This window comes from Crocodylus siamensis, chromosome 5, assembly GCF_052110815.1.
Source record: "Crocodylus siamensis isolate JL-2025a chromosome 5, ASM5211081v1, whole genome shotgun sequence".
NCBI lineage: Eukaryota > Metazoa > Chordata > Crocodylia > Crocodylidae > Crocodylus > Crocodylus siamensis.
In genome coordinates, this window is record NC_143399.1 from 4,647,325 (window position 1) to 4,718,581 (window position 71,257).

General features: G+C 42.7%; 3 protein-coding genes across 8 annotated transcripts in view; 1 reads left to right on the forward strand and 2 right to left on the reverse strand.

Annotated features, from left to right (window-relative positions):
- The window catches only part of TAL1 (TAL bHLH transcription factor 1, erythroid differentiation factor), a 17,841-nt gene extending 16,654 nt beyond the window's left edge, over positions 1-1,187 (reverse strand). For 2 of the 4 annotated variants that reach the window (XM_090049080.1, XM_090049084.1), the window contains exon 1: positions 1,097-1,187. The gene's annotated coding sequence lies outside the window, so the exon portion shown is untranslated. Of the gene's footprint in view, positions 544-1,096 lie in introns of those variants that run through there. The other 2 variants (XM_090049082.1, XM_090049081.1) reach the window with 1 other exon arrangement.
- Positions 1,188-7,952: 6,765 nt separating this feature from the next.
- Positions 7,953-34,879, reverse strand: STIL (STIL centriolar assembly protein). Of its 3 annotated transcripts, none has more exons than XM_090048693.1 (17): positions 34,831-34,879; positions 34,387-34,468; positions 30,519-30,626; positions 28,801-28,916; positions 28,265-28,452; positions 27,132-27,379; positions 25,624-25,707; positions 25,408-25,494; positions 23,276-23,423; positions 21,995-22,104; positions 21,020-21,122; positions 18,973-20,043; positions 17,051-17,216; positions 15,348-15,570; positions 13,282-13,471; positions 12,307-12,563; positions 7,953-9,819 (listed from the first exon to the last, which is right to left on the reverse strand). In XM_090048693.1, the coding sequence occupies exons 2-17, from the start codon at positions 34,428-34,430 to the stop codon at positions 8,991-8,993; spliced, it is 3,972 nt and encodes a 1,323-aa protein (XP_089904819.1). In that variant the 5' UTR covers positions 34,431-34,468; positions 34,831-34,879; the 3' UTR covers positions 7,953-8,990. The 3 variants fall into 3 exon arrangements, with proteins under 3 accessions (XP_089904819.1, XP_089904818.1, XP_089904820.1); XM_090048692.1 differs by having other exon boundaries at positions 7,954-9,819; positions 21,008-21,122; XM_090048694.1 differs by lacking the exons at positions 28,801-28,916; positions 34,831-34,879 and having other exon boundaries at positions 7,954-9,819; positions 21,008-21,122.
- Positions 34,880-37,851: 2,972 nt separating this feature from the next.
- On the forward strand, positions 37,852-56,185 carry CMPK1 (cytidine/uridine monophosphate kinase 1). The gene is made up of 6 exons (XM_090048585.1): positions 37,852-38,057; positions 49,561-49,707; positions 50,382-50,534; positions 51,899-51,975; positions 52,053-52,149; positions 53,798-56,185. Exons 1-6 carry the CDS (start codon positions 37,929-37,931, stop codon positions 53,837-53,839), a joined length of 645 nt encoding a protein of 214 aa, XP_089904711.1. The 5' UTR covers positions 37,852-37,928; the 3' UTR covers positions 53,840-56,185.
- Positions 56,186-71,257: the final 15,072 nt, after the last annotated feature.

Here is a 71,257-nt window from a genome sequence, read left to right on the forward strand (position 1 = left end):
AAATAATAAGAAAAATCCTGGCAATCCTGACAACGAAAAACGAAGGTGCTAACGACAGAAATAATACTGCTACTAATAACCATAATAATAATGATCCGAATAATAGTGATGATTATGGTTATTATTTTAATGATACAGCGCAGTAACCAAGGTCCCGGGGAACCCGCTGCCGGGTCCGCAAACAACGAAGCAAACGCGGCTTTGCTGTCCGGGAGCTTTGGGGACAATCCCGCTCCCTCCCCACTTCGGTAGTGCCCCAGTTCCCGCAAATGTTGCAATGCCAGGCCGACGAAAGAAAAGAAAAGAAAAGAAAAGAAAGGAAAAGAAAAAAGAAAAGGCGAGATGGCTCCGTTTTTCACAGGAAGAAATGAGGGTAGGTCCCAGCCCGTTTGCAGGTCGCAGGCAGATTATTCCCTGCTCGGCCCAGCCCGGAGCCCTGTTTTGATTCCCCTTTTTGGGGTGAGCCGAGAACAAGGCAGGGGAGGGCTGGAGGAGCCTGCAACTCTCCCCCGCCGGCCGGCTCGGGCTGGGCTGCTTGCACCTCCTGCCCAGGCTGCTTTTGTTTTATAACGGTGCCTTGGACAGGAAACTCCCCCCTTCCCCCCCCGCCAGCATTAATCCACTGATTAATGTGTGCCCCCCCACCCCAGGAAAAAAAAATCGGATTAAAGAAGTGGTTATTTCGGCAGCTGGGTTCACACGGGGCCTGCCCGAGCCGCCGGCTCCGCAGTCAAACCCGACCGCGGGGCAGAGGCAGAAACAACAGGCAAGGCACCCCTCGATGAGAGAGAAGTGCCTCCCCTACCCCGGGGCAGACCCCTCCGTCTCCCTGCCCCCGGCTAAAGCACCCACCCTTCCGGGGCTCCGGCGGAGAAGCGGGGGGAAATCGCCCACCCAGCCCTTCCCCCCCCACCCCCGACAACAATCTTCCAGGGTTTCTTTTTTTTTTTTACCCATTTCCCTACCATGCCCCACCAAAGTGGGGGGCTGAGGGGGCAAACCCCCTCCCTCTGTGTCCTGAGGGAGCCCCCTAAAACACTAGGCAGCCTCCCACCCTCTCCCCTTCCCAGACAGGCACCGAGTGCTCCCTACTCACCATTTGCTTTTCATTGGTAAAAGTGAGTGGAGCCATTTTGTGGCCTATTCATTGCTGCTATATTTGTAATAAGTGTTGGGTGGCTTCACGGGAGAAGGATCTAATTCCACATCACGTCCAGTTTCCTATTTAGTATGGAGAGCGGAACACTAGAGCAATGTGGCCAAGTGAGATAAGGCCCTAGCAATGGCCCGCCTGCCCTGATAAGCCTCTAAACCCATTATTTATGAAATGATTCATTATTATTTGGCAATTTTATCGAAGGAAAGCGGAAAATTATTGCAGGGATATGCATAGGAATAACTCTGGAATGCATGCCTTATAGCTTTTTATGTGTGTGTGCTTAGATGCTCTTAAAAAGCCACTGCAGAAAAGAGTAATAAAAAATGCACCGTGACTGTCCACAATTTGAATAGCGATTCTTTTATTTTAGTCCTCTTGGAGGGATATTATGCCCCTGCATTTCTTTCTTTCTTTCTTTCTTTTTTTTTTATTAAATATGGAACACCTACTCAGTTCTTAATTAAATTTAATGAGCCAAAATAAATTGCTGAGAGAGATGGAGAGATGGGAGAGGGGGTGGGGAAGAGAGGGGTCCTGGGACAACTGGGCGAATCAAGCAAATGAGGAGTGGACATGAACGAAAAGGGAAAGGGGGAGATCTCCCGTGTCAGCTTCACCCGAGACTCCCATCACTGCTCCGTGGGTCTGCATCCGGGTGGTGTCTCCCACCCCCCCGGGTGCATTTCTTTCGGGAGGAAGGGAGCAAGCAGGACGCCCCTGGGCCCTGCCTGAAGCAGCTGGAGCTGCCCCCAAGAGCCAGGGGCGGGGGGGTGGGATGTAAAAATAAACCCACGAGCCGCCTGGATCTGAAAGCCGCGTGCACACACGTCCAGGGCGCGTGTTTCTTTTCCCACCCCCGCCTTTGTTTTCGATGCGCGCCTGTCTTCACTAGGCTCGACCCAGCAAAGGCTGCACCTGTTTGTTGCCCCGGATCAAGGGGGCAGGGAGGGAGGCGGCGTCCGTGTGCACGCGCACAAGCGTGTCCCTGCCGCAGTCGATGCCCCGCAGTCTGGGGGCAAGGGGAGGAAGCCGCAAGGCGGACGCCGACACGAGCTAGGGCGCATCAGGGACACGAGCCCCCCCAAAACCGTGTGAGCAAACGAGCAGGTCGAACAAAGGGGAGCCTGAAAGGCGGCACCCGGTGAAGCCGGCAATGCCGTCGGGGCTTGTGAGCCGAGCGATGCTGGCCCAGGGTGGGGTCGTCTGCTTACAGTTGCATTAAGTGCTTTAGGTGCCCCCCCACCCCCCCACCATTCATTCATAACCCCCCCCCCCCCCAGTATACACGCACCGAGTTTTTCGTCCTTCATCAACAGGATGCTTTTGGCACTCGGTGTTTGGGATGTCGTTAAAATCCCTCTACCTAGCTGCTGGTGTGTACATGTACATATATATGCATAAACGGTGTATACAAGCATAGTATATATGGGGGGTGTGTACGTGTGTGCCTCTCCCACTTCCCTACACACGCACACACACACACATGCGCACGAATTGGGGGAAGGGGGGGAGATGTGTGCACGCATACGTATATATAGGTACCCGAAAGCTTGCGCAGTGTATACTATAGTATATTTGTGGGGGTGTCTGCACACGACGTCAACTACATCTAAATGCATGAATGGTGTGGATGTGTTTGTGTGTGTTCACACACACCAAATAGTCTTTCTTTCCTTCTTTCTAGATAGGCGTGAAGGGTGTGCGATGGTGACACCCCCCCACCATTATGCACGCGCACACACACCATATTTAAAGGCATTGCAACGACCCCCCAAACACCGAGTGCCAAAAACAGGGTGCTGGTGAGACACGACCGCTTCCCCCAGGAGGACCCCTCGGCCCACGCGGGGTTTTGTCTCCTGGGGAAAGACACGAGCCGGGGCTCGTGCAAGGACGGTGCTGGTTGGTTTTGCCCCCCCCCCCTTCCTCGGGACCGGCCCCGGGAGCTTGCACCGGGTCTCGCGGGGGGAGCGCCCCAAAAGCAGTGAGCAGCCAGGCTGCAGCAGCGGGGGGTCCGGAGGGGGGGGTCAGCAGGAGGCCGCGTGCATCTGTGCCCTGGCCTTAGGGATTTAGGCGCACAGCCTGGGAACCGCGGCACTCAGTGCTGCAGGCTGCAAGTGAGCGCGGAAACGGGGCCGGTGCAAAGCCAAGCCAGGTCACCGTCCCTTTCCAGCCTCCACTCGCTGCCCCGGGGTGCCACAGGAGACCCAGGGCCCCCAGATGCCCCAGCCCCCTTCGCTCCTTTCCTGCCCGGCCGCTGTCGGGGGTGGGAGGCAGTCACGACCCGGCTGCGCCTCCAGCCAGGAAACACGACCGTGCTCAGCTCAGTTCCTCTGCCCCGCAGGAAGTGTTAAAGGGGGGAGATTAGGCAGCCGCGTAGATAGGCAAGCCGCCAGGCACTCGGCATCACCCTAGTCCCTGCGAGGATCCTGCCCCATAGCCATCAGCCCTCCCCACCTCCATGGTGGGGCTGATGGGGCTGGGGCTGGTCCTGCTCCATCTGGATGCCACCTCCTGGGCTCCTTCGTTTTCTAGGATGCTGCACATCCGTGGCTAGCCTGCCGAGTCCCTAATCCAGATATTTCTTTCTAGCGATGGACACATCTGGTTACGGGAGGGAGGGTCTGGGTGATGTCTGTGTGCCACAGTTAGGATGAATTTCCCCCCAGGGCTCCGTGGACCCCTCCATTTTCAGCCATCTGCCCTGTATCCTACAAGCGACGGCCTCCTGACCGCTTTTAAGCTTGCAGCTTGGTGCGGTGGCCCCTTGCGCAGATAATGACACCAGGTCACAACATCCAGGCACCTGGGGTTGGCATTTATCTGCCTGGGCCAATGCCACCAAACTCAAGGGGAGCCTTGCACTGACCAGGCTTTGGGACACATCATTTCTGTCTGCAGACTTTTCTCCTCCTGCCTTTCCTGACTCATTCATCCAGGCTGTCAGGCATGGGGGGCCTGTCCTTCCCTGTGTTTACACAGTGCTTAATACAATGGGGCCTGAGCTCAGCAATTTCCAGTGTTTTAACAAGGTGGCTCCACTTCCTGGCGTATAACCCCACTTCTGGTCAGGCTCCACCATTGTAAGTGAATACCTTTGGGGGTGCCCCACTCCCTAGGTGCTCTATTTTGGGGACCGCTACTGCATTGTATCATCCCACCCGCACCATCCGGGCTGTAGCTCAGTCCCAGGTGGATTTTGCCATGCCTGTCAGCCAAGGGGGTGGAGGCCTCCTTTTAGTTTCACCACGCCTGTGAACTAAGGCAGGTGCCAATTATACCTCTTTGGAGGATAAGCGCATGCAGAGGGGTCCTATTGTAACGATGGTGAATTAATTTGACCAAGCTGAACAGTTAGGAAAAAGGTCACTGTACAAGTACTGCCCTTTCTGAATCACGAACAAATGGAAATTACCAGTACAAGCAATGGAAAAATGTGTAAAACCTTAACCATGACTATCAATGTAAATACAATACCAACTGTTTGAAACCCAGACCTGACAGATATTGCAGGCTGGAATCTCGTGCCATTTATCTTGCACCCCGTCTCTGGGAGACAGTTTTAAATTCCATGATTACTTCAGGTGTATTAGCCAAATTCACAGCTAGATCCGGTTGTAAACCATACATCCTTGGTCCCTTCTTCTTAAATCTATGCAGGCCTTCAAAAATGACCACAACGGTATGCTTGGAACTGAAAATTGGGGCTCAAGTGTCGCAGCAGGAACCAAGAATTGCCAAAAGGCTCATCTTGTCTGATGCCTCTTCTCCAACCTGTAACAAATGCTTCAGAAGCAGGCAAAAGCTTTGCAAATTGTGCAGCAGCACTATGCAATGCAGAGGGGATTGATTTCTGCGGGATATTATCCCTTAAAAATGTAAGGTGGCATTTATTGAAGATCCTGTCTATCCAGAAGCCGGTGCTTTTGGGAGTGTACTGCTGAAGTGATTTAGAGTGGCAAGGCTGTGCTCCAACTGTTTAAAAATAAAAATATTTTTTTGGCAATATATATTTGGCACTTGTGTAAAAAAAAAACCCTCCAATGTGCTATTCAAATATAAACTAATACAACTGTCATCTTCCTGTGTTTTTGAGCCATTTTATAAGGGAAACACTGAAGGACCTCCCCCTCTTCCCCGAAATAATGAAACAATAGCTCAGAGGTATGAATTGCCTCATTCATCTTAAAGGAATGCAAATGGCGTTTTAACAACATTAACTATTTTATTGCTTCTTTTCGCAGAAACAGCCCGCTCGCTTTAATGCTTATCCCAATCAGTAGAGATTTAGGGCTTGAAAAAGGTTCTGAAGGAGCTTCAAAATACACAGCACATTTCTAAGAGCAAACACATATTCTCCCTCATCAGAGCCGTCCACTTCGAGAGGCTACAACTGCTAATCGTGCAGAGAAAAAGAAACATATTACCCGAGGATAGCTGATGACATTCCCTCCCATACTGCCATTTCATCTTTAATAGCTCACGCTTTATTTTACTCGTGTATTCTTAATCCTCTTGTTGGCACATACAAGAAGGCTTCAGCCTCATTATAAGCCAGGATCTGAACATGCTGGTAGCTCCCATGAAAGAAAAATGGTGATGGGGGAGGCGGGGGGTGGCATCAAAAAGACATGCAGCTGCACAAATGGGCATGAGACAGATGTTGCTAGCAGAGGATTGCAAGACCAGTTCAGAGCACTGGTGATGGCTCTTACTGGGAAGCACACATCTACTCTTGGGTAGCTAAAAACAGAGCGCAAGATAAGCCCAGAAGGAAATCTAGTCCACGTCCTACAGCTCAGCACAGGAAGTTTTCCAGAAGCATATGTGTCTCACACATTCTGAGACTAAGCACCAGTCTTTTTGGTTTACAAAAAGGTAGACTAGTAATACCCAGCCGGGGTGCCATGGCACCCTGGGGTGCCTTGAGAGTCTTTCAAGGGTGCTGCACAGTATTAGTATTGTTAGATAAACACAGCCCATAAGATACACCCAGAGTTTTCACATACAAACCCGTAGTGTTAATTGACCTGTTGTGGCAACTGATTTATTATTTTTCTGAGTGGAAAAAAAATGAATTGGCATTTTCCAAGGAGTACCTTGAATCAATCGAGGGGTGCCCCAAATCTACTGAGAGGTGGCTGGAATTTTTACTGAGGGGTAACTCATATCTAAAAAGGGTGAGGACCACTGGTTTAGAGACTTCGCCTCCTCTGCTTGCAACACCTCTAATGGCCATGTCACAGCCCGGGGGGGGGGCAGGGGGGAGAGGGGGCGGTGGTTTGTTTTGTAGACAAACTGAATCAAAATTGTTAGCCTAAGGATGGAAAGTTAACTCTTCCATCTCAGCAGCACTGTAGTTCAGGAAAACTGGATTCTGCCAAGAGCTCCTTTCCCTGGATTACCAGTTTTGATGAAGATGCAGATAGTCTATTGTCAAGTTGTGATGCAGTGTGAGACAGATGAGTCCTATATAATATATGGGGCTTGGCAGAATTCCTGCTGCTCACAATTTTCCTTCATGTATGGATCAGCATGGATCCTTACCCCAGGACTTATTTTTATGCCACTCCCCCCAAAAACGTGACTCAAGACAGATTACAGCAACCCCCCCCAACAATTTACTGTATAAAAGCTGGTAATGTGTTAAATGATATATAATAGAAAGTTTCCCAAACAGTCTCCTAACTTAACCTTGCTTACTAAATGTCTTCCCCAAATAAAAAGGCCATGCAGTGCTTTCCCAAGATGTTCAGGCAGGCCACATAAAGACTAGGTCAAGTCTAAACAACTGTTTAGAAGTCTCAGGTTAAAAAGAAACTAGAGTGTTACTGTTATAATTAGTAATGATAATAATGACAACCAATGCAAACTTTGTTCTCATTCTGAATGGACCAAACAGGAGGTTGGATCTTGGCTTGGGTCTTGCATTTAAAAAGAAATGAGAGAGAACTAAGTTCTCCATGTACTACAAGAACCTGCAGGCGGGCTGAGTTGCTGACATTTAACTTTGAATGCTTTTACGTTCAACCTACTTTGTCCAAAAAGCTCGGAGATCCTGTTTTAAAGGCACACTGGTAGGGGAGAAAAGCTCGTCACTTCTAGCTTTTCAATATGTTACTTCAGAGTATTTGTTCTGCAGAGAGTTAAAGCAACTGCTATTCCAACCTGCCTGGCAGGCTAAAAAGCAGTCAGTTTTGTGAAAGTCTCTTGCTCTCCCTGGTCCAAAAGTTTAGCACATGGAGGTAGGTATACATAAGTTTCTGAGGGAAGGTGACACTTAGAAACCATCACGTGTATCCATCATTCACTCATCTTGTCCAGTAAAAAAAGTTATGTTAAATCAACATTTTAAGTATATCCATTGGGGCGGGGGGAGGAGAAGTAGAAAAGAGGGTGGTTCTGGTTTTGTTAAGACAGCAGTTTGTTTTCTCATGTAAGATTCAATCCAGCTTCAACTAAATTCAATGCGAAAAGGGCTGGCACTGACTTCGATCGGAGGTGGACCAGGGCTTTGGTCACAACACAGGAAATGTCAACTTGGGCTCAACATCCCCTAAGCAGGAGATCAGAATAAAAAGGTGCACAAACATTGCTCAGGAAGCACTGCTTTTATGTAGCTGGGCAATACTTGTCCAAAATAAGTGGCATAATAGCCACAAAAAGGTCAATAGATTCTGAGATGCCGGCTCTCCATTTTATTTAGGATTAGAAATAATTTAGGAAAGACATTGATTGTTGAAGTGGCAACCGCTGTTACTAAAATTGAACAAAAATCCAAAAGATCTCAATAGCAAAACAGAACATTCAAAGAATGAATAATTTATTAGATTCAAACTCAAAGAATGTATAAACTATTATAGGATTACAAAAAGGCTAGTTCAGTAATGCACTCCAGAGCTTTGATGACAGGTTAATTTACATATTAACACAGAAGAACAAATAAACCAATTAGCTTGCCCATCTCAAACTTCTTAGTGTTGTTAAAAAGTTTGAAACCATGTGAAACATCACTATAGCTGATGTACTTGGTCATTGACTTTAAATTAACAGTGATTGTTAAGTGGTAAATGTCTCATAGATTAAACGCCACAGCAAATGAAGAAGATAGAAAACTAACCTATTGATCTTTGTTGCTTATGGAACACCTGCTCTGAATGATTAATATTTACTTTTCAAATAAATAGGCATTCATTCCACAAAAGGTATAAAAAGTGCTACAACTTACCAACTTTCCTGGTTAAGCTTTCATGATACATAAATTAAGTGGTTATTATGTGTGCAATCCGGACGGATGCAAGTAATTTGATACAAAGATCAGGCTCGTCTTGGGTGAATTTCAGAATTCAGTGCTTTCACTCTGTTTGTATTTTTAAAAAATCCACAAACAATATACAACATACCTTATGGCTCAAGGCTGGTCTAAATTTTATATAAAAAGTGGAGTCGATGCTCAATAAAAATGCAATCTCTGAACTGTTACAAGCAGACATCATTAGAGGCATGTTATAGAATGGACACAAACTGGGTACCACTCTCAACCGCTTGACCTTTTGGATATGTAACATATATCCAGACTGTAAACCAAAGTGCATATGGACTTGCAAATCTGAAAGCCAAACCCTCGTGAGGTGAGCATGTGGCGAGTCACTGGAGCACAGGTAGATTTTACACTCAGTTTTGTCAATCATTTGGTGCCAAGGTGGATTAATGACCTAAAAGAACCCAAGGCCCTCCTCACTGGCTTCTTGTAATCTTGTTTAACCTTGACAAGGCTCCGCGTCCATTAACTGCTGGTTGATATTTTATTAAAAAAAGAAATCAAAGCAATTCAGAACAACTTCGGTAACTGTCTGAGGTGTTTTACATCAAGAATGGTACCAACTGAATTCACACTGTCCCTCTGATTTAAGGTTTCAAGCACAGGAGCTTGCAGGTTTTCAGAGAAGATGTGAACATCTCCTAAATTCTGCCTGCCTGGTTGTTGAGTGAATTCTACTTTCCCAGGTAAAAGTTTGGTTTTGGGCTCTAAATCCTTTTGAATGGGACATGAATCCTCCTTTGATCGATGAAGTACTTTTGGAGGAAAGATTTCATTTGTAATATTTTTTAATACAGGACTGCACGAGTTTGTCAGAGGAGTGCTGGCTGACTCACTGTCATATGATTTTATATTAGCAGGTGATCGTTCACCAGCTCTCTCAGAATGCTCTTTCCAGCCTTTAAAACCTTCTAATGCAGGCTCAACCTTTGGCTCCGACACATTTTCACTCTTGCCAACACTGATCCTGCTGTTTTGAACCTGCAGATCCTCCTCGTCGTCACTGCTCTCATTGCTTTGAATGAGTCCATATCTCTTCATATACTTCTTTGTTGCAAAGGACATATTGTTTGGCGAAATTAAGCTAAGGCCCACCATGCTCTTGTCTATATTTGTATGCAAGAGGTTTTGCAAGGATGAATCTACAGGGCTTGTTTGGCTCGAGTGATTAAGGGAAAGTTGAGAGAGCTGATTTTCACTTAGATACTTGAGTGCTATCGCATTTGCTTCCATGCTGAGATCAACTACATTTGGAGTTAAGCCGCTCATACCCACATTAGCGAATGACATGTAATTAAGTCCAGGGATCACTGCTTCAGGATTTATGCAGGCTAATATGCTAAAAAACACAAAGCACAATGTTAGCATTACTGTCCTTTTATATTGTGACACGAGTACATATTTCATTATGATTTCAGATCAGCAAATAGTGAAGACAATGTGCATTTTCCCCACTCCTCCAAATTTATAGTTTCCACATCAGACTATTCCTTAGTATACATACTTTGCATAATAATAGGCACGCAGGTATTGCTAGGCAGAAAACAAATTAAAGTACTCCCTGAATAATCTAAAACTGACCACCATATCTGTGAAGGGGCACGTCCAGGCAGCCTTTGGGGTTTGTAGTTTTAAACCAATAGCCCAAACATTTGTCCGGAAACCAGAGCAGCATTGGCTACCTTTTCCCCCTACCCTTTCATGTGGTTATCTAGATCATTTTTATCCAGATGAAAGATATCCCTGCTGGTCAAATATTGTACTTTGCCATTGCATGCAAATTCCAGGAACGCAATAGGGATCTTGCCAACATATCCATTTCCAAAAGCCAAAAAAGGGGAAAAATCTTGCTAACGATTTTTTTAGTTACTCAGACAGTTTTTTTTAAAGAGATTTGTTTCAACATTTACTTTTCCTGATTTACGTATTTTTTCCAATCACTGCCTCAGGGCACTTCCCCCCACACATACTGAGAATGTCTGTTTGGAAAATCGCTTGAAGGAGACCGGCACTTGCAAACTAGTGAATCTACTACTCACCACATACTCCCAATGAGTAAATCTACAGTACTAGTAACAAGAGATTTAAAGTGTCTATATACCCAAGTAATGAACACAAGAGCTATGAAGCCTTGCACAGACATTCAGTTTCTCCTAGGAGAAACCATGGGTGTACAGATGTCCAGGCTTTCTCCCAGAGTAAAAATGGCCACTCCAGGAGAAAAATAACCTGGAAAAAACCATAGTGAAATCATTCCCGGGAGATTCTCTTGGAAGAGTGAATGTCTGTACATGTTGTGGCTTCTCTCAGAAGACAACGTAGTTCTCCAGCATCCCTGCCTTCCCCTCCAGGAGACAGTGCTGCTCACTGGACTCTGCTGCTCCAGCAGGGAGCAGAACATACCCCCTTTCACAATCCTGTCATTATGCTGCTGGGAACACAAGCTCCCCATGGGCCATCTAGGTCAGTCAATCAGCAGACGCCCTGCTGCCATCTATTGACTGGCATACTACGTGAGCCTGCGCACACACCAAGATGTGTGCACAAGGACCCCCCGTCCCCGACCTGCACAGTGTCAGAACTAAAAGCTCTCTGATCTTCATGGCTTCACCTTTTGAAAGTCTGTACATGTAGCTCTGGGTAACTATTTTTCTGAGAAGAACATTAACATGGGAAAATTCTCCCGTATTATCTGAATGTGTGTACGCAGATGCAGAAGTTACCAGTAACTAGTGTATGGGGCCTTGTTCTGTTTCCTTGCTCAACTTTTCCACTGCTCAGTAGGGAATTCTGGAAAAAGGCCTTTAACAGCCACTAAAATGGCAGAACAAAGATCTGTTTCAGATAATTTATATAAAAAAGCCTTCCAGTTTGCCTTACAGTTCCACCCCATCAATGGAAAACATGGGTAGACCACAAACTACCAATGATACTGGAAAAAAAAATGTGTCTGAGATAAACAATAAGATACACAATAGAGATCACTGCAAGGTTTGGGGAAAGCACCTCCTGCAGTGCAAGGCTAAGAATTGTCCTGTTATCCCCAATAGGATAGGCTGACCTCCTCTTGTGGACAAAACCTGGCCTGGCTTGATACAACTTCTCCGATGCTGCAAGGGCACTTCACTGGCATGACAAATGTACATAAAGCTGGCTTTGATGCACCTGGGTTAGCCGTTTAGTTCTCTCTTCATCTTGCCCCCCACTTTTGGACCTGTTTGCCCTCAGCCTAGACTCATGGGCTGCATCTTTCCTCACTGTCTCTACTCCCTCCATACGTCTGTGCTTTCCATGTCACTTCATAGATTAGCTGGGACAGCAAACAGACATGACATGAGGGCAAAACCAGTCCATGTCAAGCTAAAAAGTCTGATAACAGCTGAATTTATCCCCTGGAAATCCTGAACAACAGCTAGACTTCAAAAAAATAGCCACACACAATTAAGTGGTACTTAGCTTTACCTTAATTAAAACAAATTTGTGGCAATTTTTATATTCTATACTGGACTATACAGAGCAGTAAATATCACTTTTTAGAAGACTAATGAAGGCTCTTTCTTGTGACAGCATCAAGGTTGAAGGATGCCTGGAAGTGCTATATGAATCTGTTCTAATAGTTATGGAGTCATCCTGTACCCATAAGTATTTGGATGGAGTCAAGACTTTGCAGTGGAATTCTCTAAGAAAATATTTTAGTAGCCTCTAGTAGAAACCAAACTAAAAGGTTAGACTAAATTTGAGCTCCCTGGATTTTGTCCCTTCTGCCTCAGTCTTTGCCCATTGGGTCCTATCTGAAAACAAGGACTAGCAAAGGCCAAAGCGTTACCTGGCATTCTCCACTTTGTGCATCCTTTTCTTCATTTTGTCAGGTGATTCAATATTCACTCCAAGAGTCCTTAATTGCTTAAGGGTTGCACTAACCACACTGTCTTTATCTGCCAGACCTGGGTCAGGTTCTGAATTTGTTTTCTTTGTGCCATTATTATTTTGTGATATGGTACTATTGCTGCTGACCATCTCCTCTTTCACAGAGGGGTGTTTGCTTTCTTCAGAGGAAGACTGTAAGAAACGATTGACTTGACCCTAGATAGGGAAAATGGAAACAGACATTTGAAGTGTGCATAGATTAATAGGGTTCCCGGGTAACTGCATCCATATCCCACAAAATACAACACAACTAAATCTGCAAATAAATTGTTCTGACAAAAGAAGCCAAATTAGACTGCTTTTGATGTGTTTCATTCATGTATATTAATGTAAACATGCAGCACTCCATTGTGCAATAGTGAAAAACATTAAAATGTAAGATTTGAAATTAAGAAGGCTTATACAAAAAATTGATAGATTTATAAACACCTGTTATTCTTAAAAAATGTTAATCTGTTTCAAAGAAGAAATTGTTTGATGGTAAAGAACAGAAGCAGTTTGCAGGGAAATACTAATTTGTGAATAGCTTAATAGCATAACTATTGCTATTAAGAACATAATTTATTAAAACTGTATACAAAAACAAACCATTTAGGTCCAGAAGAGACTGAAGGACAAAAAGACTATATAGGCCTTAAAAAAAACAACCCCAAAACCAAAAAACAAGTGACAAGCTTGACCGAATCAATGCACAATACAGAAAACAGAGGAAAAAAAGAAATGGATGTGACAACTGCATAGTCTGACCATGCAAAAGCCTGAAGGTTTGTGACTGCATAGAGCCCATAGCAGTTCTGACAATGATTATTCTTATTCTGGAAGTTTTAAAATAAAGTATGAAAAAGCTTGTTTTTGGTTTGTTTTTTTTTTTTACCAATATATCCTGGTAAAACTTCTGATCCTCTGAAGGGTGACTCGGCAGTGATGGGACAGCTGGCAGCTCCGGTTCATTTGTTACCACCACGTGGTTATTAGCTCCCTCTGTTGGTCCCATCTGTAAACACATGCTAACACTTTCTCCCAACAGGGAATGTGGAGCTAATGCTGGAGAAACTGGCTCATTCCTGAGAGAGAGAAAGAGCATGCAGTTATTGTGAGTTAATACTGACATTCTTGCTTTCCATTTAAAAGTGATGCAGTTATTAGCGCTTTGCCATTTAGTGAAAGCAGTATGAACAGGACATGCTATTTTTTTTTGTTAAACTCTTGTTTTGGGGGGGAGGAATCTTACCATCACCTCTCAAGTACTCTGGATATTAAAGATTTTGAAAAATTGGGAGTGACTGCAGAAAAGGTTCAGGGTCACAAATACAGTTGGAGGGTGGACAGTGAAAGATCAAAGAGGCTGCATGAGGTTTATCTAAAATATCGAGTGGTAACTTGATAATGGTAGGAAAATAATTCATTGCAGGCGGGGGGGTGGAGATCTGTGCAGGAAGGGGCTTTAATCTAGCAAGAGGCAAGCATTATGCCAAACATATTCATATTAAAAAAAAAAGTACAATTTTTTAAGCCATAAATAATTAATTAGCCACTGGAAAAGCAAACTAAGAAAAAATGGTGGGTTCTCCAACTCTTCAGGTTGCCTTTCTAGAAAACATGCTTTAGTCAGAGTCTAGGGATTAGGGTTACAAAAGAGATGATATTAGCTGATCTCACAGTGCTGTCTGGCCCTAAAATGTATTTCATGTCCTGCAAAAGTCCTCAAAATTCAACACTGTATTGCTCCATCAAAGCCTTAGAGGAGGGCTGTCCAGTTAGTGGCCCACAGCAGCATACAACCCAAGAGAAGTTAAACCCGCAACCTGTGGGGCTTGCTGGAATATCCTTACCTACTGCCAAATTTGAAGTCTTCAGTTGCCACTGGCAACTCAGATCAGCAGCAGGGGGAAAAAAGGAAGGGGGGGATGGGAGGGGTTAACAGCTGCATTAACCCCATGGGTTCTGGAGCCACTGAAACACAGTGTCTCTGGCAGCCAGGATGCCAAGCCACCATCTCACCAGCGGGGGGTAGAGTAGGTTGTCTGGCCCATGGGGCCAAACTGATCAGACAGCTTTGCCTTAGAGAGGAGTATATTATCTCTCTCTCTCTCTCAGATATGCACACGCTTCAAAGTAACCAAAACGTTTAATAACTTTTTACTGGAAACTAACACAAATAATTGGCGCTGCTATTTACATTTTAAGAAGAACCCATTTTGTTTCATGCACAATACAACACAATGCCATGCATGTAACCAGTTTCTACAATAAAAGGAAACAAAGTCCAAATTGAAGTATTTTACAGTTACTGATATGAACAAGAAGTTCTAAGAATTAGATTGCGAGCCTCTGCATCAGAAATGCAGCTAGGCTAGTGAGCCATCCCAAGGCACGTGGGAACCCCTGTATCGGATTGTTATCTGTGCCTGTAACAGCTGAGGGCAGAATCTGGGATGACCCCCACCATCATCCTAAAACAAACATGAGTGATAATGGAAATATCGGAACCCAACCAATCAATTGCATGTGCTGAAAGAGATAAGATTTAAATCATGCACTGTGCCAGATAGTCAATGCAGGTTATCAATTACTGTTCCAGTAGCAATTATTCTTCATTCCCAGCAAGCAACACAAACAAGCAAATCCCACTGCTATCCAGTATTCATTCTATAAGAATAAAAGTCCTGGAGACGTTCCACAGGCGTATAAAGGCAAGTTAAGAGTTCCCTCTAAAGCTATACACAAGAAAGAGGCTGATTTAAGGTCATTATGCACATTCACTAAAATTGGCAAGTGGATATTGCTTCCCTAATTTGGGGGTCCCAAAATAGTATTTATCTGTAGATTTCTTTAACTTTATCAGCTTAAAGATGAGTTGCATAATTCTGAAAGAAAGGTTGTTGCTTCTACATGACAAGTAGTGAAAAAGTCCACGATAAGACATTTTAAAGTATTTACCGGAGTACTGCTGGATTAGTTCCTTCCGCCACATGGATACTCTCTACAAAACTGGGTATGTCAACAGCCTTTAATGAGGAGGCAATGCTTGTATTACTTGCATCTTGCTCAGTGTTAACTGAAATGCTCATATCTCCCTTAGAAATTTCAGTAGCATCTTTTTTGACTTGAGACACAGAGTCTTCTCGTCTTTCACATGGTGCATTCCAAAATAAACTAGCACCTAGCAGAGGAACATGTATGTAGTTAGCAATCTGAACAGCCAGAAAGTCATTCACTTTCCAACATTTTGCTCTTTTAACACAGAGGAATTAAAAGAAATAAAACTACACAAGAAATAAAGCTAATTTAGTCACTGTGACGAAATCATCAGCAAAGCTAACCGCACTTTATCATGCATCTGCAGATACGTGACGAACAGATCCAAAGAGGTGATACTTCCCCTCCATGCGGCACTGGTCAGGCTACAGTTGGAGTACTGCGTCCAGTTTTGGGTGCCATACTTCAAGAAGGATGTTGATAGCCTCGAGAGGGTCTAAAGGAGGCCACTTGTATGGTTAGGGACAAGCCCTACAAGGAGAGACTGAGGGATCTGGACCTCTTCAGCCTCCACAAGAGAAGGCTGAGAGGTGATCATGTGGCAGTCTACAAATTCATTACGGGATACAGCAAGGGATTGGAGATGCTCTGTTTACCAGGGCACCTCTTGGGGTAACAAGGAACAATGGTCATAAATTGACAGACAGCAGATTTAGGCTAGATATCAGGAAAAACTTCGTGGTAAGGGTGGCCAAAATTTGGAATGGGCTTCCAAGGGAGGTGGTGCTCTCCCCTACCTTGGGGGTCTTTAAGAGAAGGCTGGGTAGGCATCCAGCTGGGGTCATCTAACCCCAGCACTCTTTGCTGCCTAGGCAGGGAGTCGGGCTCAATGATCTGTTGAGGTACTTTCTGACCCTAGCATTTATGAATCTATAAACAGATTGGGTTTTTTGTTTTTTTAAACCAATTTTAAATCTGAATTGCAGTTCGGAATAAATCTGAGAAAGCTGTAAAAACTAACCTACTTTATCAGATATTTAAACTGCATTTTAAATTCACCAAAAGAAATAGTTGGTTAATATAATTACTGATGTATATACCTACTTCTAAAGTCGTCTGAGGTTAAAAACAGGGAAATAGCCAGAGTCAGACTCTCCCCTCCAAATCAGCCACAAGCTTTCAAGTGGTCATGAGAAACAGGTACATAAATGGAACAGATTCGTCCCAATTGAGGGACAGGGAACAATATAATTGGACAAATATTAATCATTATAAAATAATACTACTTTTGGAAAGAATATTATTGGGAAAATAGAGAGGTTGTCAATGATACATTTTAGATATTCTCAATGCTGCATGGCATACTATTGCTAAAGGATCCAACATTACTGTGACTGAATCTGGGATTATATACAGGACTTCAATGAAAACACTGAAAAGGTAAATTCCAGTAACAATCAGGCATAGCTTTCACCTCCTAGAAGTCAAGAAAAACTATAGTCTTCCCTTGCAAACCAAAAAACAGGCCCAATTTGGAGCTACTTGACTCTGATTGTGTCTTGAAGAGAATGCATTCAACACTTTTGAAATCAAGCCCAAGAAAAATCCTAGCAACATAACAAGATTCGTAACTTTGTTACTGCAAAAGAATAAGAAACTGTTACCTGTGCTCACAGCAATGCTCACACTTTTTCTCATTTGTAAATTTGGGGATGACTGTGTTTCCATGGTGACAAATTCCACTTGCTTCTCAGACTGCAGGGTATTATTAGCCGTAACACTTTTAGTGGAGCAGGGGTGAAGAGTCTGTGCTTCCAACAAACGTTGGATCTGTTAACAAAAAGTGAGGATATTAGGTGACACTAAGTTGCTACATTTGTCTTTCATCCCTAAAGATCTGGATTCAAATCCTGTTTATGCTGTAATGGAAAAGTTTCATTGGAGGATTCTAGTTTCCAGTGCTTAGTATGATTTTTAGTGTCTCTTTTAAGCTTGGAAAAGCAGATTAATAAAAGGTCAGGGTGCTGTACAATAGTAAAATTACACAGAGAATTTGTATACAGCTTATTTGAAGCCACTAGTGAGTGCCTTTCATATAAGGATTATTTACAACCTTTGGGAGCTTAGCTTTGCAACCAAAACAAAGCTCTTTAAAACTTGGAGTAAGGATTTTTGTTACACAAAGTTTTATTTTATATACATACACCAAAAATCCCTACTCCAAGTTTTAAAGAGCCTTGTTTTTTTATAAAGGTCCTGGAGTAGAAGAGTATTTCATATGGTCCTTAATTACATGATCAAGGCACTTGCAAAAAGGAGCAGAATTCAGGTTTCACAAACAATTAAAAAGTCTAGTGTTTTTTTTTGGTTATAATTTTGATTGTCAAAAATAAATAAAATAAAATAAAATAGCTTCCAATTTCTGTATTAAAAAAAGGTAATTCTGTTACATGGAACTATACCATGCCCTTCATTGTCGTCATCATCATCAGGGTTTAAGCCAGGGGTGGGTAATTATTTTGGGCAGAGGGCCACTTACTGAGTTTCGGCAAGCCATCGAGGGCCACATGACAGGCAGCCAGAGGCAGACAAATATTAATTTTCCACATTTTTGCGGGGCCCTCCGAGCCAGATAGAATGGCCTGGCAGGCTGTATTTTGCACACTCCTGGTTTAAGCCCTAAAGTTCCAGAAATGACTTGCATCTCTTGAACTGCAGAACCATGTTAGCTGATGTGGGGGAAGTCTGCTATCTGAAGGAAGAAGGAGAACGGTCACTTGTACGAGGCACCAGGTCTAACATAGCTGCAGTGGAGGGTGAGGGGAGGAAAAAAAAAAAAAAAAAGGAGAAAGCCAAGCTTTATCTACCCCTTTTCCTTTGATGCTCTGTAAGCATCCTGGCGCTTTGTAAGATATATTTTCTTTTACAATTTTGGCAGATGTCAGAGTTCTCCAGAAACATGCAATCAATGCAAAGACCATGGCAACATGTTCAAAAACAAGATAGCCAGATTTGAACTAAATTCAGTGGACAAGCAAAAGGTGCATTTTAGCCCCAGCACTTGTTGCCTGTTGAATTTCAACAGCCTTTTGCAAATAATGGATATTTTTGCTTGTTTAATAAGGTCACTAATATGTTACAATCCATAAAATAGATGAATTATTGGAGGAGGCAGGCAATAAAAGAAAGAATAATTTATAAGAATGCAATCTGCTTTAGCTCTTCATAGACATTTATTATAATTCCAAAGTTACTGGACTATTAGACTATGCAGTGAGCTGCCTTACCCATCTAGAAAATCCATCCATCTGCAAAACAAAAAAAATCTGCTGAAAAGAGTAATTGCCTGTTACCTGATTGCAAATGTAACGATCGGGGGGGAAAAAACCCCCCTTATCTTTAATTTTAGTAGAGACCAGTGGCGTTGCGTGTAATGTAACTCGGTCCTAATTTGATATGACCCTTCCCCACCACACACACACGCACCAAAGAAGAGAGAGACAGTTGCAACTAATTTCTGTTCATCAGTGTTACTGCCAGGAAGCATTTACTAGGTAAGGGAAAAATAAGAATATCCTAAACAAACCTGAGCTTGGAGTAATTTTAGTTGTCTATCTTGTTCTGCAAGAATCCTGTAGGCATCAGGAGATAGTCCCATCGTTCCATGATCTGATCCCACTACAGGGGCAGGAATATGGGTGCATGGTGAATGTGCAGCACAAGACTGTGGACTGCAAGGGCTTGAACATGAAGGAAGTCTCACTCCAGGCGATACGCTGTTATCATGAGGAGAACAAGCCCCCATTTTTCCACACCCTAGGGATATTGGGTTATTTATGGTACATACTGGACTACAGCAAATGTTTGGACAAGCAAAATTCTGATGGAAAATTGCTTGGGTACTCTCTTGAGGGACATCAGACTGGATTTCTAGTGCATGATTGGGCCCTATTTTACTGATTCCTTGCCAAGCATTTGTTGGACAGTACTGGATGTGTCCATGAAGCTGACAACAGCTGCATATGTTGGCTGGATAACAAGATGGCACCTGAGGAACTGGCACTTGTAGATCTGTCGGTTTTCTTGAGTTCTGGGGTGAAAAACCAAAGTTGTATTGGAAAGGCTGTAAGGCAGCAAGTGGCTGCTTAGAACTGGATGTCGAAGGTCTCCTTACTGAATGTTCCCCTTTTTTGTGTGTGGCTCCATCAAGATTTGACGCAAGTCTCTCAGATGGCACCCTCGGCTGATGTACAGATGTATCAGGAGAAGGCCCACTGCCTGGTGTTGAAGAAGAGGAAGAAGATCCAGATTTTTTTCTTGTTTGAGGTCCACCTTTCCAACAGTTTGGCTGTTGTAGAGAAATCTCCTTTCCTCTGCAAGATTTCAAAGTTGGAATTTTCGGGTTTAGCTGGTTGGGTAATAGTTTCAAAGACAGATTGCCAGAAGAGGTGCTGAAGTTTGGCCTATCATTACCAGAGCAATGTTTTTGGTTGGACAAAGGTCCTGCTGAACAGTTCTTTTTCACAGATGTATGCACTAGTGGTGGGAGATTTTTGGCATTCATATTTTCCACAGGTTTAGACATAGGTGCTGATTCTATGAAGCTACCATCAAAGACAAGGGATAGTTCAGGAACTGAAGGATGAATACTAGTAACCTAGAAAGGAGAGTTACAAGAATTAATTGAAGTGCGCTTAAGATTTTTCATTTAATCTTATTTCATTGAAAATGTAGATTTCTTTGTCCTTCTTGGAAGAAATGTGCAACAGAATCCAAAGCTGCTGGGTCCAGAGTTGATAAAACCTAACACCTGGAGTTGCTGGTATTGAGCACACACGCACATAATTCAACACTGTAGAATTCAAAGATGGGAAAAGAATGTGTACTGCTTTGTTAAGAGGAGAAATTAATTTCACCCTGCCTTACAGGGCATGACATCCAAGTCTCCCAACTCAAGGCACTATTCTGGGGCAGGAAGTAGCATATTCCTGTCTCCTTGCTGTGAAGCATGCCCTTCCTTTACATTATCCCCAATCCAATGAGCTACTTGTCCCTAGACTGGGCTTCAGTCTTTATGTCTGCAATGACTTGATATTTATGGATAACTGCTGAACAGTCTTTAATAAATAAGTTACAGCTATTCAAACCATTTAGACTAGAATAGAATATGGTTTAAAGAAACAACTAATTACAATGATTAAATGTCCATAGCCTAGGGATAAAATGGGCAGTCCTGTAATTAGGGAAGGACCAGTGGGACCTGCATTTCTTTCAACTCAAAAGGTCCAGTTCAATCAGTTTGTTACCCTTCCCCTCACTTAAACAAAAAGCCACTGCTACTCCACAGCAGTAAGATCTGAGTGGCTCTATTCTTCATATTACAATATAGTGCATAGTTTCACAACAGAACCTGTAGTTTCATTTGGGATTTTAGAATTTTCTAACAGAAAAGTCTATTCTCCCAGGAACAGATGGACTGACTGGACTACGAAACAAAACTACCAGGTCCATGTTGGACAAATGAGTCTCTGCGACTCCCCTGCCTCCCAATTAGTGGTGAATCAATGTCTCTCAAAGCTCTCAGGATCCCTGACAGGCTTTACAGAAGAGTTATTAGTTACCTGCTGACTCACTGGGTGGGGGCTTGGAATTGGTCTTGGAGACAAGTCTTCATCTTCCACACCAGAGTCATGATCACTTACTGACAGTTTGTTAGGGGAGGAGCCTTGCAGAGGACTGAAAAAAAGAAAAAGCTGTTGTGAAATTGTTTGCAACAGTGATCAGTGTGAAAGCAAGAGTGAATGAATGCTTATGATGATGGCTATTTCTCACATATTAACAATGAAGAGACTTGTGGGACATGAGTAACAGTTCTGGAAGAACCAACTGGTAAGCCTGTCCTTACTACTCTGGTAGTGTCAAGTGGCAAACAAAATGTTAAAGGACCACAAAAGCATAAAGATAAATGGACTGATTAATGGTGTCCACCTGTTCCAAAAGTGTGTAATCAAAAAAATAAATAAATAAAATAAACTAAGGTCTTTTAGAAGACATTCTAAGCTGATTTACAAGGTTTCTTTTTAACATCTTGAAGTGAGAGAAGAGTAGAAGCAACATATCTATCATATCTTTAAAACAAAATGCCATCTTATTTCAACATACAAGCCTACACGGTGGATTTATGAAGCCTAAGCTTCCCACTATGCTCATATCACAGCTGATATACTGGAAGGCAAGGACGTTTTCTTTTCCTTTTAAAGGAAAGGACTCAAGGACAGTGTCATATGGAGCACTAGAGTCCATACTGGAGAAACAGATATTCAGAAAGATTCATTTAGGTGGACAAAAACTTTTAATGATCATATCTAGTGCAGAAATCCCCAGAAGTTCCTCAAGAAACATGTTCAGCTTGTGGACTTTCTAAGCTAGGAATAAGAGTCCATGCACCTTCCTTGTTCAAGTGATGAAATACTAGAATGGGACAATCATTATCATTCTACAACCTGAAATGTCACACAAACCAGCCGAAGAACCTAATCCAGCAACAAGTGTTGGGGTGGGAGGGTAAGACTTTGTGTATGTATGAAAATGACATTTGAAAGATTCACCTTCTAACAGAAAGAGTCTTGGAAACTTTACTGAAGAACTCAGTTTCTGCATTCTGTTTTTCCGCATTCAGTTCAAACAGGATAGGATGCTTGTCTGAAGGTTCAACATTCTGAAATGAAATGAATGTGTTTATGAAATTGAGAGAGAAACAAAAAAAGTCTGTGGTGTCTAAACTGCAGGTCTAGAAAGCTACACTGCAGCACCAAAGGGCAATGGTTTTTAAGAAAGTCTGTATTAGAGTGCCAACTGAAGAGATGCTTCCTTTCTCTAATTTCCAAATGAAGTGCTGGAATCCATTCATTGCTACAAGGAGCATCGCTTCCCTAACTATTGATGTCCCATTGCTTCTCTCAAACCAACAAATCTAATGCAATCTATAAACAAAGAGCAGCTGCTGGCTTTGTTGGTGAAGCCGCTCAGCAGTTCCCTTCCTGGAGGCCTTCCCTGTAGATAATTTACAGGAGCATGGGGGCCTTAAGCAGAGCAAAACAGCTTGCCAAAGGAAATAATTAGGGCTTTCACTAGAACTCTTTGGTCTTCCTGAAATGATTTGTTCGGCCCATGGACTGGAAAGACTGACTTCAACAGATACAAATATGAGATAATTACATAAAAACTATAAATTTAAAACAGCAAGAGATCCGTGGACCAGTCACTGTTCCTGTCCTTTCTCTTTTGGGTTTGGTTTGTAGTATAATTAACACTTTTTTTTTTTTATTTGCACCTCTTCACAGAAGCATGCATGACTCAAAATTATTCTTCTACCTGCCTAGTTCACCCAACATGGAACAGTCAAACCAAACAACAAATTTAGAAATCTGAGCAATACTTATGCCAAAAATGTGACTGCGCAATGTACATCAAGAAAGTAGACTTGTCATGCTATATGGTAAAAATTATTTGTTATACCCTGAGAAAGTAACAGCTTGATTTAGACGACTTCACTGGGTTTATGCCTCTTAAATTAGTAAGTTAGATTTATTGCAGTGATTACTCTAATTTGCAGAGCTACACCATTTTCTAGACATTTGTTTCTGTGCAAGACATTAATAATTTCTATGATTCAATTATGCTACAGTTCAGTTTTTATTTACCAACCTACTACTGCAACTGAAGTTTTGAAGATGCATTAAGCAGAGGCTTCCTCAGCCGGATGAAGAGTTTTTTAAATCCAAGAACTTGCTAAGAATTTTTTTTTTCCAACTATTTAAGCTGGTCTAATAAAAGATATCAGACTTACTCAAAGAATCATGTCTGCCTTAAGCAATCAAGCCACTTACTCTAAAGAGGTGTATAGTTTCTTTGCTGGTTAGCAGCTGGAACCCTAGTTCAGTCTGTCCACTACAAGGAAGACACTCGTAGAACTCTGGTTCCTTATGTGTCAGAGAATAGAGTGTGATAAGGAACCTCCCAGACTCTGAAAACACTCTAGATAAGAGGAAAGGAAAAAAATTAAAACCAAGTTTCAGACTCAAGAAAAATCCATTTTGTCACCTAACCTGACCGTTGTTAAAGACCTCCCAGCTTACCAAACCACCCTCCCCCTCAAAACAAAACAAGACAAAACAAAACAACACACACATATAAAAACAGAGGACACCACTCGTACTTTGAGACAAATTGGCCTTCTGCATGGAACTACATACAAGCCAGGTGGCCCTTCCGTTGTTGTTGTGGATGGAAAGAAGAGAGTGTCACAAGAAAATACCGGGCTTAAAGAAACAAACAACCAAGACAAAACAAACACCCCCCCCCAAAACATGACAAACCCGTGAATATTTGGCATCTTAAAAGATTCCTAGAGCACCTCGTTCATGTTCCAGACACGATGAACCTGTGAACCTACTTCATTTTGAAGTCTAATATTATAGATTCTTAATGAATCACTAAAGCAGTCCTATAAACAGAATATTTCTGTTTTAAAATGTACAGTATTTCAGTTGCTTCTACATTTTCAATAGTGTTCCTTCAGCATTAAGATACTGAATGTTTTGAGAAGATCATCGTTTAAAAATTATTATGCTAAAATGTTTGCTGCATCTGGAGAAGAGTAGATGAGAGGCCAACTTAAAATCCTAAACTGAACAAAAAAAGATCAAGAAAAAGGAACAGGGCAAGGTTCAGAAAGTATCATTTGTGGTAGTTGTTTTTAAATTACTAGCTAAAGCGTCTCTGAAACAGACTGGTTACATCCTTAAAATGTGAAAGAAATGGGAAGACAAGCAAAAGGAACAGTCAAAACTGCAGTGACTAACACAGCAAAATGTATCACTTCCAACTTAAGTTTCAGGGGCTTGCCTGTCCAGGAAGGTAATTCTGATCAAAGCAGATAAGACTAGCTACTTTACCTGACTCCCCATGGGAGTACTCTTATGCCAAATAACCTTAATCTGTTTCCAAGAGTAGAATCAATAGAGGCTGAAGTTAATGAGAACCTGGCGTTCTATTTACCAAGGAATGTTCAAAATCTTATTAGGCACCAATCTGCATCATTCAAAGGTCTGTAGATATCTACAGTCTGGCCCATGGTGATGAGAAATAGTCAATATCACTACAGTTAATACCTACAGTCAAGAAAACAATTTAAAAAGCAAAACATGCTTGACTAGCCTTTTTTCTTAAGTATCTGGCACATTCAAGATTAGTTTAGTTATTGCCTAACTTCAGAATGCTGTTTTGGGGGCATTTAATTGAGTTCCAGTTTCCATCCAAATATAGGTTAGCACAAATTAGAATGTCATTCGCTGTTTCCTAACAAACACACACTAAAACTTAAAATGGCTAAATGTAAAGCTAGGTAAATCGCTTACATGTATACAAATATAGCATAACCAGTTGTTGGCAAGAAGTGACACCAAATTTAATATAAAAACGGTATTTAATTTTAAAATCAACGTTCTTGAATGGTTACACTAGCTAATAAGAACAAAAAATTCCCATGGAAAAGAAACACAAATTTAAAAAAGATTAAAGTCCAATTGTTTAAACTGGGGTTTCTTGCTTGCCACTTTAAATCAGTGTTTAAAAGTCAATCCAGCCTGAAAGATTAATATTTCATCCCTATCCTCTTCTGATCACTACTGGGGTGCTTACCTGGTTGCTTAACATTACTCTTCAGAAACATTAATACTTTAAATACAAATTAATACTTTAAATTAACAATAATACAAACATTAATACTTTAAATTAAAAATTAAAAGACTTTACGGCCAGAGGAGACCATTAGAGTCTTGTCTCCCCTCCTGTATGGCACTCAGAACCACAGGACTCATACTGTTATCTCTGTACTCAATTACCCAAGGTGGACATACATTTATGGGTGTCAAAGTGAGAAAACAAGAGTAAGTTTTCTATGCTATCGTTCATATGTTGTAGGTCAAGCTATCCGTTACTTTTTTGTAGAAATACTTGCCTTTCTTGAATTGAAGAACTAAACAAATATCGCAGGCAACAGGCCCAGACCTGTGGACTGTAGACATGGGTGATGCCACTCAGCCAACTAAAAGAAAGGGAAGAAAGGTTTTGCCATTAAAAACGGTGTGTTCTTCACGACACGCTTATCAAAATATTCCATTAAGTGTTACCAATACCAGGCAAAGAAATTATGTAAAACAAAACAAATACCTACACTCCAACTAATGGCAAAGAACAGGCTTTGGGATCAGATTCCAACACCAGAAGCAGTTTTCGGGTTTGGTCCATTGTAAGGTATCTGAAATAAAATAGGCCAACTGTTTCTTTTTTCCAAAGACTCAGGAAGTCAAGTACAATGCTTGCAAGTAAATTCCATGTTAAAATTACACTTTCAGAAGATAATGTAGGGAAGTTTTGGGTGGCAATGCTTTCTCCAGACTCACTTCTTGGGCAAAACAGATACTCTTGAACTGTGGTATAGGACAGAAAAGCTTCCCCACCCTTTGGCTGCTGAGAACAGAGGAAGCCCCTGCAGGCAAAGCCCCAGGCTGACAGGCCAAATCAAATGGTTCCGCAAATTCGATTCAGCCCATGGACCACAGGTTGCCAACCCCTGCTCCAAGCTATTACTGAAGCAAACATCAGCTATATAAGTTTGTGGCTTCAACAAACAAGGAATACAGCATCTTAAGAGCAATGTGGTATATATGCACAGAATACTAAACTAATTACAGCTGACCCCATTTGGCTGACTGGTTATCTCCCAATCCACAGCTGAAAATACAAGGTAGTACAGAATAAAGATGTATGAAAGTAAAGTCCTTTTTAACATACAGGAATGGAGAGGTATTTTTTCAAGCTCTTACAAACAGCAAGTTATTTCCCAATCAAAAAAAGGAACAAGAACTCATTATATAAATTTAAGAGGAGAGAAACTATACAACGTGTACCTGATCAGACACCTAAAATTTTGAATGGAGGTGTGGACCCCTTTGAATTGTAAGTGTGGGTATTCACATACTTTTGAATTAGAGTCATCTTTCGTGGACCCCTTAGACATTGGTCTGCAGACCCCTGGGGGGTACACAGACCCAGGTCCAAAGCCACCAGATTAGACATATGGTTGATTGTACTTGATCAGCATCCCATGTTAAAAAACTGCATTTTGTTCTGGGATATTTAACTATTTGAAACTCTGCCATAACACAATGTTCATCACTACTTCCACTTACGAAGTGCATTAGCCATTAAAAAGCTTAATTCTGACATCTTTCAAAAGCATTTGTAGGCAATGTTTATAAGAAGGATATTTTAAAGCAAATTCTTAGGATTTGTACTGCAGGAACTTCCACTAATTTTATGTGTATAATTTTCTAGAAGACAATACGTTGACTACCATTAATTCTGTTATTTTCTCTATTCCTACATAGAGCTACAAGCTTTGTTAACTGAAGCCCAAAGCAAAACCTCCAAGTAAAAAGACATGTTATGCAGAATCAATTCTCCTGCTCTCAGCTCTTTGAGGAACAGTGTCTTATGTTTACTATGTTAAGCTACTGTGAAATAGTTGGATCGTCTTACTCGGAAGGAGAAAGAAAAAAAAAGCACTGTATATTTTACCAACGCTCCACTGCGGGGAAAGGATCTCCCTCATTGTGCTATCATGCTGGAATATGCAACTAACAAGCAGTTCAAGCTAAGTTAACATTAAACTTCACTTACCCACACTTGTAGGTCCCCTGAACTTGTGAAATATTCATGTGGCTGCTCAAGTTTCTTGCCAGGGCTGTAGGGATGATTGGGACAGATTTCACAGGAGTATATTCTAAGGTATTAGCCATAGTAATGGCTGCCCAGTGAAAGTCAAAATGTAGGTCGTCCATGTTCTCAACAGAAGCAATATGAGTTCTAACAGTAAGCAGTTTGGAAATATCCAAAGAGTCTCTACTGCACAGATTCTGCCCCAGACCCTGTGAGAGAGTGGAAAAACTGTTTAAAAAGGTGAGATAAATATATGATGCGATGTATATAAAATATTAGTCGTGTGTAGGAGCTTAAGTCATTGATCAGGCACCATAAAAAAAGAAAAAGAATCAACTTCAACCTCAAAAACTAATAGCTACATTAAACAGAATGAAAAGGAATATAAAATGTTTCCAGAACGGATAAAGCTAGATATCCCTTAAGCATTAGTTGATAACTGTTGTAGGTTATACTGGGAGTACAAGACAGTGTCCAGTTTCCTTCTGACACAGTAACTAATAAATACAAATCCATATATAGGCAGACAGGAGGTCTAAGAACTAACCCAAACATTTCCATCCCAAAAATAGGCACAGGGAAGTAAAGATATGCCAAATACATAATAAAATGTGGCTAAATAATTTGTGACCTTTATACGTTACAAAACAGCAATAAAAAGAGGCTGCAAAGGTTATTTGCTTTGCGGATGACTTTAAGGCAAGTTGATATTCAGGTGTTAGTGGTAATAATTAATGATAAGGTTTTAGGGAAAAGTGCCCTATAAACTGAAACAGTAATTCACAAGAGAGCTTTTGGAGCACTGCAAGTTTTCTTCATATTAGCCCAACAATCAGAAAATGACAGAAGTAAACAACAGCGGACTTCATGCTGAACTGGTCCCTGATACTCTGCCAATAGAAGAAGCTTACTGGGAAGATTATGCAGACCAAAATGCTTATTTCACACAAGACAAACAGTAATTTTTCAGTCACTGTTTTGTGTGTTGGATTCAAAAACTCATGGTTAGGAAGCAAAAATACTATGTACTTTATAGTCATATCTTCATGTCAATTTACTATTTAAAAGATGGAAAGATGCCAGGGCTCATTCACCTTAAAAGCCGAGCTCAGGTCCTCAGAACTGTGCACTATAATATCTCCTGAAGATGATCCCCAAACGTTAACTGTACAAGGAATCAAGAAGTCTCCAGGAAGAGGTGCAGTTGGGACTTTCTCTAAGCCACCCGTTACTTCTCGACCAGGATCAAATCGGTCTATTATCAGTGACACACCTTCACCATCTGAAAATGAAGAAAAATTATGACAAAAAGTTGAGAAGTAATACACTGCCTATTTCATGCAGAAAAAAAATCTAATAAAGTTTAATTTGCTCAGTCACCTAAAGCAACAAGAAGTTAGCCAGTTACACTCTTACTTCAGCGGTTCCCAAAATGACAGATTGTGCATTAAGGTTGTGTCGTTTTAAATCAGTAAGTACCACGAGCCAATTTTTGTCATATAAAGTAATTATAATAAATCTGCTAATGTGTACCACTGACAGGTTGTCTGTGTACAACTGGTGGTACGGGTACCACAGATTGGGAATTGAAGCTCTACTTAATGAGATATTTCTGTTGTTAAATAGTTACCTTCATCCACTGCAAGAGTTCCAAGCAAAAAACAGGAAAATAACCTTTTTTCACTTTGTTTAGCATGGCGGTAGGCAAGATGCAGCGTCTTCTCCATCATTAATAATCTAGGGTTTCTGAAGAAGAGAATGATTTATGTAGGTCGTGCAAACAACATTTTAGATCCGTCTAGAAATTTAAAAGATCTTCTATCCTAAATGAGCCATTCAAGAAACAAATATTAGACTGCAGAGAAAACCAAACAAGTGCAGCAACAATGCAAAGCCATAAACGAAAGACGGGAAAGCTTCAGTGCCATTGTACAAGAACTCTGGTCACCAGTGGTCAAAATAGATGAATTCCGTGCAATTGGAACATGTCTAGTGAAGGGGGGCAAAGCTACTACGATGATAAGGGGAACTGAAAGCCTCTTCTACAGGAAATAGCTAGAAGAGAGCCTTGTTTAGCCAAGAGTTAAGAGGGGCCGAGTAGGCATAGGTTTGTTCTCTATGAACACAAAAGAGTAACACCAAGATGAGTGAGGAACTATTTAATTTAAAAGACAATGTTGGCAAACACCCCCAAAGGTTACAAATGGGGTATGAGTAAGTTTAGCTGAAAATCAGAAAGGAGATTTATGACAAAATTAGGGTTCTAGAAGAGCCTTCCAGATGGACAGTGGAGAAAAGAAAGATGGAACTTAATCAGTTTGTCATTTGTAACCCCTTGTATAACACTGGGGTTGCCTACAATAGCAGGAAACAGGACTCTGACCTAAGATGCATCATCCATCTAGGATCCCAAAGTGTTACTTCCCTGAACAGGAAAAGATGCAGATACCATGATCATAAAAAATAAGTGTGGAACCCAAGACATTTTAAACTTCAGATGCCTTTTTCGTAGACTACTTCTAGAGTCAAAACAAAAACTCTAGAAGTGGAAGGATTGTAGATCGAAGCTGTTGCCTGTGTAAATTTAAAGCAAGCCCAAAGTGTGCCTGCTCAAGGTTAGGTAAGAAGCTCAGAGCTGAATATTAATGAACAGTTATGTTAAAATTGCCATTTAGAAAACGTTTAGATCTTGTGAGGAGAGTTATCCAATGCTAATCTGTTTAACTGAGGTTGCCAAACAATTCATGTGACACTTTTTCAGTATGGTTCTTATCAGTAGGCATGTCAAGACAGAAGACTGCTAAGCCAGAAAAAACAAAAGACACACTTGTACCTTACAATTTCTGTCTACCTCTTCTCTGAATGGGCAGGTTATAATTGATGGGAGCATCTCAACCCCGTTAACTGTGGTTTTGTACGTGGACAAGAGACCTGACAATACTTCAGAGGGAAGGGGCTAGATACGTATACTGTAGTCATGGCAAGATACTTGTGAGGTAATGGTTGCTGTAAACAGACCTTCTGCATAGTCCCACCCTGAACTGCAGCAGAGTCATAGCAGACAGTAGCTTCTGCAGGTCTGGGATCTAGGAAAGTCAGGTTCTTTTGTGTATGTAGAGGCATAAAAGAATACAAGGTCGCCTAGAAGGTTAATCTTCACACGACCTCTCAATAAAATTTTACACAAGGCAAGTTTTGGTGAGCTAGTTCCAGAACAGTCTATTACCAGGGTGAAAGTAATACATTAATCTCCAGGAGGAATGTGACAGAGGTGTGCTCTGTACACACGTGCAATAACCTTCTCATTTAAAAATCTCCAACTCAAACAAAGGTGGATCTTACTTATACCTGTAAAAACTGAGATGTGAGCCAATAACATCTCCTATGGGTGTTGGATCCCAAAGTGCACACTTGGATGGAGGAAAGGCAAGTGGTACCATTCTGCTTGAAACAATCCTGCAAAAGAAAAAGTAGTCAGAAACATATTAAACATAATCTGTGTAGTTTTACTCTGTTTTGTTTGGGGGACCAGAAGACAGACTAAGGAAAAAAACAGAGGTTTGGGATTTTTCAGAAAGTCAAGATAACTTCAGCAGAAGTTTTTTTTCCTTTAAAACAGATAAGGCCAGCAAGACATACATTTTGCCCATTTTAGAAGGCTTATTGCTACAGCTCCTTTGTATACTTTTAGTATGAGTACCAAGATAATGCTATTTTTTTAGCTTTATCTAAGTATTAAGTAAAACACAAGGGCAAGGCAGAGTGGAGAGAAGTATGAGGACTGGAAAATGAGCAATTAGAAATCTTCTCACTTAACTGGGAGTATTTATTTATTTTTTAAATAAAGAGACACTTGCAAGGTCAGCTTCCAATTTCTTCAGCAGTATTAAAGTCAGGATTTGCTCCATTAAAAAGGAGTATACTTTAAATACTATGTAAAGAAACAATTAAGTCAAATAGCATACAAAACACAGGCATATCATATTGCTACCACCACAGCCTGTCATTGCAACCATAGCCTTAAACTGGATTTGTGACATTAACCTGTAACCATTCAATTTTCTGTACACCGTGGGCATTGTCTACATGGGACGCTTATTGAACACGAGCGTAATAACACTGCCCTGTAGCATGGAGGTTAAAAACCATGCTAATAGCCTACTGTGCAGTATTAGGCTAAATGTGCAGTAAGCATCACTAAACCATGTGCCGGTGCTACTGTGAAGTAATTGTACTTACTGAGCATTTAGACAGTACTTTATTAAGCAAGTACTAAACTAAATGCACAGTAACTATGGCACATTAACAAATGAGCAGACATGCCCAATGTCTATCAATTTTACTCTAAGAGCTCACCGAGCCATATACAAGCCAATGCTTGTTAATTTAGCATATTTTATTTTTATGTATAAACAAAATACTAGGTATACTTAGTGATCAGAACCATAAGGTCAGCATCCTATCACAAACATTTCAAGGAAAATTGTTGTGTTTGTTTGTGTATTTCCCCTTAATATATATGTGAATCTCCCAAACATAAAATGGGTCAAGTTATTTTCTCTACAGCTTCTTTCTAAACTCCCAGTTCTCTCGTAAGAGATTTCTCCATCCTGAGGCCCTGCCCCATTTGTCTCCTTTATCCTTTTGGAGCTGGCTATGACGGTAAAGGCTCTCAGAAAAAAAAAATACAGCCAGATAAATCAGATTCCTAGTTTAGAATCTTAAAAGGAAGAAGCACAAATGTACAGTTTTTCAAAGCCAAAAAGCTGTATGCACATCTTCCCACAAAATTATTGCTTTAAACTGAAGCTTTGGTTTAAGTACTGTTTTCTCTATACTGTCTACCACTAAGTACTACCACTCAACTACTCAAAATCAGAAGCAACTACCACAGAACGCCCAACTCTTAGAAGCTGCCTCAACATCTAGACAGCTAAAAGCATAATTGATTAGTCTACCATTCTAGTTTAAGTGAAATATATAAAAAAAAAGTCAAGTGCAGAGCAAGTTAGATTCTTTCAGCTGTAACAGAGTATTAGTAAGTTAAATAAGACAATATGCCTGTTATTAAAAAAGCCATCTATGTTCCACTACAAAAAAAAAACAACCACCAAAAAACAACAACACAATTACACTCAATGTTAAACTTACAAGTAGTCCGACTTAGTTGAACAGGACTATTCACCTGCTTAAAGTAAAGCCCATTGATACATCTTTGCAGAAATCTGACTATGGTCCAGAATCTGGACAGTAACTTGAATCAGGCTTTTCTGGCAACTAAGGAACTAAGAAACAGTTTGAACACACCATCAATAACACATTGTTTGGTAAGTTTAAGTGTGTCAACACTGCTCAATAGGCAGGCAAGGTTCTTTGGGTAAATGTGGTATCTTTTATTAGCCCAACTAAATAGTTTGAAAAATTGTTCTTTGCAAGTTTTTGGATACAAACACCCTTGGTTCAGGTACTGGGAGAGTCTGCAGTTGTTATGTGCTCTCCTGGATGGGACAGAAGCCAGCATCAATATTGTTCAAAATACACTATTAAGACATTTCCTGACCCAGCATTATATATCAAGGGAAATGGGAAACAAAAACTGACTTTTAATTATTGTCTATATTTTGTTAACTTTCAGGCACAGGAAAGTTTTGTTTCTTCCTAAATGAAAATAATAATCAACTGAGTAAGAAACGAAAAGACAGGAATGGAAAAATCAGCCATGCCTATGAAAGGTACTGGTTTCACACATCTGAGAGGCAGAAGTCCAACAGTCACCAGAGGAAGCACGGCTACTCCCAAGGGTGGCCATTGTCAAATGAGCAGCTAGAAAAGATCCTGTTTTTTCTTTGTAGCAGCCCCTCTACATTTGAAAATTATCTATGTTAGTGAGGGCCAAAGTTTTTGACAAGTGTTCCACAAAACAGCTCTCCTTGTATGCCACCTGATCCTCATGCCCTGCCCAATCTACTGCTCTTTTCTACTCCCTACCTGATCTCCTGCTCTGCCGTATGCTTCTTTCCCTCTCTCTTGTGCTGCCTGCCTCCTCCCTGAGTGCCACATGGAGACTGCCTGAGTGGTGGCACTAGAGCCACAGGTCGGCTCTCCCTTATTTACAGCGTCATTGCTTTCTCTCATTCCTGTCTCCATTCTTTCACACCCCCTCAACCCTCCATGTCTCTTATCAGGCACAAAAAGCTGTCTCCACCTGTCTGTCAAGCCCAATTGCCTCCATACTGCCCACCTGACTACTTCCCCAGCGCTCATAAGCCATAGTACTGGGTTTTTGATTGTAGCTGTGCTGGTCTAAGGATATAGGCAGGCAAGGTTTTTTGGGCAGATGTGAGATCTTTTATTGGTGGTCTAATAAAAGATCTCACATCTACCCATAAGCCATACTATACATTTAAGAAGTTAGTCGCAATCCTTATGGGACCTTTACCCTCACTTTGACTGACACCTGGATCCCACTGTGACCATTTCCACCATACATGCCTCTCTGCATTTCCCAATGCTCAGTCCGCATCTTGGCTATTCCAAAATGGGAACCCAATTCTCCAACTTGGCATTGGGTTAATGAAAAGGTGAAGGTGTGACAAATCGCAGAGGGTCAGACAGCACAGACTGGAGACAGTTACAGGAGACGGAAGAGAGAAAGGAAATGTCTCTCCAAGTGACAAGTACTGTATGAGAACAGACCCTGCTTCTTTAATGGATGTTTAACATGGGGGAGGTGGGGAAAATCACTTAAAATCAGAATGAAAAAAAGACAACAAAAAAACCTGCTTGGAATAAACACGTAGAATTAACCCTTCATCCACTCACATTACCAAGCCTTTGCCCCTTAATTTAAACCCCTTTGTCCACTCGCATCACCAAATCTTTGCCCTTTAATTCAAACCCTTCATCCGCTCACATTACCCAATCTTTGCCTCTTAATTCAAACCCCTAAAATAAATTATCCTGTAATGAGGATGGTCTTCGAGACAAAAGCAGCATTTCAAGCCTATGCAGACACTATTTTGCAGGAGAGGACTTCGACGAGGGCCTCCAGAAGCAACTCCCGCATGACTCATCCGTCAGCAGAGCAACTCACAACCAACCCAGCTGTCCTGAGACCTGGACCGTGTCCATATCCGTGTCCGCGCTCTCGGCAAGGGGGGGGGGGCAGGGGAAAACAACCCGTTTCCCAACAACAGCGGGGCAGAAACGCGGCTACCTTGGATCTGCCGGGTTTCCCGAGCCCGCACGAACCGCCTCCATGCCCGCAGGCCACCAGGACCACAGCGCAGTGCTTCTTTCTAGGAGGGGAAGCGAGATGGAAAGGACTCGGTATTTAAAAAAAAAGGACGGAAACATGAATCCAACGACAGAAATTAATTGCAATGTCTCGGCTGTCACATCAACTATGAGAAAGCCATGTCAGAGGGGAGTGGGCGGTGTGTTCAGGATGGAAATTTAATAGGTTAATGTAAATGAAATAATTTAATTAAAAATTAAATTAAGTAAAAAGAAGTCCTGAGCCAATCCAGACACGGGGCCTGGCCCCCCCCCATGCATATGGGCCCCAAATTTGCCCCCCCGTCCCCAAACTGTCCCCCCCAATTTAGGGACCTGCCCCCATGAGAGCCCCGGGGCTGGGAAGGGGAGCCCAGGCCCTCACCGTGCCCCGAGGGGAAGACCGCAGCCTCCGCAGGCCCCTGACTTGGAGCGTCCCGCCCTGCCGCCCACCCCGCTCTCTCCACCAATCAGGAGCTCACTCCGCTCTCTCCACCAATCAGAAAGCTCCCCTCCTGGCGTCCCACCCACTCCGGGCGGCGCCGGCCCAATCCGCGCGCCGCGGTGGTCTCACGCGTTCAACCAATCAGCGGCCGCCCCGGGCAACCAACCGCCAAGCGCGCGCGGAGGGGGAAACGGGGGTGAGTGTTTAAAAACACTGCCGCTTTAAACGGTCAGCGGAGCGCGCAGGCGCAGTAAGGAGGCGGCTGTTGGCATCCCCATAGCAACAGGAGGCAGCATTGGCGGCGGATTTAAAGAGACACGCACTTGTTAATGACTTCACCGCTCCCAGCACTTTTTTTTTTTTTGCTGGGGAGGGTGGTTCAGAGTGGGGAGGGTCCTATTGAAACCACTCTTGAGGGGAAACGTGCAGACACACCCCCTACATGGGGTAACATTGCTCTAAAATATCATGCATTTAAGCCCCTTCCACTTTCTGTTCATTAGCAAATTTTTTTTTTTGGTTTGTTTTTTCTAGCTCTGTAATCTCCTACCCTAGAACATCTCAAACCACGACTGCACTATTCCTCCTTTTTATCCTTCTGTTTCTTTGGCCTTCCCAAGTGAAGCCGGCTCTTTCTTTGAATGCAGGTGCCTTTAGCATGAGCAGAAGACACAGGAGCAGGTGGGTAGGAGGAGAATAAAGAATATGATATTGGTGATTTGTGGTGAAGGGACTAAATAATCTGCAATGAGGCCGCCTTGCTGCATTTTGTTCCATGTGATGCTCTCCTGAGGTCAGTACAAGTATGCTCATGCTGTTACCCAACAATTTGGGGGCTAAGGAGGATGTGGGAAAATGCTACTGCCTGATTTCTGATTTGATGCAAATGGCAATTTTATTGTAAGTGTGATTCGAAGGACATGGGATACCAAAAATACCTAGAATGATTTTGCAAGATTGAGAATCCACTCCGCAGATTTCTGCCTGACAAGGGGAAAGTACAAAATATCCCATTGGCAGGATTTTACTAGGATGGACAGAAATACACTTTCAAGCAAAAGGTGATTACCAGTAACTCCCCATAATACCCAAACCTAACAAGTTGGAGCTATATTTCCAGCCCTTATAGTTTTGTTAAGTTAATCTATCTACACTTGAAATAAATATCCTTTTTTCTCACCAAGAAAAAAAAAGGGAACTAAAAAGAGTTGTGACAATTACCTGTTCTAAAATAAATTGTTCCAATATATAAAAGCAAAGAAAAGGATTTAATGTATGCTATTTGTTTCTGCCTTTTTTCCCCTCTCAGGATGACCAATTGTTATTACAGAAACTAGTCAGTCTTCACTTTTTTTTGCAGTCAAATCCTATTTAGTTTCTTTTTCTTCAGTACTTGCACAGTTATTCAGTGATCCTGTAACAAGCATTGCAAGGGACATAAAAAATGGGAAAAGATTTTTGTTGGCATTAAGTTTTTAAATACCATCAAAAACTCAACAGCTCTAACCAAATCTTACCTATCAGTATATAATTGCTATCTTTACTATTTAGCCCAAATAGTACTATGGGCCTCAATCCCACAAATCCTCTCTGATCTAGTTGATACACATGAGACACACGCTCCTATTATTTGTGGCTACACTAATATTATTCACTCTTAAACCAATTGAGAATCACCACGACAGGTGCCTGCAGTGACTTAACCCTTGTACATAAGGAATGTGCATCAGGATCTGGGGGAACGCCTGTTCACCAGACCACCCCAGGGATGACAAGGTCGAATGGTCACAAACCCTTGCGAGACCGTTTCAGGCTGGACATAAGGAACAACTTCTTTACTGTCCAAGCTCCCAAGGCCTGGAACAGACTGCCGCCGGAGGTGGTGCAAGCACCTCCTCTGGACACTTTCAAAAAACATTTGGATGCTTATCTTGCTGGGATCCTTTGACCCCAGCTGACTTCCTACTCCTTGGGCAGGGGGGCTGGACCCAATGATCTTACAAGGTCCCTTCCAGCCTTAATGTCTATGAAATCTATGAACTAAAATTATTTAGAAACCCATTAATTAAGCAGGTGGAAATAATGTGCATTCTCAAATCTCCCTGGGAAAACATCAGCTCTTAGCTTTCACTTGTCTTCTGACTATGGAAAAATAATAGAGCAATTCTTCTGTTACATACAACTCAGAACTACCAAAATGGATCAACATTTTTATGACACTAGGGATCTCTATATGAAATCTGTGCATTGATCTTGTGAATCATGTAGGTTTTTGCACACTTAAAAGCACTATTATTGCACTGCCACCCTGTAGCATCCTTAAAAGGATCTCCGGGCACCTTGGCTGAGAATCGCTCTTATATACCAACCCTTGGAAGTGTGTTTTACTTTACACTGATTGCAGGAAACAGGCTGAAGCAGTAGTGCCCAGCCTTTCCACCCCACAACAAAAAGGAAATGCTTGATGCACAAAACACACGCACATTGCAAACTACTGCAAATTGTACATCCCCGCAGCCACGTTGTTCACTCAAGCGTGGCTAGGCACAAGTAGCTGGCCAGGCTCTTTGGGCAGATGCGGTATCAGTTGGTATAATAAGAGATCACCTGTACCCAAAGAAACTAGCCTGCCATTTATGTCCCTGAAAATCTGCAAGGACACGTCCCGAGTCCACTGCTGGGTGGGGATTCTTTGCACTCATTTCTTTGCAAGGATTTCTGCAAGGGGTCTCTCCTTCGAGCAAGCAGAGAGCTGGCCGCAGACAGGGGATATAGCCGGTCCCCCCGCTTCCCGGGTGCAACACGAGCGGCGCCCCGCCTCTGCCGCGCCCCCAGGACTAGGACACACCGCGCACCCACCCCCGCCCGATCCGGTTGCAAATCCTAGTGCTGGGCAGGGCTGCCACGTGACACTTTCCCGGGAAGGAGCACGTGACTGCCCTCCCGGAAGCGCTTCCGCTTCCTGGTGACGCCGCGGCCCTGCCAGGCCCTGCCCTGCCCTTCCCTGTCGTCCCACCTCCCCCTCCCGCCCTCGGTGCATGTTCAGTCGCTGCCTCCCGGCCTCCGCGGCTCGCAGCGCGCTCCGCCTCCTCATGCAGCCGCTGGTGGTCTTCGTGCTCGGCGGGCCCGGCGCCGGCAAGGGCACGCAGTGCGCGCGCATCGTGGAGGTGAGGGACAGGCGAGTGGGTCGGGGCGCGCGGGGGGGCGACGGACGGACCTGCCGCCTGCGACCCTCAGCGGGAGCGGACTACAACTCCTAGCCTGCCCTGCGCGCGCGGCCCCGCCGGCTGCCTCGGGGGTGGCGCGGGGCATCACGGGAGCTGGAGTCCGCGCGGGGCCCTCGCGCCTGGTGAGCCCCTCACACAGACACACACACACACACACACTTATTTATACATTTATATCTATATTTATTTATAGCTATATATTTTTATTTATATTTATAGCTATATATTTATATTTATTTCTAGATATCTCTTAGATATTAATATAGATCTATATGTTATATCCATATTTAGATCTAGATATATCTGTCTATATTTAGTCTCTAGATGCAGATATATATGGAGAGAGAGAGATGAAGATCTAGAGCGAGACGCTCCTTTGTGGGACCCCCGTGGCAGTCGCTGGGGCTGGGATCGCAGGGTTCAGGCCTTACCTCGGTGTTGACGAGGATTTAAGCAGATCCTCAGGAGGGTCCGAGCCGCAGCTCTGCGGGTGCTTTGAGACCCTTCCAGGATGCCACGGGGAGTTACCACTCGCACGGTGTGGCTCACCTGATAAACGTGCTGATTTCAAATAGGCACGGATGTTTGTTTCCTCAGAGACGTCTTATGCCTTGTGTCTACTTGGTGCCGCTGTGGCTTGTCCCCGGGAAACGCCCGTGCCACGTGTGCTCTGGCATGTGGCAGGTTACCCGAGGTGGGGCAGGGCTGGCCGGGGTCAACAACTGTGCTGGCCTTCCTAAGGCTGCAGCTACAGCAAGCGTGTGGCTCCAGCCAGTCAGGCTCCAAGTTTGGGCGATGCGAACTGCCACCATGTGAACGTCCCCCTGTTTTTCAGCGTGGGTTTTTTTGACCCCCTCAGAAACCCCTCCCCATGTTGCATGGTAGCAGCCTGGGGAAACGACTGTGGCATCCGGGCTCTTTCTGAGTTCTTTGCAACAGAAGAAATTGCTCTAGTATGTTTTTGTAGAAGTAAAAACTGAGATCTCCCATTTTCTTAGGGGGACATCAACTCTGTCAAGGCCTCCAGCACTGCTGTGGATTCAGCAGACAGGCCCTTGACTCTCTAGAGGGGTACTTTAAAGCTGACAAGGCTGATGATTGCTTCCTTAAAGAAGACTGGCATCACAGCCAGGGTTTGAGCTTGCTTGGGAGTGTGTTCCTGTTTTCCTATGGCTAACAGCACACACTACATGGTGTCCTTGTCAGTGTATAAATCTGATGTGGTCTGTTGCAATCCAATCGATGTAGTAAGATCACCCTGCTAGGCAGGTACGCTTGGGGAACTTGATAACTGCAGTAGCATTAGGGACTGATAATACAAGCCAGAGAAACTGTATACAACAAGGGAGAAGGAATGCATTCCTCTGAGGGGAAAGGATTTATGTGATCGATGTCTTTTATTGGACGAACTGCACGGTTGGGCGAGACTTAGTTAGACAAGTTCTTGCGTATCACAGAGAGTCCCCAGTCCCTGGGTCTCTTGCCAGCTTGTTTCTTGCGTGTTTCCTGGACTATTGCAGCTACAGTATTTTAGTTGTATTAAGTTTAGTGTCCATGAAACAAATGATTTAGACTAAGAATGGAGAGGCTCCCTTGGTTTGGAAGATGATGTTTCAGACTTATCTGTGCAATCTGATCCTTTGTGTAACTTGGTGGCAGTCACCCGGGTGCTGCTGAGTTCTGCCCACAGGGATTAGATTGTAGGATCTGGGCCTTTGGCGGGGGTTTACGACAAAGATCGAAAGTTGTGCGAAGTGAGCCTTTGCATTGTGTCACTGTGTTAAGTTAATACGGAAGGACAAGAATTCTTGTGGGGCACGTGACTTGAGGAGAGGCTGAGGGAGCTGGGCTTATTTAGTCTTCAGAAGTGGAGACTGAGAGGGGCCTTCAACTCCCTGCAGGGAGGTTGCAAAGAGGATGGAGCTGGACTGTTCTCAGCGGGGACAGGTGACAGGACAAGTTGCAGCAAGGGAAGTTGAGGTTGGATATTTGGAAAAAACTTTCTTACTAGGAAGGTGGTGAAGCACTGGAATGGGTTTCCTAGAGAGGTGGTGGCATCTCCATCATTGGAAGTGTTTAAGACCCAGCTAGACAAAGCCCTGGCTGGAATGATGTACTTGGGGTGGACTTGGGTTTGGACTAGTTGTGACCTCCTGGGGTCCCTCCCAACCTTCATTTTCTATGATTCAATGATATATTTGGTTGGTGACCGTAACAACATTACAGTTGGTCCAAAAAAAGATCAAGTTGACAGAAGAGACTTGTATTATATATAACCAAACATTTTTTAACTGACAGTAGATGGTGACATGACTTAATTTTAGAATTTTACACACTTATATTTTCTTGCAAATGTTTAGATTTTTTTTCTGTTTAGCAGTACTTCTAAATGGAAAAAAATATCAATTAGAGAGGAGGGAACATATAGGAGCAGCTAAGAGTTCTCTACATGCAGAATCAGGCTTTTTTTCTTTTTAAATGAGGTTAATGACATTCATTGTGCCAGTTATGGGATATTCAAGGCTTCCAGATACTTCAGTGTGTTGGAGTTAAAACAGCCTCTTCAAACGGAGAACACTTGGCTGTTTTACATGACAGCCATAAACTATGAGGATTTATCCATTCCCACATTGAGAGAAATGAGTAAGAACTGTAACAACGCCGTTGTTGCCCATGCTACTAAAGTAAAGCAAACCGCAAGGGCTGGCACTAGCATTTTACGCTGCGTGTTTCTATTCTGGTGATGCCTGGCAGTGTTGTTTTAGCTTCTCCACATTGCCATCAAATCCCAGTTTTCCGTGCTGTCTCTCTAGGTTATAAACATTTGGTCTTGGCTGAAAATGGACTGTCCCCCCCTCCCCCCCCCCCAAATTAGCAACTCTAATTGAAACTAACTTATTATTTAAGTCATGAAACTCAAGATTTTTAACTTAACTTTTCTAAAGACTCTTTTTTTGCGATTTCTTAGTTGATCTAGTAAAAGGTATCATCTCTGAACCAAGAGTTTTAGATTTTTGCACTTCTTAACTTTCATAAAGCCTTTTTTGTTTTTGGGGTCAGATCCTGTTCCTAGTACAGAATAAGCAAATAGAAATATTTTTTTTGGCGGGGTGGAGGGGAACGGACACATGTATCTTCCACCAAGTCATTAGTGCTGCCACAGGGCTGAAGTCTTTTATGTGGGTCGTGCCCCATAGTTAGAAATGTAAATCATTTTGGTTTGCTAACTTAAAGTAGCTGGATAAAAAGACTGTTTTGGTAGAGTCAGATGAGTCACTGCTGCTTAAGTTATAGATGCTAAAAAAAAAAAGATATGTTGCTAGTACTGTATCTTTTTTTCTGCTTCCATCGAGAAAGGGGGAATCTTTAGGAATGAGACAGACAACAAATAGAAGTTAGTTTGATTTCCTCCTTTCCCATTTGTTGCATTTTAAGAGCTGCAGTGAATCATGTTAAGTGCTGACAGTACAGGGAGCATGTAGGCAAATGAAGCAGGCTCTGTGCGGTCAAGCGCTGCCTCAGGCTTCAGAGCTTGCTTTATTTGGATAGCATTTTGTCTGGGACAAAACTTATGCTGGGGATGAATTTAGTCCAGTATCTCTTATCATACTTAGGCTACGAGATGTTTATTGGAATTCATCAGTGCAATGACTTTCCAAAATATTCATCTCCTGGTGAACAACACTTAACCAGTCCTGCAGCTCCTGAGTGATTTTTTGAAATCACTATTGTTATTGCTATTCTCCATACTGTGTTGATTCTCTCTCTTGTAACTTCTTGTTGCTGCAGATATTGGAATTTGGGGGTGGATCATGTCGAATGGGAGGGGAAAGGAAGCCTCCCTTCACTCATCCAGCAAGGACTTCTGTGATTTAGGAGGTGTAACTGTAAGCAATTTGTAAAATAATGCTGCACTGTATATATCTTAGAGCAGTAGCTTGTTTTCTTTTCACTAAATACATTTTAATCTTCAACTTACTTGAGCTGGTCGCAAACACAACACCGTTGGGGAAGTTATTTAGTTGGTAAATATGAGCCTAAGCCATCACAAACAGGTAACTCTAACATAAAGCTATTCATTATGCAGGAGGATGTGATTATGAACCAAAGTGGAAAAGTGACTTGAGAGAAAAGCACTTAATACCAACCGGAAATGTTATAATGACACCGTGTGTAAAGGTGGCTATAGATTAGGGCTGCTTATCTTCACAGATAAGGTTGAAAAAGATGATTGATCCAGCCTGATTCTCTTAAGTAGGAAAAACTGGGTGAATTCCATATGTTCATCAAAGGATCAAGGACTTGATTGAAATCTGAATTTTTTTATAGCTGCTTTTCTGTCCCAAGTCCTCCTTGCTGTGGTAGGAAGAAGAAGGAATTTTCTTCTGTACAGTTCCTGTATTATTTGCAGTCCAGCTTTCGCAAGCACACCCTTGCTTGCCTTAAACAGCTGGTTGGGTGAGGTTGATTACGTGGAGCTTTCCGTCATCTGAACCTTTAATGTTTCACTTCCAAAGGGAAGGTACCAGAATCAGTTGGTTCAGTTGAATAACTTGGTAATGCACTCTTTTAGCAGCCTTCCAGTTACCAAAGTGTATGTGTATGAGGTTTCTAAATGCATACCGGACAACATTGATCCTGTTACAGTTGTCATCCAACAAAACTTTCTTTCTTGACATTACCTTAAACATCTTAATAAAGAGATTATGCTTATCCCTTTCCTTTAGAAAATGTAGTTTTATTAGGTCATTTAGATTAAACTGTTTCAGATTGACATGCTTCTCTTTAATGCATGGATTTTTTCAATGCATAGTTATTGTTATGCTACATAGAACTCCAGTTGCTGTTTTGCCAATGATGTTGTAAAGTTTTTGGCCACCAGGCATCCTTCATCATTCTGTCAATACATCCCAGAATAGACTTGACCTTCACCACAGCATCTTCTTGTAAATTTGTGTTCAAACGTAAAGTTAATCATAGAGTGGGATACCATGATTTTTTTTTCTCCAGATAAGAATGTATGAGTCAGTACCCTAATGAAAGGGTTGTTACCTCATTTTGGGAATATGATACGGAAACTTCCAAGAATAAAGAACTATGCAAAAAAAAATTTTAATTGACTCCAAACTACTGAACTTAAAGCAGCAAAGGAATTACTTATTTTTTGTCTTCTGGAAGTAAACTGAAGACTGGGTTACGTTTTTCTTAACATTTTTTTAACTAATTATTTTTTAAACGAGTTGCAAGCATTTGCTGGGAACATTAGGTATTAGGAGTTCAGATTGCCTAACATTTGTTTATAAGAGTATAATACATGTTCATATTTCAGAAATTTGAAACCATTTTATAGAGACTAAGGATAAAACTTTAAAAAAATGCCAACTCCCATTTTCAAAAGTGATATTGGTACTTGGTAGTCTGAGGCCTAACATCTTGCAAGGAGGTGTAGATTCCTGAGTCATGCAGGTGGTTTGCAAAATTTTATCCTAGATGACTGTGTAGAAGGTGAACGAGGCAAAATAACATGGCTTGTTTTAACTTGTATAACACCCAGGTGTTACAGGTGTCTAACAAATACAGTGTTTCAAAGTTTACAATTTATGGTAAGACTCTGAAAATTTGAATGCTTTTGGGGGTAGGTTATGGAAATAAATATCATTATATAGACCATACCTGGAATTGAATTTTAATGCTGAATTGCAACCAGACCTCACCCCTTTGCCTTGTATATGCTGATTTTTTTCCCCGGTTTTGTATGGAAGCAGATACCTAGTTTAAGTGAGAAAAAAATCTGAAGATTAGTTGAATGTCTTCCCAAACACTGATTAGAAGCAAATAGGATCTCTGTTGACTGTATACACTTTACACCGACAGGGTCATAATCCTAAAGGCTGCTATCTAATACGACTAAAATCAAAAAGGCTGTTTAGAGAAACAAGACATTTGTCTTTGACAATCTATATTATTGTGGCTGCACTTTGCACAAATTCTCAGCTTTTGAGAAAAGGTCTTAGAGATGCGTAATGACTGAAACTTAATATCAAGGTCACTGAAGGTATAATAAATGAGAATTTCAATAAAAAAAAATATCTCTTTGCACCTCTCTTTAATTCCAACCCCAAACCATTTTAACTTTATTTTTTTATGATCAGTTCTAAGAAGCCAGAGCATGAGTCAAGGTCTATGCAATTTTTGACTCACTCTCCTTTTACTGTCTTCCTTATTATTGTTCAGTTGTTTCACAGTTTAGTTTTTAGTTAAGATTTTATCTACTAAAAGCAATATCTATTCTAGTCTTACTGTGGAAGTAATTTAAAATAGGGTGGCTGTAGTGTTGCACAAGAGGGGACCTTATAATGCAGCCTCCTTTGGAAATGTGTCTGATCAGTCCATTTTGTGACAATGGATTTGCAAATTTCAAACAGAGATGTTTTAAAAATGTGTATACTTGGGTCATGCCAACTATGAGTCTCCATATGCCATTCTCCATCACGTTACAAGTAGAGACTTTGACCTGTTACTTTAATTGGTCATCTCTCCTATATTAAAGAATGTGTACTACAAACTGCTCCATTTTATAAAGCCTTATTAAGAACTGTATTAAATTATAATTGCCTCAGAGGAACATTAGAAGTGTAGTTGTAAAATGCTTCGAGGTACTGGGAAAATACAAAGTATTACACAATTGTGGAGCATGCATGGTGTCCAGGCTTTCTGTTGTCTCTCTAGATTCTGTTGAGTGTATAATCATCTATTTTTCCTAGTCAGAACAGATCACTAAATCATGAGAGTCAGTCCCTCCTAACGTTTCATGAAATCCCTTCAGGAAAAGTTAGGAGTCAAGAATTACTCCATAAACATCTATATAAGAAATCAGTCTGGTAATAATTTTCATTAAATGCTTTCAGGAAAATTAATACCAGACTATGGTTTCTTAAGGCAAAGTTGCTAAAAAGCAAAGGCAACTAATTTCTGAAACTCAAATAGTTTTCACTTATGCTCCATTTTCTCCAGTTTCCATTCGAGTTCCAGTCCAGAGACTTTTTAAAAATGCTGTTGGGCTGTCAGAAATGTTTACATTTTCCCTTTCGCTTCCCTCTTCCCTACTACCAGGATTCAGAGAGAAATTTGTGATTAGGCTAAGGCGAGATGGAGGGGGTGGGGATAAAGTCATTTTTGTGACGCACTGAATTTAGGTACCACAAACATGCAGAGACTGTGTTAAAGTTAAGGAAGCAATCATTCATAATAGTTGAAGAAGACAAGAGACTTTTTTTGTAATTTTTTTTAAATTAAATCGTTCTAACTTCCATAAAGATTTCTGTGGGGGTAGTTAAGTTCTCAGATGCAAGATATATAGGGTAAATGATCTGTTTTCTTTCAGTGTCTAAGTGCAGCACCTCAGCACCGACTTGTAAAGGTATGTAGGCATTTAAAAGCAGGTTGCTGTTTCTGAAAATCCTGACAGGAATTCTAGCTACCTGAAGATGTAAAATAGGCACTGAAGTCCTACACAAATCTGACTTCTGCTCTCTTGACAGTCATCTTTCTGCAGCCAGATAGCACCAGAAACCTGAAGCAGTTGTATTCCAGCCTTCAAGAGTTTTAGGCCCCAGTTTCACTCCTTTTCTGTTCCTGATTTCAAAGGAACAGGATTGGGCTTTGATTTTTAGCATGTTACTTTACAGTGGTTGCATTTAGATGCACTCCACATCTCCATGGAGTGTCCCACCAGTGTTGCTGCCGACATCAATACATGCCTTGCTGTTGCTATTGCTGGAACCCTGCAATTCCATCGCTATCTTTTTCCTGTTTCACCTCCCTTCCTAACACCTCGGGGAGCAGTATCTCATCAGCTCCAGTCCACTAGCTTGATACCTAGGTGCCCTGCAATGAGGAAAGGGAGCAATCAGCTGGGCCTGAAGACATGACTTCCTGAAAGCAGGTGGCAATAGGTGGAGTATTGCATCTCTGAAGCTTACAATTTAAAGCTTGGAAATCAAGACTTTCAGACATTCATTCCATGATTTAAAACTAAATGTTTTCTTTCTGTCTTGCATCAAAGGTAACAAACGTGTTTTGCTCCCGAGTCCTAGAGGAGCAGGCTGTTTTATGTAGCAGCTAATCCATTCTGAAAGGGATTCTAGCATCAAATTTAATATTTTTTAAAGCATCCCTATTTATAGAAGAGCACTTTAAAATACTTCTATCTACCTCTTTTCTGTTCAGCAGCTCAAAACTCTTTCAGTTCGCAGTTGCAAAATAAAGAGAAGATTGCCTGAGTCCAATATTTCTTCTTGCTTGAAAAGAAAAATACCGAGGAAAATTAACCAGTTCTCTAATCCCCTAAAACCAAAGGGATTATGTTTTCTTCCTCTTTTCTCTTTTGTAGAAACTTAATGTTAAAAAATGTCATCTTTCTTTAACTGTAGCAAGAAGAACTACATGTTAATTTGGGGTTCTACAGAGTACAGTTTCTTGCTTATCAAAAAAAATACTCTGGTTTATGGCTTCTGTAGTTAGAATTAGATTTACAATTAACTAGGCATATCCAAATCCAATGCACATTTAATCAAAAATGAAGTAAAGTTATAGAGAATATATCTAGAGTTTCTCTTCACAGTTATTTATGGCGAAATCTTGCATGCTTTTTTTATCCAGCTGTGTACAGTTTTAGGGGATTTGGGTAATTGTATCCTTTCTTAAATTATGACTATAGCAGAACTGTCTTTCCAGGCTTCTGTGGGTGGAGTTGGAAAGCAACTAAAATGTTTTTAAGCTTGCTTGGCGAGTTGTGTAACAATTCTTCTGTTCTTATTTAGTAGCCAAGTTTTTAAATCCCAAGCTTGCAGCCATAAAAGGTAATTATGCACATTATTCTACTGCCTGTGCTTCTTTTTTTTTTTTCTTTTTTTAAAATTTGCAGTGGATTTCACTGCAGCCAGCCTGATAATCCAAAGCTCTTTTTTGTTGTTGTTCTGTACTAAACTAAGTATATATAGCTTTACTCGCTGCTGTATTCTTAGACTTGTATTTTTTTGTGTGTGTAAGCTCCTAGGAGGCATCTTTGTTTGTTTTATGGAAGTGTGTGTGTGTGTGTGTGTGTGTGTGTGTGTGTGTGTGTGTAAGTGTAACACTTTTATAGGTATCCAGGTTGTAGCCGTATTGGTCTAGAGGAAAAAGCAATTGGATCTCATGGTAGAGGTGATATCTTTTATTAGACCAACAAGATTTTTGTAAAAAAAGTTCTTTAATTGCAAGCTTTCGGGCGTGATGAAGGGTGTTTGTGCCCAAAAGCTTGCAATTAAAGAAATTTTTTTGCAAAAATCTAATTGGTCTAATAAAAGATTGCTTCTACCACGAGTTCTGATTGCTTTTAACACTTTTATAAGTTCCTTTCTTAATGCTAAAGCCTAATTATAAAAAATCAGATGCAGCATTATCATTTGTAGTTAGAAATAACCAATAGTGTAGTTAGAAATAACTGTCATTTACTTTTTTCGCTGCCTCTCACCTCCTGGGAATTATTATTTCTGAGCTCTGAAATCTCAGCAGTAACAGTATCTGTGTGGCATGATCACAATTATATTTTACATTGTTTGTCTACTTTACCTCTGGTGTCTCGATGCTGTGGCAGTGGGCACCTAAAAAAAGCAGAAGTTAAAATCCTAAAGTTTGAAGAGACCTCCAGTCATCTGATCCAGTCTCCTGTGTGAGCGCATGTTTGCTTTCCACTGGAATTTTTATATTACAGAGATGTAATTCTTTTAGAGGTATTTTGTGACCAGTGTACACAGATGATTGCCGTTTTGGCCCCACGCTGATACCGATAGGGCATGTTTGCACTGCTGTATTTATGCAGTATAGTGAGATTTCTAGTAGTACCAGTGTAGCTGTTTCAGCATGGACTGCCACATCAGCACTAAGGACAGACACTAGCCCCTCTCATACTCTGCACATCCTGACTCTCTCCCTCTCCACAGAGACTCCCATCTGGTTCCAAGTTTTCTAGTTTCAATGTCTGTATATAGCTGAATGTGTATTTTGGTGAATGAAGGAGTTTTCTTTGGATTATTTTTTATTAATTAATCTCATTTAAAGATACCTCTGTTGATCTGCTTGTTCTCATCCTTCTTGATGCTGGCTGCAAGGAGTTAAATAACAGGAGTGGGAAGGAGAATTGGAAATGAAATAATGGTAAAGGTGGCTTCAGAGCAGATGCCAAAATCCTGAGGAAACAATGGGGAAGCTGTCAGTTGGGGACTATCCGCCTGTATGGCTCCAGCTAAGTTAAAGAAGTTTATTCTTCCAAGCCTGAAATTGTGGTTAGAGCATATGCTAACTCATTAAAGCCCCCGGCCTAGGGAGAAGAAATATGACAGAGCCAAGTGGGCAGCAGTAGCTAGAGATGCCTCTATGACAGAAGGCTGCAGAGAAAGAAGAAAGGGGCTAGAGCTGAGCAGAACTTATTTCAAACTTGCAAGGAAGAATCTGGAGTGCAAACCTTTTGGTGAACACGTGTAGGCATGTTTTTAACTTGCTTTAGATTTGGGGTCCAGTCTAAGAGTAGTTGGATCCTGGTATCCCACTCTTCAGCCAAATTAGCCACCTTGCTTCTATTACCTAGCCTTGGGGTGAAGGGGACTGAAGTGCTGCTCGCCCTGTAATGACATAAGCTACAACCTATACCCCTGCTCACCCTGTAATAGCAGTCCAGACAAAATAGGGATATTTTTAAAAACAAGAATACAGTTTCATTCCAATTACCTGTAACAAATGTAGTCCCTATCATTCACTTGGTGCTTCATCTCTGCAGAGCATTTGCAAGCATTCATTAGTACTTTCAGCACTGTTCTGAGTCTTATTAGTTATTATCATCCCCATTTGCTTGACAGGAAAACTGACACATGCAGGAAGTATAACTGATTTGTCCAGAGCCACAAAAGGAGTCAGTGGCAAAGCTAGGATTAAAAAGCAGAGATTTCTCTTTTTCAGCACTACATTTGGAGCAGATTACCTCTCTCTAAAGAGAGAACTGTGAGATATAAGTGAACAGTTTTCCCCACTTGTACTGAAGCTAGGACATTATTTTGAAAATATAAGGTTGTTAAACTGCCAAGCAAAGAGGCTGTGTGATACTTCCCTTGGCAAATTATTATCTGACCTTATGACTAAGTATTTCCAATGAATTCCTAAATAGCTGTGTCTTTGAGTGGAAGTGCATCTCCTTATGAAAAGTGCAATTTGTAATAAAGGATAAACTTTTATAAGATCTAAAGAGCTTGGATCCTGTTTTCAAAAGTCATAGAGGTGCTTAAATTGTTTTTCAAAATAGGACATACATGTTGGATGTTACCAACAGCAAGTACCCTAATCTGCCAAAAAGCTTCCTCCAGAAAACCTTTTTGTGCCTGGTAACGTTCTGTTCTTTTGCATACTTTAGAAATATGGCTACACCCACCTCTCAGCAGGCGACCTTCTTCGAGATGAACGAAAAAGACCAGGATCTCAGTATGGAGAACTCATCGAAAATTACATTAAGGAGGGAGAAATTGTACCTGTTGAGATAACGATCAGCTTGTTGAAGAGGGTAAGGAACGTGAGCGTGGTTTTCCTGATTGCTCGCCTCTTCATGCTAAGAGCAAAAAGGAGGTAGTTGGAGAAAGAACTGCCATTCTTTTTGAAGTAAGCAAGAGGAAAATGATAGGCAAATGGATGCCTATTGTATAGTTTGCCTCTTGTCAAAATTGCATAGTTACGTTCTGCCTGTTATAGAAAGCAAGAGATCCAGTCCTTTATTACGTGAAGTGCAAAGAGAGCACTTGGCATGCTTTGTGACTTTTTTTCCTCTGACTTTTTTTTCTAATCTGACATGAGCTGAAAACTGAGAAACTCAGTGCACAGTTTATTGTATAAAAATATGTTCCAGGATCTTGTAGTACATATATTTTCCAAACTAGATTTGTGCACAGTGGGAGATTTGGGAGCACGTAACAAGTCGGAACACAGACTAAAGTCTGCGAGCATTGTAGAATAATGGATGAAGCCTATCAAGAATATTCTTTCTAAAGTTTTATTGGTCTCTTAAGAGCAGCAGTGAAATATTGAGAGTGCCGTTAAGACAGTGGAGGAATAAATTCTATACACCCACAATAGCCCACATTAAAACTGCTTTGTAACTTGTGCCAACATCTGGTGATAATGTAATAAGCAGATATAGTGTTTTGTGTAAAAGAGATTCTTGAACTGCACTCTGTTTATCAGGCTATGGATCAAACAATGGCTGCCAATGCCCAAAAGTACAAATTCTTGATTGATGGATTTCCCAGAAATGAAGACAATCTTCAAGGCTGGACTAAGACTATGGATGGAAAGGCAGACGTGTCTTTTGTTCTGTTTTTTGACTGCGACAATGAGGTAATGAAATATCATTTCTTTGTGCCTTTCCCATGTATTGTATGACTGGAGACAGACGGCAAGAACATTAACTGTAGGTACTGACATCTTCAATATACATATGCATTAGCAACATCAGAAGAGACTCGTGGACTACAGAGACCACGGCCACTATGCAAATATATAAACCAGTTGTTTTTGAGAAAGCAAATTACTAGTTATAATTGGCATCCTATTGACAGCAAATCTGAACAGTTCATTTAATGAACATATAATCAAAAGCACTGTTCTATAAAGGTACACATCATGGTTTCTGAAAGACAGAATATTATCCATCTACCTCCTGTAGTCTGATGTCTTTGTCTTTTATAGAATCAGTGTGTCAGCAGCGTCCTGCGGGTACGCACATGTGTACCAAGCAGTTTCAAAAGAGAAGTAGCTGTTACGTTCCAGTTTGCTAGGTGCAGAAAAGCTAGGCACAATACAGATGTAGCAAAACGGCTCTAATTTTACCACTGGATGAGTTGGTGATCAAGTTGGAGTGGTTTTACTAATTGTGCCCAACTTGACCACACCTAACAAAGTGGAACTAACAGCTGGTGCCCTTCTGAAATGGTTCCATTGATGTCGTCCAAGGTTCTGATAGAGCCAGGTATAAACTTTTCATAGTTGTAAGCTTCAGTAAGATGCCAAATAATCAGCAGCTTTTCTAAATGAGCAACCAGATTACAAGGGCAATGTGACAGTGATGTATTAAATTAATTTAACAAACGTAAGACAGCTCATCTTGACGGCATGCACTGCCCTTGAAGTGTGAGGATTTGAGCTGCTCTAAAAAAGGTTTTCAAATCATTAAACTGACTTTTTCCCTGAAGTTTGTTTTCAGAAGTAAAAGAAATCTACACAATTTGTTTTCAGTCTCCAAGAAGAAGTGTGTGGATAAGTGTTTCTTGAATAGAAAGAACAAGTTAATTTTAAGAAAAACCTAAATAGTTTTCATGAAAATATCACTTAAGAAAAACCACCCACCCAATGGACAGATACTGAGCAGGTTTTTAAAAATAACTGCCCCCTTAAACTGTCTCAAATTAGGCACTTTTTCACTCTTGAAAACTGAAGCTATTTTGCCTCCCCTCTCGCCCTCTACCCCCTCGTTTTTTCAAACCACAGGTTAAAAAAAACAACTAGAAAATCATACACTAATTCCTGTTTTGTTTTTATTCGTCAGACCTTCCCTACTGTAACAAACTGAATTATGCAATATATATTTCAGTGTTCTGTAAGTAACTTAAGCAAAATGTGAAGGTTTGTTATTAATTCTGTCTTTAGAGATGTGGAAAGTTCATGGCCACACCCTTTACTAATCCTTTTCATATCTGTTGTAGACATGTACTGACCGCTGCCTTGAAAGAGGAAAGAGCAGTGGTAGGAGTGATGACAACCGAGAGAGTCTACAAAAGAGGTATCATACCCAGAACTTCAGTTATGCTTTCTTTTTTTTTCCTTTTCATTTTGTAACACGTCTCTCCTTTCTTCTAGAATTCAAACATATCTGCAGTCAACCAAGCCCATAATAGACCAATATGAGAAAATGGGGAAAGTCAGAAAAGTGGATGCCTCCAAATCTGTTGATGAAGTAAGTTTTCGGGGGACAAATTATGGGGCTACATTTGACAAGGCAGAGTATACTAGTTGATAGTCATCTTTGTCTCTAGTTCTTCCAAATAGGTGTCCCTCTTTGTAATTATTTACAGTGTGGTCTTCTGTGAAACATAAAATATGATTTTGCAGGGTTCTTGCAAAAGTCTGTTCTGTTCCGCCTGTTTTTTTTCTTCTTAAAAACTAGCACTGCCTTCCATGAGGGTTTAAAGTGGGCTTCTGGTGGAGTTATAAAACTAGAATGATATATCCTGCTGAATTATATTGCATTGGGTGTTTGCAGCCTACACCTGGCCCATGAAACCTTTGCATCTGGCCCATGGACGTGGGGCTTGGGCAGCATTGGGCAGCAGGGATTGTGCCTTCTGTGTGTGCTCGCCCTGTGCCACTATGGGGATGGAACACTGGTGTTATGGGTCCCAGTGCCCATTCACCTCCATCTCAGGATAAGTCGTTCTGGCCTGCAACTAGAAAAGATTGTCTACCTCTGCATTACAACACAGTGCTCTTAGCCTTTGTATGTTCAGGACCAAGGCCCTAGGGAAAGAAGTACTCTTTCCTGCCATCGGACTCCGTGATCTGCTCAGGTCCCTTCTGACCTTACAAACTATGAAACTATAAGATGAGAACCAGAGTTACTGTGACCTCCAGGATGGATCATAGTACAGACTTACTAATCTAAATACTCCGTGTAGAGAGGGCTCAAGCACAAAGTCTAGTTCTGGAGCCAAACCCTCCTGAAGGTCAAGGAGGTTTGAAAGTTGGATGTTGGTTTGTGCTCATGCATAGTTGAAATGGACTTTGACGTCAACTTTTTGGCCTAGAACTTAGAATTGGTAACAGTTACATTCTACAAAACCCAAAAGTGAGTGAAATGTGTTGCGGAACGCAGGGGTGCCTCCCAGTCTCAACTACCTTGCTGCTACCTTGACTGTCTGCTATTTTTATATATGCATGCATGCATGTACGCACGCACTGTGCATTCATGAAACAAAGTGTTTCCATTGAACCTTAATTGTTACCCTCGAAGGGGGTAGCTGGTTTCTTTTTAAAACAAATATTCCTGCACAATCCAAACATTGCCTCTTTTCTGCTAATGCATGGGAACCTAAAGGAAGCTCAAAACAAAAGAAAACTCACTAGCTTCTGTTTACTTTTGGAGCTGAATGAGATGCTAAAACATAACATATTTTCAGGAGAACATGTTTAGGTTTTGCTACTTGATGTGTTACTAGTAAGGGAGGTTAGGAAACTGAGTCTTCATCTTGCAGTCAGATCTGCACAAACAAGCCCTTGCCTCTACTTAGAGTCCCAAGTGAAGTCGCACTACAGGGGCCCACTTGTATTGATCTGCTTGTGAGACTAGGGACTTAGTTTATTTTATTTCATTTTCCGTTTAGTTTTAAATTACCATTCCTTTTGAAGCTTTTTGCTTCAGATTTTGTTCTTGCACTACCATTTGAGGGATATGAACAGGCATATAAATTGTACTGAGCTCAAAGGGTCAAGGGACTTGGTGTACATTTTCTGAAAACATTTACCATAAGTTACTGTATGTAAGTTCGACTTAAAATTGCTGATTACTAAGGATTCTATCATGTTAATTGTTTTTTTTCCTCTTTCAGGTTTTTGAAAAAGTTGTGAAGATTTTTGACAAAGAAGGCTAGTTTCCTACTTGAAAGTTTACTTGAAACAGCTTGAATTTTGCTTTAATAGCTGCCACTACAGTCCACTCTTTTTGTAATTGTTTTAAAAAGTTTTTTAAATACTCCATATATTGAAAGGTGACTGGAAGAGGAACTAATTGAAAATGAATTTGTTTTTAAATAGGAATTAATTTCTTGTGACTGTTGTAAACAAATTTCAGGGTTCTTCACTAACTTAAGTTTAGTTACTCACAAAATAAGGACAGTATCCAAATCTGTTTCTGAAAGAGGCTACCTAATTCTTCGCAGTTTTGTGCCTTTCATGGGCAGCCCTTCCTATTCCTTATTGCCATAAACCTGTTTTTAAAACCAGTCAGCCATGTTAAGCAGCAGAGTCCCCATGTCTCCTTGCTTGTTTCTGGATTTTTTTTTTTTGGACCAAATGTAGATGTCTTTTCAAGTAAAAGTTTGTAATAAATATCCCTTGTATCCCATAGCTGGATTCTGCAAACAGAGCTGATATGAGCATGTGAATTAGTTGTTGTATTTCTCACAAAGCTGCTTCGGACAGCATTAAGCAATAGACAGGTGAAGCACTTGTGATAAGGCACTCATACAGCTCTGGGTATAAGCAGTATGGTAGGTTCTTGAATACTCAGAAAACATGGCCCTGAGTTTTGCCTTCTTGGCATGAAAGGGGTTAAAAGTATCACTTCCAAGTCAGCTTAGTGTCTATGCACTCATTTACTTGTGATAACTATATTTTTAATTACGGTTCAGTCTATAGACACTGACAAACTTCCATACAGATGTGTGATAAAACAGTTCTTCTAATTTTTCTTTTCATGTCTTACAAGAAAAAGGGAATTTCTGTATTGTTTGAATGCCATATCATTGATTACTTTAAGATTTGTTATACAGGGGTAGCTGATTTTATGATTAAACTTTCAGCCTTCCACTCCAGAAATTGTATAACTTTAATAGCTGTTTGCTTTAAAAAAAATTGAATTTTTGCACTTTGTTACAATCTGACCAGATAAACATGATCTTTGTAAAAGTTCCATCTCCTTGAGCACATTGGATCCTGCTTGATCTTGCATTATCTTAAATGAGTGCATTACTGATGGTGGCAGCTTCAGCAGTAATGGCTGGAATAAACAGGTGGCTAACTGGAACAAGCCAACACATGCTTAAGTGTTTAGAGAATTGTTGTGTAGTTACGCCTGTAAATGCCACGATTTTTTTCTCTCAACCCTTCAATGGGCATAGACATAATCATGCATTCCTCATGTACCCAGACGTTCATTGAAGTAAGCCCAGAAAGTCTGAGGATGTGTATTTTAACTATTTTTAGCATTTATTAAGGATATTTCTTTGGTATATTAACTGACACTATGATTGGTTTGTGATAAACTTAGAGAAGTTACTGTGCGCAGGGACACATGGTTATGTGTTCTTGGGCTTTCAACTGTGCTTTAAAATTCATCCTGGAAAGTCAGCAGTCAAACCTGTGCGGGCAAACTCTTTGTATTTGCATGGAGCTTCATTGATTTCACTGAGGCTCATAAGATGGCAGGATCAGAGTTTGTGGTTTTTGTTTGGTTTTTTTTTTTTATAAGTAATGGAACAAAGCCACTCTTATATAAAAGATTTTTTTTTTCCAACATGATGGATGTTTAAAAACAGTATTAAGCACAAATATCATAAAGTTTACTAAGACAGATAATATGGACCAGGCTTTGTTCTTGTGAATTTGGAAGATTTTCACAGACTCTCTTAAATGCGTTCACTTTATTAAGTCCCCTTTTTAAAAGAATTGAACTCTGCTTTTATTGTCTAAATATAATGACATAGGATGGGATCAAACTGAGCTGCAGTTTTGGTATAAAAGCGAAAATAGAGATGTTTCCAAAAAAGCTTCAGACAGATTGCTTTAATCTGCTAATGGTTGATCTAAAACATTTGTTGTTACAAAAGTAAGGTAGTCTTGTAAGAGTTCTGCTGAGAATAAATAATCAATTTCCTTTCATATACCTGACTGTATATATCTGACTATATAAACATCGAAACCAAAAAATAGCAGTTACTTTAGAGGGCGTTAAAACTTATTTATAAAAAAACTTAACATGTTGGCAATATTGAATTTGAAGTGGATTGTACTGTGTCTGTGCAACTTTATGAGATTTTTTTGTAATTTTATTTATTGAAGATGCCATTACTGTAGTACTGGTGGGGGGGTGGCTCGGTTGACTTATAGCTGAAATTAGGGTTAAATCAAAAAATGTAATATACCAATGTGATGTTTCCATATAGCAGCAAACTATAACGAATTTGAGAAGTTCCAATAAATCTTGCTCTGTGGCTTCAGATGAATTCCTGCTTCAAATTTATCATCTAGACTGAAAAATAAAATAAAAATTTCTGTTTTTTAAATGGGGGTTCCAATGCAAAAATGAGGTCCCAAAGACCCTATTATATACAGGTTGAAACGAGGGGAATGTCATTGAAATTATGAGCTCATTTCTATCGCTTGGATATATAGTCATCAAATTAATTGTCTACCTGTACCATGGTAATTCATCTACTCCATCTGCAGAAGAAAAGGGATGCCTCAGTTCTGGGAAGCAGATCAGGAAACCTGTTCGGTGCTGCAGCTACTATCAAAGGGACCATATTTTTCTGCCCTGAGCCTTATTCAGCCATCTGCAGCTTTCTTGGCTGCTACTTTGGAAGCACCTGTGGTCATGGAGTGTTCTCTCCAGGGCACTTTTTCCTTTCCCGCTTTGTCTCATGAGGCACTATTTCAGCACCATGTCAAGGCACAATTTCATTTTCCATTTAGGCTTGGCTCCTGCTGCATTGGGCATGAACAACTATTTCAGTGGGAGCTGGCTTGGATTTTTAGGCCCTTAACTTACTGTCCTCCCTCCAAATGCTTCCTGTCCCTCCCTCTTCTCCTGCAAGGCTTCATTCTTGCTTTCAGATTCATCTTCACTGAGGCACTCAGATCCCTTAAAAGCAAGCATAGCACGACTTTGTGTTCTCAAAACCAGAATGAAAGGTATCATAAAATGCCAGGCTTGAGAAGCAAGAATGCTTTTAAACTGGACTTGAACAGTAGAGCTGGTCTTCAGAAAAAACAAACAAACCCCTTCCATCTTCAGAAGTGCTGCCCCCATGCCTTATGAGAGATGTAGTTCAGTTGTATGACCCCATCCTGGTTTCTTTTGTTCCAGGTTTGGTCTAAAGTTGGAAAGCCTGTGAGTTTTACTAAAAGGTCTGTTGTAAAAATAGTATGATCACTGTCAGGTATTTCCAGCACACAGGACTTGAGTTGTAGACCTGCGTTTTTATCCATATTACAGCCATTTTCCCTGCCCTTATCCTGATAGAACTTGCAAAATTAGTTCTTAGGAGGAAAAAAATGTGACACGAAGCAACTTGATGCCGAGATAACCCCCCAAAAAGCTGCTGAAACCATAGTCTGAGAAGAGGTTCTATGTTGAAGGTGCCGATTTAAAAATAACTAGTATTTTATGGTGGACATGGTAATTGGATAGTTAATGGTTACCTTGGGATCACTTGTGCCCAGCTATAATGGTACTGGTCATCTCCCCAAGAGAGGACAACTCAGAGTGAATTCCAAGTTCCTGCTCCACTTTCATAGCGCTGACTCGACCTGCTCACTGCTTCCCCAGAAAGAACTGGGATGAGTGAGTGGCATGGAAAACCTCAGCTCAAGCTGCATCTGTCAACCATGATTATTTTGTTCAGTTAGAAAAGTTACATTGCAGGAGATTAGATTTCTGCCAGACTTACCATGAAGTCTCTTGCTGAACTGAATTTGATCCCTATTCCATCCCCATCACACAGATTCATCCCAAATGCATGTACACTTCCACATGATTGGCAGCCTGCTTGTGGGAAACCAACACTTGGTCCCTTATGTAGGGTAGGGTCATCTCCTTAAACGTGGTCTTCAACACTCACAGCTCTTGGCTGCCAACCAGGGTGCGGACAAGTAGTGATCGTCATCATACAAATATGTCATTAAATAACGGTCCTGGCCACGAAGAGACAACAATCTAAAACGCAAGATGAAACAAGTGGATTGGGCCAATTGGTAGATATGGGTGAAGAAAGCAAAACTACAAAAATAATATGGGTAGAAAGCATGGAATTCTTGACTTGATCCGTAACTAGAAGTCACTGTTGTACTGTAGAAACCTTCCTCAGTAAGGATGAAACAATATGAAGCTCATGAGTCAACCAAGTGTCTTCATTCATCATCCCGGTTGCTCTGTATTCCCAAAAAAGCTGCTGTGGCAGGAACGTGGATCCAGAATTGAGAGCTACGGGTGGAATAGTCACAGTGGACTTACGAAGCGTGAGGCAACAATCCAAGACTGCCGTATTTTTGTAATTCAGGTTTTTTTTCACCGTATTCACTTACAATAGAAGTCTTCTCTTCAACACAGCGGAGAGAGGAACAGACTCACAAGTTTGCTTTTGCCTTTGTGCTCCTTAACATTGCAATAACAGTTCTGCCTGAAAGTAAATAGCAATTTGGGTTGCTTGGGCCTTACAAGCAGCAATCTTCAGCTTTGCTTTCATAGAATCATAGAAGTGGGGGACCTTGTAGATCTTCAAGTCCGACCCCCTGCCTGGGCAGGAGAAAAACTGGGCTCAAATGACTCCAGCCAGGTAACAACACTTGAAGGAAGGTCCATTTTAGCCTGCTGGGTGGAGCCCTCAGGATACAGGATGTGCCCTTTTTTTCACCTGAGCACCTATTTTAAAAATGAAAGGATTGTTCTATTTTCTCCCAACAATTAGTATGGGAAACATAGAGATGCTTAAACAGGGCATCAAATTTACCTTTCATGGAATGGATCAGTGATATCAACTGACCCTGCAAGGACCAAAAAGTGGCGTGAAAATACATGGCTGAGTTGCATCAGCCTTCCTTAGACGACATGCAAAAGGTTTTCAGATGTCTTTTCTTCTGCTGCGACCAGGGCAAGTGCTGGAAGTGAAGCAGTCTCTGTGTTGGACTCTTACTTGGAAATGGAGAAAGCAGTACTGGTGATGAGCGGGCTCTTCTGATTCAACATAGCCATTACTTTGGATTGGTTTCAGGGCTACTGCCCTTGCTTACTCCCTCTAGGAGATGCAACTAAGGTCCTGAGCATTTGGATTTACTAAATATCCTGTGTTAACTGTTGAATGTGTTAGTCTTGAGGCCTGTGTTACGGTCTAACCCAGGCTGCTCCATTTTCCGACCTAGATTTCCTTTGTCATTGAGGTGCAACTCTTCTGCAGTGCCATTTCTGGGATAGGCCATCAACACTACAGGGTTAAACAGGCACTATCTACTTCACACACACACACGCACACATTTCCTCTGAACTGGGGCACTAATCATTTCTCACATCAGGTGAATCCAGTAACACCTATAAAGCAGTTTGGCATACAAGAAATGCATGACTTTTTTTACTACCATCTTGCTTAAATACCATGTTGCATTAACCCTAATGCACCATGTAGTTACAGTTAGAATTCACCCTTTCATTAATGTTGCAAGCTGTCTTTTGATTGAAACGATCAGCAGCTTATGTCCTCTCCAGCAACCTACTTCCTCGGCAGGCTGATCCTCAAATAAGACCTCCACACTCCCTTAACTCCCAGATACCCATTCTCCGACTGTCTTTATAGTTTGCTTTCCTTGTAGATACTTAGGATGGGGGGAGAAAAAGGGTGGAAAACTTAGTTTTCAGCTAAACAAAATATCATTGCAAAATGTATCTGCTTCCCACAAGGCATTTCAGTTTTTCATTGCAAAACTCTGTGTCCAAACCTCCACCTTCGGAAGTGCTGCCCTCATGCCCTATGGGAGATGTAGTTCAGTTGTATGACCCCATCCTATTTTTTTATGATGATCCATCTTCATTCTCCAACACAGGAGGCCGTAGTCTGACCAGAGACCCCACTCCAGAGAGGAGAGCACAAAGCACAGAAAATCAAAGCTTTTCTTCATTTCAGACCATTTCCTGAGTATGTCCAGTTTCAGCCTGAATAAACAAAATTTTTCGGGGGGCGATATAAAGTGAGAATGATGCTTTCCCCCATTTCTAGTAACATTTTCAATGTAAAAATATTTTATTATTTTTGACCTGCGCCACATGATTCCAATGCTAGGAAGCCAAGTCATTTCCTATTCAGAAAGGACGCTGCACATTTTCCTTGCAGTTTGTGACTCCTTGTAAAGATTTCACAAACTCTGGGACTCTGCTCTCTGCCAGGGTTAAGAGGTGGCTTCCAGCAATAAACATCCCACAAAATGATGTACGTTTTTTACGAAAAGTACCAGGATTTTCTGCTAATTGCAAAAATACGTAATGGATGCCTTGAGCATCTGTTACTTATTGTCTCACGAGCTTTCATCCAAAAAGTAAACTTTAAACAAACATTAAGATTATGTAGTATAACTATTCCAATGTGTGTGTATCACACACGCACACACACAACTTAAATGATGTTTAATTACATTTAAAAAAAAAATAGGCACATGTTTGATGTCCAGTGGGGGAGAGAGTTGTTTATATGTCTAGCTTGTGGATGTCCAAAACCTGGAATGGTCTTGATGCACAATGCCAGATTATTTTTTGCCTGGTCTCTTGAAAGCAACCTCAGAAAAGTCCTTGACAGTCTGATTTTATTTTCTTTGATTGCACGTGCTTGAATTCACCACTAGAAGGCGTGCTGGGTTCATAAAGTATAGGTACTGGCACTAAAGGCGTCCTTGTATACAGGAAGAAATGCAAAAATCTGTAACTCTTGGTTCAGAGATACCTTTTATTAGATGAACTGACCAATAGCGAAAAATATATATATTTTTGCAAGCTTTTGGGCTCACACTCTTCATCAGGCTCAGGGAAAGTTAAAGAGGGTAAAAAGTCCCCATATGTAGGAAATAAATGTCAGAAAAAGGTATTTTTTTTGCAATTTCTCAGTTGGTCTAATACAAGGTATTATCTCTGAACCAAGAACTTTATATTTTTGCATTTCTTTTTGTCTCAGACCAACACAGCTACCAAATACATTCCTCATATACAATGCACTTTTAATACCCTGAGAGTTGTGTGCTGATGCCATTAAAAGTCACTTTATGTGTTCAGGAAGGCATGAACAATATTGCTTTTGATAAAGGGACACGCTTATCCACGTGGTTTGAATTCAGATACCTGCATTGATACAACGGCAATAATATTTCATGTCTTTTCATTTTTCTTCCCACTGTACTTAATAGAAATGATTTACCAAAATCATTGGCGAAACGTTTTATGCCACAATGGACTTGTAGCTTCCACCTGAAATCAAGTAGCCATCTTCCCTCCATGAATAAACCCCCTGTTAAAAAATAAAAATCATGTGCAGCTATAAGTATTTCACAGATACTCAGGATCCCAGGCAAGCAGCATTGGAAGGGACCTCTGGAGGTCACCTCTAGCCCAGCCCCCTGTTCAAGGCAGGGTCACCCTTGACAAACCCATCCCAGCCAAGTCTCTGTCCAACCTGCACTTGAAAGCATCCAAGGATGGAGATCCCACAACTTCTCTAGGTAGCCTGTTTTGCCTCCCAGGCCCCTCATTATTTTTACTGCTATGCTGGACTCTTTCCAACCTGTCCACATCCTTGAAGCGCGGGGCCCACAACCGGACACAGGACTCCAGGTGAGGCCTCTCCAATGCTGCAGAGAGCAGAAGAATCACATCTCTTGATTTATAAGAAATATTCCTGTTAGTGCACCCCAGGATGCTGTTGGGTTTTTTCTGCAGCAAGTGCACACTGCTGGCCCATATTCAGCTTATGGTCTGCTATAACCCAGTGCTGCAGCCCTCAGTCTGTACGTGTGTATGCAATTATCCTGTCCTAAGTGCCAGACTTTGCACTTGTCCTTGTTGAGTGTCATCTGATTGATTGCGGATCCCACGTCAGGGAAAGTGTTGGGTCCCTTAATGAATGAGTGAGGCAACTTCATGGCAGAGGATGCAGAAAAGACCGACGTACCCAATGACTTCTTTACTTCAGTCTTCACAGGCAAGGTCAGCTCCCAGACTACTGCACCGGGCAGCAGTTTGGGGAGGAGGTGAGCAGCCAACAGTGGTGAAAAAACAGATTAGGGACTATTTAGAAAAGCTGGACCTGTACAAGTCCATGGGACCGGATGGGGTGCACCCAAGGGTGCTGAGGGTGTTGGCTGATGTGATTGTAGAGTCATTAGTCATCATCTTTGAAAACTCGTGGTGATCAGGAAAGGTCCTGGATGATTCGGAAAGGGTGAATCTAGTACCCCTCTTTAAGAAAGGGACAAAGCAGAATCCAGGAGCTACAGCTTCACCTCAGTCCCTTGAAAAATCGTAGTGTAGATCCTCAAGGCATCCATTTCTAAGCACTTGGAGGAGAAGAAGGTGTTTTGAGCAGTCAGCATGGGTTCACCAGGGGCACGTCATGCTTGCCCAACCTGATTGCCTTCTATGATGAGGTGACTGGCTCTGTGGAGGCGGGGAGACCAGTGGATGTGGCGTTCCTTGATTTTAGCAGGGCTTTTGATACGGTCTCCCACAGCATTCTTGCAGGCAAGCTAAGGAAGTATGGGCTGGATGAATGGACTGTAAAGTGGATAGAAAGCTGGCTGAAGCACTGAGCTCAGAGAGTAGTTATGAAGGGCTTGATGTCTAGTTGGCAGCCGGTATTAAGTGGGGTCAGTCCTGGGTCTGGTTGTATTCGGTATCTTCATCAACAACCTGGAGATGGGATGCAGTGCACCCTCTGCAAGTTTGCAGATGACACCAAGCTGAGGGGAGCAGTATGTAACACTGGAGGGTAGGGCTTGGATTCAGAGAGACCTCGACAAATTGGAGGATTATGCCAAAAGAAATCTCATGAGGTTCAACAAGGACAAGTGCAAAGTCCTGCACTTAGCAGGAAGCAATCCCATGCACTGGTGCAGGCTGGGGGCTGCTGTCTGGGCAGCAGCTCTGCAGGAAAGGACCTGAGGATGACAGTGGACAATAAGCTGAATATGAGCCAGCAACATGCCCTTGTTGCCAAGAAAGCTAACAGCATCCTGGGCTGCATTGATAGAAGCGGTGCCGGCAAATCGAGGGCAGTGATCCTTCCCCTCTGTTCAGCCCTGGGGAGGCCACATCTGGAGTCCTGGGTCCAGTTTTGGGCCTCCCACTACAGAAAGGATGTGGACAGATTGGAGACAGTCCAGTGAAGGGCAATGAAAATAGTTTGGGGGCTGCAGGACTTGACTGGTGAGGAGAGGCTGAGGGAACTGGGTCTATTTAGTCTGGAGAAGAGAAGACCGAGGGGGGTTGAATAGCAGCCTTCACCTCCCTGCAGGGGGGCTGCAAAGAGGCTGGAGCTGGACTGGTCTCAGTGGGGGCAGATGACAGGACAAGGAGTAATGGGCTCAAGCTGCAGCAAGGCAAGTTGAGGTTGGATATTAGGAAAAACTTTCTCGCTAGATGGGTGGTGAAGCACTGAAACAGGTGACACAAAGAGGCGGTGGACTCTCCATCCTTGGAGGGTTTTAAGACCAGGGTAGATAAAGCCTTGGCTGGGATGATGTAGTTGGGGCTGGTCCTGCTTGGAGCAGGGGGCTGGATGAACTGTGACTACCTGAGATCCCTTCCCACCCTCATTTTCTAGGATCCTATGGTATCTCCAGTCTATTCAGGTCATTCTGGGTCCTAGCCCTACTCTGCAAAGCATCTGCAACTCCACCCAACTTGGTATCATCCACACATTTGTAGGCCCTTGCAGATCAGAGGGGGTCTCTCCATCCCAAGGCGTCTGGGCAGCAAGCTCAGTGCTGGGGTTGACCAGGCCAGAGAAGCTTGAGACCACTAGGGCACGTCTGGGTGGGAAATACAAGCCGAAAGGAATGATGCCACGGAGCAATCAAAACCTGATTTAAAGTTTTATTTTTGTGGTTGCCAATTTTTTTTCCCCTTTAAATTTGTTTGTTGCTGTTAATTACACCCCCCAGTTCTCCTCCCCCAGCCCCACCAAGGACACTCACCACAGACATTTCTAGTCAAACAAGCCATTCAGAAGGACTATTGTCATCTAGTTCTCCTACTAGAGCCATGCCTAGAAGGATCCATCGCCTAGGGTTTCCCACCAAGAGCAGGGGAAGAAGCTGGGCTGCCTCACTGCAAACCTGACTGCTCACTCATTTCTCCCAGTGCCTCCCATAGCCACAGGCGCATTGCAAGCCAGGAAGGAGCAAACACGGTTTAAATAAAAGGCCACAAAGTGCTTATTTCTGTATTTTTCCCAGCGTGGTTTTGTTAGGTGAGTATTATGCCCACTGTGCAGCTACAGAGTGGGAAGGACAGGTCATATTTATTGTCGTTTCCTCCTGTGATTTCTCTCTATACAGTCAATGCACTGTACTTAACCGTGCTGGAACCACTGATACAGCAAAGACCCCCCACAACCCCCCTTGCAGCTGGGCCGCCTCTGATCCACAGCCAAACATCCTGGGTATCCCATGTCCTACCCCCCAGCCCACCCCCGTGGCTCAGTAGAATTGACCTTCTTGCCCATTTTGCTGCTGTGCTGAGGAAGATGTCCCAACCCAACAGCTGCAAATGCCGGGCTCGGTCCAAACGAAAGTGTCCCATCTGAGTGAGCCCCGCAACTGAAACCAGGAACTTGATTTTAAAACTCCCAATGCCCCTGCAAAAAAGCAAGCTCGGGCCTTCATTAATAGCAGGCTGCATTGCAGTCCCCCTTCCCAGAATCTCCACCCGACGCTGCCTGCTCTCAGCTGCACGGAGCATGTATAACATGCAATTCTCAAGGCACCCTGAATATGGCTATTCATCCCACCTAGAGAATAGCATTACGCAGATGCTAGGAGTCACCATGAGCCTCATGAATGGCACGGCCCTCTCGCTGGAGCTCATCCCATTTCGATGGCTATACAGGTAAGCAGAATCCTTGGCCCTGCCCTAGACTCTTCTGCTCCATTTTTCTCTGCTGTGGTAAGACCCGAAGATCATGACAGAGCCCCATTGTATCAGGAGCTGTGCCCCAGAAAACACAAAACCCAAGATTTCAGCTTCATCCTCACAGAGATGCCTAACTGCAGTCAGTTCACCTTAAAATGCCTTGTGTCCACACCAGGCCTATCTCCAGCTAGGTCTATTTGGCCCCCTTGGTGTTGCTAAGGATCCCACCTTGGAACAGGAGCAAACCCGCTTTGCAATGACTTTGTTCGCCCAAGGCTTTGTGTGAACTGCAGGGCTGCTGACAGTCCTCCCGGTAGCATCCCACAATGCTTTGCTTCATGCTGAGCTCACTTATCTGCCTAAATGGACTGAATGTCACTTCTCTGTTTTAATGCAGGTAGGCAGCCTGAAGTGGCCCTCTGAAACAAGGCAGTAGTGAGGTACCCCAGCATAGCAGCTATGCCCACTGCTCAGACATGGCCCCACCACGCTGCTTAGACAATGGGGAGGATGTAATGGCAGAGGCCTTTGCCTGATTTCAAGGAGCAGCATGCTTTACTGTTAGTCCTAGAGAAGTTGTAGAGAAGTAGGTAAGGCTGGAGGGGACCTCAAGAAAGCATCTAGGATACACAGCAAAAAAGGATGCTATACTGGTCAGTCACAGTGGGTGCACGTACATGGTCATTAATGCACTGTAATTAATGTGCTTTAAGTTTAGTACCTGTGAACCGGTCACTGGCACTCGTTAACATAGCTGAACGCTTTTTGTGTGACGCTTAGTGCCCATTGGATTAATCTACTGCACATTAGTGCATTAGCATGTTTTTTTGCCAACCACACTAATGCGCAGTAGAATTAGTCTTACATGATATTGTGAAGACGCACCCAGTTACAGGCAGTGCTATAGAGAAGTGCTGCACACGCTGTCCATGCTGCCTTTGCAACCAGAAGTAGAGTAGGCCGTATCTATCTTAGCACCCAGTGAGCTGTGCCTCTTGGTGCTAAGGCAGAGCCACCATGGAGGGTTCAAGAGGGGTAAGGTGTGTCTCGGGGTACTTCTGCCTGGCACCGAAAAGCCTGGGCAATATGATTAGAAACATGACCCAGGTTAGACTTTATCCAGTAAATGAGGAGGAACCGCACTGATTTAACAGTCTCTCTCTGAAAGGGAGGGAACAACATTTTCGACCTGGCGGGACGTGGGCAGTGGGGTCCCCCGGGGCTCGGTCCTCGGGCCCGCACTGTTCAACATCTTCATCAGCGTCTTGGACGAGGAGGTAAAAAGCACCTGTTCAAATCTGCTGATGACACTAAGATGTGGGGGATGTGGGCACACTAAAAGGGAGGAATAGGCTGCAATCAGACCCAGACAGGTGACAGGGGTGGGCGAACAAGAACAGGATGGGATTCAACACAGACAAGTGCAAGGCGCTGCACCTGGGGAGGAAGAACTGGCACCATCCCTACAGGCTGGGGAACTCCCTTCTTGTCAGGGCAGAGGCAGAAAAGGATCTTGGACTCATCACTGATGCCAAGATGAACACGGGCCGGCAGTGTGGGGACGCGGTCAGGAAGGCCGACCGCACCTTGGCCTGCATCCACAGATGCATCTCGAGCAGGTCCAGGGAGGTGATCCCCCCCTCTGTGCGGCACTGGTCAGGCCGCAGCTGGAGCACTGCGTCCAGGTCTGGGCGCCGCACTTCAGGAGGGATGTGGACAGCATGGAGAGGGTCCAGAGGAGGCCACTCGCATGGTCGGGGGCAGCAGGGCAGGCCCTACGAGGAGAGGCGACGGGACCTGAACCTGTTCAGCCTCCACAAGAGAAGGCCGAGGGGGATCTAGTGGCCTGTTACAAACTAGTCAGGGGGGACCAGCAGGCATTGGGGGGGTCCCTGTTCCCCGAGCACCGCCAGGAGTGACCAGGAATAGCGGTCACAAGCTGGCAGAGGGGAGATCCAGACTAGATATCAGGAGGCGCGACTTCACGGTCAGGGCGGCTAGGGTCTGGGACCAACTTCCAAAAGAAGTGGTGCTGGCTCCTACTCTGGAGGCTGGATGTACACCTTGCTGGGGTCATTTGGCCCCAGTACTCTTCCCTGCCATGGCAGGGGGTCGGACTCCATGGTCTGCTCAGGTCCCTTCCAACCCGATCAACTATGAAACTATGAAACAGGTGAGAGCCCTCTAGGACGGACGTGGCTGCATCAGCTAATGCAGGTTTGGTGCATTTAAAATGACTCGAGAGGTGATTACGCTGACTGCAGGACAGCAATATGGAAACCAACCTGGGAAAACTGGAGCAAGATGGGTGCAGAGACAAGAGATCATATCGGATTAGATTAGTGTGGAGTAGTAAAAGGGGAATCTCAGAGGTGTGCGTTGAATGGGATCTGATGCTTTCCCAAAATCCCTGGTGGGAAGGAACTAGGGGATAAACCGACAAAAGCAAGCACCCTGATGAGCCTGCTCATGCTGGATGACAACGCCTTGGGAACAGGGGATTTAACAGGACTGCCGGTGCAGTCTGAGAGCAGAAAAAGACCCCCCACCCCAAACACATCTCCCAGCCTTATCTGACCTGCCTGAGTCCATCCCCTGCTGAAGAATGAAAGACTAGCTAATTTCACTTCGAATGACATGTATTTTAAAAGTTAATAAGGACGTCATTTAATTAAACTGATAAGGCTCAAGTGACCTTAATAAAACCAGGGGAGATAACCTCAGTCTTCAAAACGAGGTAAAGAAGTGACTCTCATGAGGAATACAGGTGACCTTCTGACGGAGATTATTATGGGTGATGGCGAACGCATGCTGCTCCGGGGTAGCAGGTTAATTTCTGCCCTGTAGGCGGGTGTGGAAGCATGTGCCTATTGCTGTTAGCAGTGGCAGAGGGCAGGGAAATTAAGATGCACAATTAACTCAGTCATCACACTTCCATCAAGAGCAATTAATTACCTTACCTTTCCTTCCGTTCTTGTCTGGACTGGACAGATCATAAAAAAAATAAATAAATGCAGGAGAAGAAAGCAATATGGTCTAGGTAAGGTGAGGACAAGAATTAATCAGGGAGCCTAGAAGTTACTGGTCTGGTGTCACCCTCTGGGCTGACTCTGGAAAGGATATAAAAGCTTGGCACAGCCCCTTCTCAGGAGTCACGCATCCTAGTCATTGACCTGTGGAACTCAGACTCAGGCAGCATGTGTGCCCATTTTATAGATGTGGAAACTGAGGCAGAGTGACCAAAGTCCCAGCTTGAAGGCTGGCATTAGTCGTGGGTGTAGAATTCAGGCCAGCAAGGTAACTAGAAACCCCCCTCCCTTTGCAATGCCCAGGTGAGCAATCTGCAGGCACCTCTTTCTCCTGTCCTTAATATCCAAGGCCTCCCCCTGCCTCCCCCTACTTTTCATTAGGTGCACATGGCATGAATTGGCCAGAGTGAATCCCTATCTCAAGTGGTCCAACGGGCTCACATGGTCATTCTTTCTGCAGGCTCTTCTGGGTCTGCGACTGATGTGGGACAGAGGGTGTATACCCAGGTGAAAATAAAAACTGGCTCAGCAGTTAGGACATGAGCCCAGGCCAGAGGAGACTTGGTCTGATGCCTTCTTCTGCCACAGCTGTCCCACATGTCCTTGGGCACATCACTTAGAAGTAGATCCTAGGCTCTACATCATCCAGCTTTCAGGGGCTGGGCCTCCGGAGTGCAATGCAAAACCTAGCATTAGTGTTTTCTCTCTTGTCTGTGGAGGTAGTCGGGGGGCTCAAGAAGGTGGTAGAAAAGCTTGTTTGTGGGGAGAAAAAGCTCAGCTCAGTTAGGTGCGTGTGGTGCACCAACGGGTCTGTGATAATTAGCGACCCACTATGGCACTGAGCTGGCAAAACACAAAAGAAGCCGTGACCGCGCGCACAGTGTATTTTTAACTTGAGCTGAGGTTCAGTTGTTTTCCTACAATGAAAGCGCCGGTGAGTTCGGATAAACAGGGGCAAAGGTTGGCCGTAGATGAAGGGGCCAGACAACGGCCAGCATAAATGTAATGATTAGTACAACCTCCCTGGGTCTAGTTTAACACGGAGTTACAGAGATCAAGTGAAAACAGAGCCAGGAAGAAAAGCATTAAGAGGCATCAAAGGGAAAAAACAAGGTCTCCTACGGACCGGCACAACAGACTCAGTAACAAGTAGGCAATCCCCCCAATGCAGTGGGATTGAGGTTCGCAGGCCCTTATCGAGTCCAGCAAGCAGAGAGTTAACTTGCTGCTCATTTCTCGCTCATGCAAGGGATGCACATGCAAGGGATTTACCTCCATGGGGATTCATCAGATTTAGTCCACCCGCTGTCGAGAGGGTGTCCAGGCAGAGGGAGCAGGGTAATGGCAGTCTGGCAAGTTAATAGCAAAACCCTCGTCCACGTTGATGGAGCCAGGACTTCGCCTTCCAAGGGACAACTGCAGCGGGAGCCCGGGTGAGGCGAGACACCGGCCTGTTCTGCTTTGCTGGCTGCCAGTCACTCGGCTCAGTCCTACGGGGCTGTGATTACAGGGCCGGGCGATTAATGCTGACATCTCTCCAACTGCAGCCTTGACGATGCATTTGAAAATTAAAGGGCAGGTGCCCGGACACCTTCTCTAGCAGTTTTACAGGTGACAAAGGATTGCAATCTGCCTTGTAGCACTGCGAGCTGAGCGCTGTTGTGCCGGGAGCAGTACAAACGGGGAGAGGCACGGGATACAATTTTCACGAGCTTTCAAGAACTTAAATCCCACAATTTTTTTGTGATTTCTTAGTTGGTCTAATCCCAGGTTGGCTGAATAAAATCATCTCTGACTGCTATTCTCTGAGCCCGATGATCAGCCCGTTTTCTATTCACCGTACGATCCTGTCATCCAGCCCTAGAGTTTTGCATTTCATTATTTGTCAATGGGACGTAGGCCCCGACCTGCCTCCGTTAATCCAGAATCACTTCCGACCCTAAAAGCACAAACAACCCCAGGAGATCTGTAAATGCATCACATATTGGTCCTTTCTTTCTTTTTTCCTTCTGAGGTCACAGTTTCAAGCTTTCCCTCCACAAACACGAAGCCGAATAAAGGAGGTTTTAATTTTCAAAATAAATGTGCTGAGCTTGACGTGTCATTGTTTGGCTTTAGGAGATGAGGTTTTAGAGGGGAATCAACCAAGCGCTATGATGAGAAGAGGCTGCCTAAGTGATTTAGGCACTTTTGAAAAGAAGCTTAGTCTTGTCAATCACTTGGGCACTGTAGGTCTTCTGGGCTGGATGGAGAAGAGAAGTCAGAAAGGGGAAGTGGCTTCACCAGCATCACACGTCAAGGCCCGTTTTGTGGAAAGCTTTTCCCCCTCCACCAGTTTACATAATCTCTGCACTTCTCTGCTAACTTTTCCGACGTGCAGGAACGTTTTTTCCGGCTAACTCTGAGACATAAGCAAACAATTAAAAAACTGAAACAAAACGGGCATGGTTTGTTTTTTCTAAACACACCGTCGGTAACGGTGGGGGGGTCTACGTGTGGAGCGTGTTCTGAGTGGATACCGTATGGGACCCGGTCCCTCTTCGCTATTCTCCATATTTATATGGTACATGACATACTGCCTGTCTCGCAGTGCACGTGCTTTCTTCCCGCATAGAGTATCTATATATCCCATAGGTTTGTTTTAGAAGGGAAAATGTATTATGGTGATGATAGCACCTTGACGTCCCACTTGAAGCAAAGGCCCTCCATTGCGCTCGGTGCTGTGCATTTATGATGTGGGTGGCACGCCAAATGACTGACCAGCCCTGCCCTCTTGCAAGTGTTTGCCCATGAATAGCTCTACTGGAGTTGGTGGGACAGGCGCGCTTAAAACAAAGCACGTGCACGTTTGCAGGGCTGCGGCCTCACTGCAGAAGACACAGCAAGCACTACTGCCTCCGCTTGGCAGAGACCGGAGTCATCTGGCTGCAACAACGAGGCACCTTCCTTTACATGACAGCCTAGAGTGATCTAATGGGGTCCCTGGGAATGGGAGATCCCACCAGCACTGGAAAGCACAATTTCCCCCCCCCCCCCAAGGGCTAATAAACCCAAAAGCTTTTTATTATTTTAAAGAAGCCTTGCGGCGCCTCTGACCTTTGCACGTGCTTTGTAGACGAGCTGCCAGGCGGATTTAGCTGGAATCCAAATTCTCTTACCTCCCGCCTTTCTCCACTGCGATGGGAGCTGTCATCAAGCTGCCGAAGCTTTTAAGTAGGCCTGAATGGCGTTTGTCTCTCGGAGTCGATAAAGCCAAGCCCCGGCAGGTCCCGCGTATGAGGTCAGCCTTCTATTTTAAGGTAGCTTGTAATATTTACCTGCTCTCCTCCCGGGGAGGCAGTTGAACAAAAGTTCCTGATGAAAGGCTCATCTCGCTGAAA

Coding starts and splice junctions, on each gene's coding strand:
- CMPK1 (XM_090048585.1), top strand. CDS start 37,929: ATGTTCAGTCGCTGCCTCCCGGCCTCCGCGGCTCGCAGCGCGCTCCGC. Junction 50,535..51,898: donor TTTTTGACTGCGACAATGAG/GTAATGAAATAT, acceptor TATCTGTTGTAG/ACATGTACTGACCGCTGCCT. Junction 51,976..52,052: donor CGAGAGAGTCTACAAAAGAG/GTATCATACCCA, acceptor CCTTTCTTCTAG/AATTCAAACATATCTGCAGT.
- STIL (XM_090048692.1), bottom strand. CDS start 34,430: ATGGAGGCGGTTCGTGCGGGCTCGGGAAACCCGGCAGATCCAAG. Junction 20,044..21,007: donor CCCACCCAGTGAGTCAGCAG/GTAACTAATAAC, acceptor TCTCCTTTCTAG/GTTACTAGTATTCATCCTTC. Junction 9,820..12,306: donor CACAAAGTGGAGAATGCCAG/GTAACGCTTTGG, acceptor TGTGTTTTTTAG/CATATTAGCCTGCATAAATC.